This window comes from Patiria miniata, unplaced genomic scaffold (genome assembly GCF_015706575.1).
Source record: "Patiria miniata isolate m_02_andy unplaced genomic scaffold, ASM1570657v1 HiC_scaffold_1, whole genome shotgun sequence".
NCBI lineage: Eukaryota > Metazoa > Echinodermata > Asteroidea > Valvatida > Asterinidae > Patiria > Patiria miniata.
The window spans coordinates 5,169,887-5,241,975 of NW_024037047.1; the positions used below are offsets into that span (position 1 = coordinate 5,169,887).

The following is a 72,089-nucleotide window of genomic DNA, read 5'->3' on the forward strand; positions in this document are numbered from 1 at the left end:
GTTCGATGACTCATTGGAAAGCTCATAACTAATGATATGCTTGAAATTATCAATTCAATTTGGAAATCTATTTTTTAAGGTGCCATACCCCAAAATACCAACTTTAAAAGTTCCTAAATACTTGTAAATTCAGACTTAATAGATTACAGGTCGTTCTCGCCATTTCATTACTGGTAGAAAATTATTACATTACGGGCACTCTCATTCACTACGTTACATGCCACACTTCTCCGGGCTGATTATAACACACAATACACCGTATTACTGAAAAGGCAACTTGCCAAGCAGAACTGAAGTGCGATGCCGACGAAATGCAATCAACTGACAAAGAAGTTGGATAAATTTACGGGTTCTGAGAATATCCTTTCAAGGAATGCCTGTGACTTCTGTCAATTGTCGATTTTCCGATAAGTTGGTCCACCATCGTGCTCATTTATTCAAAGAAGGTACATGCTAGCCCAATAATATCACACATAATTAAATTAGGGTAATTTATTATATGTTATTATTATTTGATTTTTAGCCAATCTGCACACGAAGCAAAACTACTTTTAGCGTTGGTAACATTTTTACATGTGTTTATTTCGAGTTCATGCCGTTTTTCAACGAGGCATATTTAGGCATGTAATAATCTGATCTGGCTCTGCAGTTTGGGAATTAAAAACAAATAATTACCGACTAAGCTCATGTTTAATTATTTTTAATTGTTTCCTTAATGTTCGAAACTAGATCTTCGGATTTGTCTCTGTTTTTAAAGCTCTGACAGGAGCTTCTACATGTCGCTTGATGTTCAGTAGGTCTGTCTGTCTGTCTGCCTGATTGTCTCTGCCCGGCGTCGCATTTTTAAGCTCTGGCAGGGATTGTTTGGATCGATTTCACGCAAGACTTTCAGGCAAGACCTTTTGCAACACGCCAGAGCCTATTTTTCACTTGCACTTGTTTTGTCATAATTTATGCCGGCCGAAGATTCCACATTTGGATTTAAGATCTGGACATACTGGAAATTAAAGTTGGACTGAGAAAGGAGACACTATACACCCCATTTCAAGGATAACATTTCAATTAAGTGTTAACCGTCTTAGACTATCCCGGGCGACGTGAATTGTAAAATATTGTCATTGTGGACTGTGGATCTCTTTCTTACGTCAAAATGTATTGATTACTTTCATCAAATTTTGGAAAGGGTAAATACTTTTGACGAAAGCAACTGATAGACAAGTGTCTCCTTTATACTCTATTATTGTGCCATAATTGTGAAATGCGTCAGATCTCTACACAAATAAGCGAAAATCCATCCCATGATGCCTCAACCTCCCTAAGCAAAGAAAGTATACAAGCATAGTGTACATGTACATGACATGTATTTTCAAGTTTCACTTTTAGTATTTTAGGGGATGGGATTGTTCATGTGTTGTCTATAATACTTAGGCCCTATCTATAATTTGAAATAAATTCAATAATGACATAATGTATTAAAAGAGGTAACTCAACTCTTAATGAATACACATTTTGAAGAAAAAAAATATTTTGAATTGAAACAAAATACTGATTGGGCCTATGATTTCTTTTTACTGTCAGTTCTGTTTATCATTTCATGATATATTGAAACTATCCCCCCCCCAAAAAAAAAAAAATCTGAATACTAATTTAAATGACTTAGAAATCAGTGATGTAAGACTTCAAGATTGTCCGTGTCAGTGCATTAAAATGTGAAAAATCCAACTTGATTGACATGACATTTATATCCACACCGTACTTCTGAACCTCCTTGGAAAGCCTTTGCAACTGACGGCAGAATCGTGACTTCAGACCTTTATATTTATTAAAACTTACTGATATTAGACTTTATATTTATATTTATTAAAACTTACTGATATTAGACTTAAATTTCTCATAAAAAGGTGGCGTAATAAACGGGAATGAGGGCACCCCCCACTTGAGGTCTGTTCTTCCCCTAGCTTCTCCCCTTCCCTGCTCAGAATTTGAAAGCTTCCGGTGTGATCAAACCCATGGGCCCCTCACAACAAAGTCCCTAAGCCCCCCCCCCCCCCCCCCCCCCGTGAAAACATCATCCCAGTTGCGTTACTGTCCTGAAATTAAACCGGTCGTATAGTGTTTTACAATAATAGCCGCTAACCCTCAAGGTCGATGCCTATCATTGCTATGGACATTGCTATTGTATACACTTTTGATTAACGAAAATTCCTTGCACCTTTATGCAGTACATAGGAAACGTTTCAAGTTATTATTAATGCTGATTTATTCGGTTGAGTACAAGGGTTAATTGTTATGTAATGCAACACGGTTCGTTGGTTCCGGGCGGGTAATTTGAATGAGGAGTGTTTCATGTGTTCAAATTGAATGTAAGTCACTTCACGCTTGCAAGCAGCTGCAACGGCAACATAGTTTTTTTTTTAAATTGTTGTCAAGTTGTATTAAGGGAATAAATGTGTGCTCCGGAGGTTTTTATCACTCGTTTAATACCGCTTAGAGTCTGGGTGCTGATAATTACCCGAGCCGGAGGCGAGGGTAATTATCAGCACCCAGACTCTAAGCGGTATTAAACAGAGTGATAAATACCGACCGAGCACATATTTATTCCCATTCATAAATACCTTATCCGTAAAAAAATATCAAATAATTTGTTCAAAAAATCCCGATTTTGTTCAACAAGTTCACTTCATGCTTTTTTAAACATCCCTCTAGCAAAATAATGGAGTGTTCAACTGGCGAGTAAGATGTAAACAACCATTTTATGGAGATTGACGCGCGCGTAACATGTTCTGCGCGATGTCACGCAGAACGCACCTGGCGCGTTGCGTTTTGAATTTAGAACTATAAAATTCTGACTCGCTTGTATTGTTGCGCATGCCTACGTGAGGATTGTGAACGTTCAACCAATAAAACGGTAAGAGGCACTGGATTTTTAGGAGTCCACATTTTATTGTGACACTGGAAAAGTGTTTAAGACCAGCTAGCCATGTCTTTATCATCCGTTTAATACCGGCCACGTGACGGGCTCTCGACCAATAGGAATAGCTAAACTGTCTGAGGTATTTATGAATGTATTATTAATAGCTGCTCTAAAAGTGTTATGAGCAGTACTAGGAAGATTAACCATTGCTAGCGCCAGTCTGAGAGCACTGGCTTGTATAGTCCAGGCATACGTACGTTTCCTTATTTCCATCGTAGGGTCTTTGTGATCTTTCGTACCTGCGGTCAATTCACACAGTCGGTTGAACTTGCCAACGATTGTTAAAAACCTTAGTTTTTTCTCAATTATTTAAGGTTACGATTATTGAACAGTTGTGAGTAAAACAAGGCTAGCATTCCCGGTTGCTGCTGCATGCAGATATACCAACATCAGGCTGGCTTGAATGTGTATTGTGTAGAATCATGACGATCGTCATAATAACCGTTTTTCTCGTAATACGTTTATCACGAAGTTTCGCGATATTGTCGTATTTCTTTTGGCATTTCATCGATATAAAAAAAATGATAAGCTGTACTTGAAGAATTACGTTCTAGTGGAAAACAAATACATTTCTCTGCCATAGGATCAAAAATACACATTTGAAGTTATTCGTCATTATGCTATACAGATTGAATTGACATCTTCAGGTATTTTCTACGACTATCTGAAAATTCTAGTTTTAAGTCAGTACGTTTTAAGGGTTACAACGTTGTTGTTGTTGTTTTTGTCACCGAAGTCAAATTGTATTCTGAAGAATAATAAATCGTTGAATGATTGCGTTTTCATTCATAATACTGGGAGATGCGCCCAGTGACGTCATCGAAAAATGCTTCACTTATATATACATAAAAAGTCAGGAGGGCGAGTTTGCAAAGGGGTTGAGTTGACTAGGGGGCCATCTGGCTAGTCGCAAAGATTACTAGGCAAACATTGCGTTGATAAGGGTCGAGTCAAGGAGTGAATTTACCATAAACCGGCACTATTTAAAGCACGTTAACAGACAAGGTGTGATTGGAGCGTGACTGTGCTCTCGTAAATCTGCACCATGTATACAAATTGGCCCTGGGACCGATCGAGGCACTTCCTCTTGTTAGCTGTTCCCCTCAAACAGGTTGCTTTAAGGTAACTACACACAATTTTGTCGTGCTAGACGTGTCACTTTCAAGTTGAAAGTTGAAGATGTCAAGAAAATCAATGTTTTCACAGTGCAATTAATGAAACACTTAACCTAAAAATCACGAGGAATTTTTTTACACACACATGACTTCTTTTTACGGAATTGTTTGCCCGCCAACAGGTCATATTAAAAGCCGTCTTATAAGCATTTTAAAGTGTTTTTTAACACATCGTGATCAACGGCATGGACCATTAACCAAAGTGAATCAGTATCTTTACCATAGGAAATGGAGCTCAAAACTCAAGGAAGGGATATGATTTGGAGAACAAACTTAGTTTAGATTGTATATAAAAAAAAAACAGCCATTTTGCGTCATTTTCAATTGTTTAAAATGTATTAATCAATTCCTACGTAAAACTATTGATGTTTTTAGAATTATTGAAACGCAATCTAGAGTTACAAATAATCAAAGTATGGTCACTTGGTACTCTCATTCACGGTTATATACAATGGATGTTGGGAAAACCTCTGAAGTTGTACTGTTGGCAAAATTGTACACAAACAGGAGTGAGTAGTCGGGGTGCACAACGCAATGGGCTGGGAGTTTTAAAAGCAAAATTGGGACTGAGAGAAACAAAATTGGTACACATACCGGTATAGTATCAAAAAAGCGAAAATGGATTAATGAGACAAAATTATATTCTGCAATTGGCAAACAAAACCCTGCAGGCTTTGTGCCTCCAAATGAGACCTGAGAAAATTCAGCCTCTCTTATTTTTTTTGCTACGTTCTATGGAAGTATTTGCAAACATCTTTCTATATAAATATACAGTGATTATACCATATATCGATACAAAATTTAAATGTTCGAAATCTGGTATAATTTTGAAAAGTTTTGCCATTTTAAAGGGTAGGGCTATTTTTAGTTTTGTTCTTCTGTTTTTATACTGACGCAAATTTCCATATTCATAGACAAAAATGTGATGTTATTCCAGGCCAAAAACCTTACTGTTACAGCTATTTTAGCACAAACAGTTATTTTATAATTTTGGATATTTTATTGTCGTTAATTTTTTTCATGAATCGTTGTTGGGTCAGAACATGGCAGTAAGCCAATAGCAAACCTTTCTCACAAGCGTTTTCAATGATCACATTTTGGGTTCACCTTAAGAACAGAAAAACACCTGAAATATACAGTGTTTTCCCAGAAATGACATCACAGCGACTGCGCCCTCAGGTGTTCTAAAAAAAAATGAACACTTGTTTTTTTACAATTAAAAAGTTCAGTTTTCAATAAAAATTAATGTCAAATAATGTTCCTACATAAGAGGAGTAGAAAGTTGGACAAAATGTGTTCAATGGAAGAAATATATCTACATATTGTCTTTTATTCGTCATTTTCTTTGGTATTGACCATACCGTCAACCTAGATACGGGTGCGCAAGAAAACAAATAAACTGGTAACCTGTGAAACAATTATCTCACGCATGCACTGATTGTCACTCGTAAAATGAGACTCGTAACCTAAGGCCAAAAAAAAAAAAATAAGTCGGTTTCTAGTCAGCGCGCGGCAAATTATGGAGGACAACAATGTACATGAGGACACCAAAAAAGCAAAATAGTACCTCACCTTGTCTGTACAATCCAAGCTTGAAAAAAAAAAAAAAAAAAAAAAAAAAACGGCCCCGCGTCAATTCCGGAACTTTGGACTGACCAGAAACCGATTTTTTTTTTTTTGGCCTAGTAGTCAGTTGTGAATTATAATTCACTCGTGAATTAGACTTGCTTAAGTCTCTCATTGATTATCACTTAAACTATACTGACTGTCAGTTGGCTTTCACTTGTGAATCAAACATGCTTTAATAAGTCGCTCCTAACTATATAAGATATTCACCTGTGTCTTATACTGGTTAACTGTCTGTAAAGTACTGGTTACCTGTCTCATGAAATATCACTTGTGAATACATTCAGACATGTTTAGGTGTCTCATGCATTAACTGAGTGTCACTTAATTGTTATGTTCACTTGATTAAGTCTCTCACTCAGCTCACTGCATTGTCACTTGTTTGATAAAAGCAAATGTACGACTTGCATGGGTTTCATTTCTCTGACTGACTTTCGAGGGGTCAAAAGCTATTTTCTGGGATGAGCAGTTTCGAACCATCGTACACGTTTATTTTTCTGAAAACAATAATTTGGCGTAATATATTTTCTAATTAATTATTATTATACCACTGAGATTAATGTTCTTATATAAATCAATCGTACCAAGAAATAAGAGAGGACTTACACTAATCAAGAGACTAAGATATATGAAGGCAATAAACACTTTGCACAGACCGCCCTCAGACTGGACAATGTTTGTTTTTTAATTCACTGGCAACAACACTAAAACATGTCTACCCACGTGTATCAAAGAGGAAATGTCCTCAGCGAGGGTTCTTTGTGCCAGGGGCTAATTATTTCCAAGTGAAAGAAAGAGTGTCGAGTCTAGCTAATCCAACGCTTTTCCACAATACTCCAGTAAGTCCGCTTAAAAAAAAAATGAAAAACAGAGAAATCAAAGAATCCAAAAAGCTTTTTGTTAAAATTGTAAAACATTGGTTTATTTTCTCGTAACGTGTGACCATAGAAAACTCCAGTTAAATATATATTTTAATTATATATTTTACTAATAAGTAGCTTGATCAACACATTATTTTGCTTGGTTTTTGTGTTTGTTGTTTTGTTGATTAAGTCAAAAGGCATAGTATACCATGCAGTCAAAATATACTAGGGTTACAATTTTCGTCGATTGTCGCACTGTTTTCCCGGGGACCGGAAAATGGAGGGATATTGACATTGATTGCATTATAAAGAGATACAAAGAACACAATCGATTGCGTGCGACGGCCAACATCGAGTTTTGCACTATGCAAGAGAATATTTCTACAGCGGAACTTTACAATTTGTTTTCTTCTCAATATTATTGACTGCCCACGATGTGTGATTTGTATAGGTTCTTTATTAAGGGAATAAATGTGTGCTCCGGAGGTTTTTATCACTCGTTTAATACCGCTTAGAGTCTGGGTGCTGATAATTACCCGAGCCGGAGGCGAGGGTAATTATCAGCACCCAGACTCTAAGCGGTATTAAACGAGTGATAAATACCGACCGAGCACATATTTATTCCCATTCATAAATACCTTATCCGTAAAAAAATTTCAAATAATTCGTTCAAAAAATCCCGATTTTGTTCAACAAGTTCACTATATGCTTTTTGAAACATCCCTCTAGCAAAATAATGGAGTGTTCAGCTGGCGAGTAAGATGTAAACAACCCTTTTATGGAGATTGACGCGCGCGTAACATGTTCTGCGCGATGTCACGCAGAACGCACCTGAGGCGTTGCGTTTTGAATTTAGAACTATACAATTCTGACTCGCTTGTAGTGTTGCGCATGCCTACGTGAGGATTGTGAACGTTCAACCAATGAAACGGTAAGAGGCACTGGATTTTTAGGAGTCCACATTTTATTGTGACACTGGAAAAGTGTTTAAGACCAGCTAGTCATGTCTTTATCATCCGTTTAATACCGGCCACGTGACGGGCTCTCGACCAATAGGAATAGCTAAACTGTCTGAGGTATTTATGAATCATTGTTGAAGGACATGAATAAGACTTGCTTACTGAATGGTTTCGGGAACACTTATGAACCATGAATTTGTGGCGTGATCGCAAGGACCCAGAGCCTGACTGCTGGCACAAGGCATCTCATGCACAGGCCCCGCCCCCGACGCTCTCGGTGGAGTGATTTCATTCGTTGCCCGACAAAAGTTTTCACAATTTGATTATCAATAGCATTTTGCCCTTATATGGGCTTGAAATTGGGCAATAAGTTGCAAAGAAACGGCGTTTGGAAACGTGCCAAATGGGACACAGTATGCAGCGGGACAATGGAGCCTGAAAGTTCACCCATTGCGACGCGCTTCTAGAAGCCTTAAGAATATTTACGTGCAAAGAATAATGTAATGTTTAATTGCTAGCATCTCAATTTGTGGAAACTAAAAAAATCGCCTGACGTGGAAGAGTAACATCGTACAAAAAATTGACCTCTCACTTCCAAAAATCTAAAATACATATGGATTGGTGGAACTTGGTAGGCCTATAAATCGTACCAATGAACATTTTTGGGGGGAAAATTGTTTTGTTGAGTGAATTAGAAAGCAGGGGCCATATTCATGAAACCTTACTAAATTAGTAGCCAACTAGGCCTTAGTAGGATACAAAAATGATAGTAATCTACTATGGAGTTGACAACTAAATTATTATTCATGAAACCTTACTAAGAACCTTGCTAACGATATAGTTACATACTAGGGGAATTTAGTTGCATACGTGAGTAACTGGAATTGGGTGCTTTGGATGGAGTGCGCATGCATGGAATGTGATGACAACAGATACAATAGTGTGACAGGTGTATTAGGCTAGTCCACGTCCAGCACTAGCATGGATTAGCAAAAACAAGAAGGAAAACAAGTGACAACGGTCTATATGTGGTCATGGAGCTATAAAACACATGTGGTATGGTGTACTGTAAGTAAGTGAATCAACATCAAATTCTCTAGCAATTGCATATAAAGTAAAAAGGGCAAGGAAGGCAAATTGTTCTCAAGAAGAATTCTAACTCTTTATGGTAAACAAGTATGAGGAATTGAAATATGTTATTGATGCTAAGCATAAGGATGCAAACACTAACAAGAAAAAGAAAGATGCATGTCAGCTATTCTCAGCCAACACCGTGCAAGATTTCCACAGGTTGAACCATCATTGGATGATTTAAAATTAGATTATCCAAATTAAAATCAGAGTCAAGAGAATATATGTCAAGTATGAGAAAATCCTTCAAGAAACTTAAAAATAGAGAAAGTCCAAGAAAGCAATCGGAGGGGAAAACCACCTGAAAAGCCAAGTCTGGCACAACAGAACATTACATAGTTGCTAACTATAGTGACTTAGAGTTTCCCTGCATCTTCACTAACTTGAGTAAGAAACTTTGAATGTAACTATGCATTAGCAATGTTTCATGAGTACTAATTAGTTTCCAACTAGGCTTAGTAAGCAACTACATGCCTATTTAGTATCAACTAGGTTTAGTAAGGTTTCACGAGTTTGGCCCCTGAGCGTTAACCATGTAGTCAAAAAGTAGGGTACTTAATTTATATGATTCGTCGATTTTCGCACTTTTTCCCCCCGGGGACCAGAAAATGGGGAATATTGACATTGACGTCACAATTTTATTATCAAGAGATACAAAGAACACAATCGATTGCGTGCGACGGCCAACATCGAGGCTTGCACTTTTCTATTCAAGAGAATATTTCTACAGCGGAACTTTACAATTTGTTTTTTTTTCTTCTCAATATTATTGACTGCCCACGATGTGTGATTTGAATAGGTTCTTTATTCATTGTTGAAGGACATGAATAAGACTTGCTTACTGAAAGGTTTCGGGAAAACTTGTGAACCATGAACTCAGTTTTGGCGTGATCGCAAGGACCCAGAGCCTGACTGCTGGCACAAGGCATCTCATGCACAGGCCCCGCCCCCGACGCTCTCGGTGGAGTGATTTCATTCGTTGCCCGACAAAAGTTTTCACAATTTGATTATCAATAGCATTGTGCCCTTATATGGGCTTGAAATCGGGCAACAAGTTGCAAAGAAACGGCGTTTGGAAACATGACAAATGGGACACAGTATGCAGCGGGACAATGGAGCCTGAAAGTTCACCCATTGTGACGCGCTTCTAGAAGCCTTAAGAATATTTACGTGCAAAGAATAATATAATGTTTAATTGCTAGCATCTCAATTTTTGGAAACTGAAAAATCACCTGACGTGGAAGAGTAATATCGTACAAAAAATTGACCTCTCACTTCCAAAAATCTAAATTACATGTGGATTGGTGGAACTTGGTAGGCCTATAATCGTACCAATGAACATTTTGGAGGGGGAAATTGTTTTGTTGAGTGAATTAGAAAGCAGGGGCCATATTCATGAAACCTTACTAAATTAGTAGCCAACTTGGCCTTAGTAGGATACAAAAATGATAGTAGCATGGGCGTCGCGAGGGGGGGGGCAAGGGGGGGCACTTGCCCCCCCCCCCTGGAAAACCAAAAAAAAAAAAAAAAAAAAAAGAAGAAAAAAAAAAAAAGAAACGAAAAGAAAAAGAGGCGCGAAGACAAAGTGGTGTAAATTTAATGAGTTGGGGGGGGGGCAAAATGTCCCTGCCCCCCTCTTAAACTGATAAATCAAGAATGTGTTGAGAAATACAAGCATTTTTTTGCAAAAAAAAATTTTGCCCCCCTCTAGAAAAAATCCTTGCGACGCCCATGGATAGTAGTCTACTATGGAGTTGACAACTAAATTATTATTCATGAAACATTACTAAGAACCTTGCTAACTATATAGTTACATACTAGGGGAATTTAGTTGCATACGTGAGTAACTGGAATTGGGTGCTTTGGATGGAGTGGGCATGCATGGAATGTGATGACAACAGATACAATAGTGTGACAGGTGTATTAGGCTAGTTCACGTCCAGCACTTGCATGGATTAGCAAAAACAAGAAGGAAAACAACTGACAACGGTCTATATGTGGTCATGCAGCTATAAAACACATGTGGTATAGTGTACTGCAAGTAAGCGAATCAACATCAAATTATCTAGCAATTGCATATAAAGTAAAAAGGGCAAGGAAGGCAAATTGTTCTCAAGAAGAGTTCTAACTCTGTATGGCAGACAAGTATGAGGAATTAAAATATATTATTGATGCTAAGCATAAGGTTGCAACCACTAACAAGAAAAAGAAAGATGCATGTCAGCTTTTATCAGCCAACACCGTGCAAGATTTCCACAGGTTGAAAGTTCATTGGATGATTTAAAATTAGATTTTCCAAATTAAAATCCGAATCAAGAGAATATATGTCAAGTATGAGAAAACCCTTCAAGAAACTTAAAAATAGAGAAAGTCCAAGAAAGCAATCGGAGGGGGGAAAACCAACTAAAAAGCCAAATCTGGCACAAGAAAACATTACATAGTTGCTAACTATAGTGACTTAGGGTTTCCCTGCATCTTCACTAACTCATAGTAAGAAACTTTGAATGTAACTACCATTAGCAATGTTTCATGAATATCAATTAGTTTCCAACTAGGCTTAGTAAGCAACTACATGCCTATTTAGTATCAACTAGGTTTAGTAAGGTTTCACGAGTATGGCTCCTGAGCGTTAACCATGTAGTCAAAAAGTAGGGTACCTAATTTATGTGATTCGTCGATTTTCGCACTGTTTCCCCCGAAAACCAGAAAATGGGGAATATTGACATTGACGTCACAATTTTATTATCAAGAGATACAAAGAACACAATCGATTGCGTGCGACGGCCAACATCGAGGCTTGCACTTTTCTATTCAAGAGAATATTTCTACAGCGGAACTTTACAATTTGTTTTTTTTTCTTCTCAATATTATTGACTGCCCACGATGTGTGATTTGAATAGGTTCTTTATTCATTGTTGAAGGACATGAATAAGACTTGCTTACTGAAAGGTTTCGGGAAAACTTGTGAACCATGAACTCAGTTTTGGCGTGATCGCAAGGACCCAGAGCCTGACTGCTGGCACAAGGCATCTCATGCACAGGCCCCGCCCCCGACGCTCTCGGTGGAGTGATTTCATTCGTTGCCCGACAAAAGTTTTCACAATTTGATTATCAATAGCATTGTGCCCTTATATGGGCTTGAAATCGGGCAACAAGTTGCAAAGAAACGGCGTTTGGAAACATGACAAATGGGACACAGTATGCAGCGGGACAATGGAGCCTGAAAGTTCACCCATTGTGACGCGCTTCTAGAAGCCTTAAGAATATTTACGTGCAAAGAATAATATAATGTTTAATTGCTAGCATCTCAATTTTTGGAAACTGAAAAATCACCTGACGTGGAAGAGTAATATCGTACAAAAAATTGACCTCTCACTTCCAAAAATCTAAAGTACATGTGGATTGGTGGAACTTGGTAGGCCTATAATCGTACCAATGAACATTTTGGAGGGGGAAATTGTTTTGTTGAGTGAATTAGAAAGCAGGGGCCATATTCATGAAACCTTACTAAATTAGTAGCCAACTTGGCCTTAGTAGGATACAAAAATGATAGTAGCATGGGCGTCGCGAGGGGGGGGGCAAGGGGGGGGCACTTGCCCCCCCCCCCCCGGAAAACCAAAAAAAAAAAAAAAAAAAGGAAGAAAAAAAAAGAAAAAGAAACGAAAAGAAAAAGAGGCGCGAAGACAAAGTGGTGTAAATTTAATGAGTTGGGGGGGGGCAAAATGTCCCTGCCCCCCTCTTAAACTGATAAATCAAGAATGTGTTGAGAAATACAAGCATTTTTTTGCAAAAAAAAATTTTGCCCCCCTCTAGAAAAAATCCTGGCGACGCCCATGGATAGTAGTCTACTATGGAGTTGACAACTAAATTATTATTCATGAAACATTACTAAGAACCTTGCTAACTATATAGTTACATACTAGGGGAATTTAGTTGCATACGTGAGTAACTGGAATTGGGTGCTTTGGATGGAGTGGGCATGCATGGAATGTGATGACAACAGATACAATAGTGTGACAGGTGTATTAGGCTAGTTCACGTCCAGCACTTGCATGGATTAGCAAAAACAAGAAGGAAAACAATTGACAACGGTCTATATGTGGTCATGCAGCTATAAAACACATGTGGTATAGTGTACTGCAAGTAAGCGAATCAACATCAAATTATCTAGCAATTGCATATAAAGTAAAAAGGGCAAGGAAGGCAAATTGTTCTCAAGAAGAGTTCTAACTCTGTATGGCAGACAAGTATGAGGAATTAAAATATATTATTGATGCTAAGCATAAGGTTGCAACCACTAACAAGAAAAAGAAAGATGCATGTCAGCTTTTATCAGCCAACACCGTGCAAGATTTCCACAGGTTGAAAGTTCATTGGATGATTTAAAATTAGATTTTCCAAATTAAAATCCAAATCAAGAGAATATATGTCAAGTATGAGAAAACCCTTCAAGAAACTTAAAAATAGAGAAAGTCCAAGAAAGCAATCGGAGGGGGGAAAACCAACTAAAAAGCCAAATCTGGCACAAGAAAACATTACATAGTTGCTAACTATAGTGACTTAGGGTTTCCCTGCATCTTCACTAACTCATAGTAAGAAACTTTGAATGTAACTACCATTAGCAATGTTTCATGAATATCAATTAGTTTCCAACTAGGCTTAGTAAGCAACTACATGCCTATTTAGTATCAACTAGGTTTAGTAAGGTTTCACGAGTATGGCTCCTGAGCGTTAACCATGTAGTCAAAAAGTAGGGTACCTAATTTATGTGATTCGTCGATTTTCGCACTTTTTCCCCCGAAAACCAGAAAATGGGGAATATTGACATTGACGTCACAATTTTATTATCAAGAGATACAAAGAACACAATCGATTGCGTGCGACGGCCAACATCGAGGCTTGCACTTTTCTATTCAAGAGAATATTTCTACAGCGGAACTTTACAATTTGTTTTTTTTTTCTTCTCAATATTATTGACTGCCCACGATGTGTGATTTGAATAGGTTCTTTATTCATTGTTGAAGGACATGAATAAGACTTGCTTACTGAAAGGTTTCGGGAAAACTTGTGAACCATGAACTCAGTTTTGGCGTGATCGCAAAGACCCAGAGCCTGACTGCTGGCACAAGGCATCTCATGCACAGGCCCCGCCCCCGACGCTCTCGGTGGAGTGATTTCATTTGTTGCCCGACAAAAGTTTTCACAATTTGATTTTCAATAGCATTGTGCCCTTATATGGGCTTGAATTCGGGCAACAAGTTGCAAAGAAACGGCGTTTGGAAACATGACAAATGGGACACAGTATGCAGCGGGACAATGGAGCCTGAAAGTTCACCCATTGTGACGCGCTTCTAGAAGCCTTAAGAATATTTACGTGCAAAGAATAATATAATGTTTAATTGCTAGCATCTCAATTTTTGGAAACTGAAAAATCACCTGACGTGGAAGAGTAATATCGTACAAAAAATTGACCTCTCACTTCCAAAAATCTAAAGTACATGTGGATTGGTGGAACTTGGTAGGCCTATAATCGTACCAATGAACATTTTGGAGGGGGAAATTGTTTTGTTGAGTGAATTAGAATGCAGGGGCCATATTCATGAAACCTTACTAAATTAGTAGCCAACTTGGCCTTAGTAGGATACAAAAATGATAGTAGCATGGGCGTCGCGAGGGGGGGGGGCAAGGGGGGGCACTTGCCCCCCCCCCCTGGAAAACCAAAAAAAAAAAAAAAAAAAGGAAGAAAAAAAAAGAAAAAGAAACGAAAAGAAAAAGAGGCGCGAAGACAAAGTGGTGTAAATTTAATGAGTTGGGGGGGGGCAAAATGTCCCTGCCCCCCTCTAAAACTGATAAATCAAGAATGTGTTGAGAAATACAAGCATTTTTTTGCCCAAAAAATTTTTGCCCCCGTCTAGAAAAAATCCTGGCGACGCCCATGGATAGTAGTCTACTATGGAGTTGACAACTAAATTATTATTCATGAAACATTACTAAGAACCTTGCTAACTATATAGTTACATACTAGGGGAATTTAGTTGCATACGTGAGTAACTGGAATTGGGTGCTTTGGATGGAGTGGGCATGCATGGAATGTGATGACAACAGATACAATAGTGTGACAGGTGTATTAGGCTAGTTCACGTCCAGCACTTGCATGGATTAGCAAAAACAAGAAGGAAAACAACTGACAACGGTCTATATGTGGTCATGCAGCTATAAAACACATGTGGTATAGTGTACTGCAAGTAAGCGAATCAACATCAAATTATCTAGCAATTGCATATAAAGTAAAAAGGGCAAGGAAGGCAAATTGTTCTCAAGAAGAGTTCTAACTCTGTATGGCAGACAAGTATGAGGAATTAAAATATATTATTGATGCTAAGCATAAGGTTGCAACCACTAACAAGAAAAAGAAAGATGCATGTCAGCTATTATCAGCCAACACCGTGCAAGATTTCCACAGGTTGAAAGTTCATTGGATGATTTAAAATTAGATTTTCCAAATTAAAATCCGAATCAAGAGAATATGTGTCAAGTATGAGAAAATCCTTCAAGAAACTTAAAAATAGACAAAGTCCAAGAAAGCAATCGGAGGGGGGAAAACCAACTAAAAAGCCAAATCTGGCACAACAAAACATTACATAGTTGCTAACTATAGTGACTTAGAATTTCCCTGCATCTTCACTAACTTGAGTAAGAAACTTTGAATGTAACTGTGCATTAGCAATGTTTCATGAATATCAATTAGTTTCCAACTAGGCTTAGTAAGCAACTACATGCCTATTTAGTATCAACTAGGTTTAGTAAGGTTTCACGAGTTTGGCCCCTGAGCGTTAACCATGTAGTCAAAAAGTAGGGTACTTAATTTATATGATTCGTCGATTTTCGCACTTTTTCCCCCGGGGACCAGAAAATGGGGAATATTGACATTGACGTCACAATTTTATTATCAAGAGATACAAAGAACACAATCGATTGCGTGCGACAACCGTCATCGAGGCTTGCACTTTTCTATCTAAGAGAATATTTTTACAGCGGAACTTTACAATTTTGTTGTGTAGTTATAATTATTGATTACCCCTGATGCGTGATTTGTGAGGCTCTTTATTCGTCGTTAAATGATTACAATGCACATTACTTCCCACGGACAATAATATTCCCATCGGGAGAGGGAAAATATATCATGACAATGAAGGAGAATAAAAAGTAAATAAAATGGCAAGTCAACAGGTGTTACTGCACGATAGGTACGAACCTAGTATATCTGTTGAAAATAGGTATGAAACATTGAATCAGATGCGTCTCAGATGTTGTTATTTTCAATGTTGCCAGTGCTGTTCATTGTTTTTCATACCATGGAGGAATGATCGAGGTAGTAATTATTGTTGAAGTGGAGAAACAAATTATCTGACATCGACATATAGTTCATACTGCAGTGTCAGGGAACAACACATATAATAATCTGAAGCGAATTAATTATTAAAGGGTCCATGAAATAAGGTTTTCTTAGTAACGTATGTTGTGCAGCTTTCTATTCCTCTTAAACGCGCGCGCATACCAGAAACCGGAGACTTTTTGGGGGGCTGAAGTTCATGAATGTGTAAATTTGGATGAGCAAACAAACCCAAAAAGGCACCAAAATACCTTGAAATTGGCTTTAAAAATGAAAATAAGATGGAAAGGGGACACAAAGGTGCATTTTCATGAGCTGCATTAGACAAATTAAATTACATGGACCCCCCCCCACAAAAAAAATACGGAAATTATATTAGCCCAAAAGACATGTATTTTTTCTCTTTTTTTCACTGTAACAATCCATTATTTTACACAAATGTTCGACAATTACTTGTTTACCCTCAGACCCCAGGTTTGTCACAAGGGAAACAATGATTTCTATTCACAGATTATGTAACCGATTGCAAACTAATTTAAACTAGATCGTTCGGGGCATACATGCATTTTGCTTCTGGCGATATGATCCGAGGATAGGCCTATGGCAATTCTTTTTTCTTTAATGGGAGCACCATACTTTAGGCTAGCCCAGGTTGGACGACGTCTTCATTGTTGCGTGTAGCCTACACAACGAAGTCCAGCTGGGCTATACCCTGGACTCCACCCTGGACTCCGTTGCGTGTACATGTACACAATGGAGTCCAACCTGGGCTAACTATAGGCGAGATGCCTGATCATTTACGACTAGGTATAGGTAGGATATTTCATAATAATCATTATTAAATCTATGTACATGTATATGTTTTTTACCTTTAGATAATAAAGTGAGTTTAGAGGAAACGATTCTATTAATTACGTTGTTCCCATCTGGCAGCATGTTAACCTGTGTTTTCGATGGTCTCAGTTATAGATGTTCACGTGAATATAAATTATGACGCGTGTGCCAAGACTTCCTCAGTTTACAGTTTAAACTTTAAACCATGTAGGCCTAGGCCTACACCGTGTAGCTTGGCTTCTTTTTGACATAATATCGATACTGCATAGCCTACATGAGAAACTGACCGAGTGACTACGTTGCGTACCTTGTTTGGCGGGTTGTAGCACTCCCAGAGTCCCAAATCCTTCAGAGCGTCTCAACCGTCGTGAAACAAATCTTAACGTGGGCCCATGTGTACAGCGTCTCTCCCGGTTTTTGCAGATCCCATAATTATGTCAAGCTTTGGTCGGGTGAGAATTCTCCAATGTGACACGCTAACGGCACCAGGAGTCCTTATAAGTTGCACCATGAACTTGTGGCGTGATCGCAAACACCCAGAGCCTAAACACATGCACAATGCATCACCTGTAGGCTCCTCCCCCGACGTGCTCGGTGCAGCGATTTCATTCGTTGCCCGACAAAAGTTTTCATAATTTGATTATCAATAGCATTGTGTCCTTATATGGGCTGGAAATCGGGCAGCAAGTTGTAAAGAAACGACTTTTGGAAACATGCCAACACTGCATGCAGCGGGACAATGGAACCTGAAAGTTCACTTACCTGGCGCTCTTCCGGAAGGCCCTTGAATTGGAAAATTAACGTGCAAGTTCAAAAATTTGCAGCTATTATCGTTACATTTAATTATTCAGAAAATTACCATCGAAAAGAAAAGGCCTTTATAAATTGTTACTAGCATCTCCATCAGGGCTTTAGAAACTGAAAAATTACCTGACGTGAAAGAGAAATAGGCCTATCGTTCCAAAATTGACCTCTCACTTCCGAAAATCCAATAAGTGTACTAGAGGAGTTGGTTTACTCGTACAAAGATGAAAATCTATGAAATAAGTTTGTGGCGGTCATTAAATTGGGTGAAAATAGGAGACCAAGCCCACCATGATAAGATGTCTTTAACGATATACATACTGCGCAATAGTCGTAGCCTTGTTGCCATTTTGTGATTGGACGATGAACGAATAACGAAATTAGACGAATAAAGATGAATAAAATAAGTTGTTTTTAAAGAGAGAAGTAATTCTTCCATTCTCAAAGTTTACGCACAGAATTAATGTCCAACGAATCATTGCAGATATCTTGCAATGTTCATTTAAATATCGAGATATATACACAGTAGGGTTTTGTGAAATGATTAAAAGTTTTTCCTTTCCCCCTTTCTGTATCATTATGTGAACGAAATGCGTCACAGAAAAACCTGGTCTTGAACGATGAACATGTACATGCGGCGCCCGTACGTGTACCGTACGTCGTACTTGCGTACATGTGCATCAACGTCGTTATTATTAAGGGAATAACAGTGCGAGGAGCCGGTCTTCACTGCGTGATAATGACCGGGTGTGGGGGTGACCGCTGTTAATGGACCGAGACGAAGTCGAGGTCCATTAACAGCGGTCACCCCCACACCCGGTCATTATCACGCAGTGAAGACCGGATCCTCACACTGTTATTCCCATTAATAAATACCTTTTTAACGAAATAAACAGTTCAAATGCTCCAATTTTGTGACTTTTTCCGGCAATATTTCCAGACTTTTTTTGTGTTCATGTTCATGGGCCATATTTTAGCTTAACAGCTATAACGACGTAAACTCAACAAAAACTGCAGCCGTAGCGAAACAACAATGTTTTCATATCTTTACCTGATGGAGGAAGCTGAAATCTCGTTTACACATTCCTTGTGTCCGGAATTACAAAGATGCTTGTTTAGGAAAGGTAAATATGTCGGTGGGTGAAGTGTTTCAAGGAAAATAAATCGTAGATCTACGCTTTTGTCGAAAACATCCTCAGTACAATGTATGTACTGCACTGCTGTACGATGTCGTTTCAAAACTTCCTTACGCGCGCGCACGCACGCATCCCTAGCAACTGTATTGCGTACGCGCGCGTCAGTCTCACGCGATGGGGGTTGAGCGCATGTGCAGTGCTCAATTGTTAAAAGCTACCGCAGGACTGTTACTATATTTTGGCCAATCATTGGCTTGCATGGGGCTGAACGGGGCTGGATCAATGCTGGTTCAGGGGCCATTTATTCGCTTGATCTTTGAAGCCGGTCCATTATCACCGTTAATGACCGGCCACGTGATCGAGTCTCGACCAATCAGAAACCATCAACTCTCCAAGGTATTTATTAATGTCCAATCACAAAATGGCAACAAGGCTACGACTATTGCGCAGTACATGTATATACATGTACATATGTACAATTCTTCAATTAATAGCATAGCAAAAAATCGGAAGTGACCGCTGATAAGGAGTGCATTCAAACACTAAATCAACAACTCATCGGCTAAATCTACAACCCAATGGCAGTTAAGTCTTCGAGTCGTTTGTTCTCATGCGATGTGAAAACAAACAAGGAGACCCGGGTACGAAAATCTTGCATGTGAAAGGTCGTAATTAAAATTTCGTTTTTACCCAACTCCAAGTGGTTCTCACCCCCCCCCCCCCCCGGCATACAGGACCGTAGCCAGCCTGATGGAAGGGGAAAGGTCGTTTTTACCACCGATTGTGGACCTTTTCACCGGTCCATGGAGAGGCCACTCCAACGACGTGTTTTATTGGAATCCTTCAGGATGGGTGCAGTACCCCTGAACTGACAGTCTTTAGCATCGGGTTGGCACACCTCCAGAATCAAAGTCAGAAACATGTGTGCAGTTTCCCATTATGGTGTTGGAATTTGCCAGGATGGGTATCGTTCCTACAGAAATCATGCTAGGGACTTACGGTTAATGTGTAATAAACAGTTGATTAAGTATGGAAATACAAAATCACGAGGAAAATGCGGACCTGCGTCAGAGTAAGGGGGTGGGGTGAGGGGGGGGGGGAGTTAGGCAGAGTGTGACTATAATGTAATGTAGACTTGAAATCAAGTTGGTAACTGGCCGTGTTTTATTCGCCTGCAAATTTTAAATATCAACCGCCAACAAATGCAAATAAATGACAAAAGATGCACAGGATTTGTGTTTAATTTAAATCTTTTATTATCCAACCAAAACAAACATCCAACGACTTGGGTACCCAGAAAACATTAAACCACCAAAATGCTGTCACTTCTAACCTGAGGGAAAAATAGTCCTTTCCGTTTAGGTCTTGTTCAAAACTCACAAATTCTGCGATTCAACAATGGAAGAAGATACACTGCAGCATTTTGGTGGTTTGAGGTTGAAAAGACAGATACTTGTATGTAAATTATATTTCTTTGAGTATATATGTGTTGTCTACTTGTCTCGATGGAAGGAACATGCTGCTTAGTTAAGCAACATTTGCGAACTTCTTTTGGCAGTTATTTCTCAGTTGTTCCCTCCAACCTCATGATTTCTTGGTGTCTGTGACCTCCGACCTCTATTCAAGCAACAAGCACGCAGCAGCCCCCAGCCTTCTTAATCTTGACCTCGGCAACTCTGCTGAAGAACTTGGCTTTGACGATGACGGGTTGATTCGGAATAAGACCCTTGCCCAAGACTTTGTAGTAGCCCTAAACAAAGTAAATACATATTTACATCAGTACAGACATTTTCTTTTCCAGAATGTTCGGGCATCAAATTGGAGCATATCAAGATTTTAACTCTTAACCCTGGCAGATGCAACACAGTGCTTCAGGTGTAACAAGCCGGTGGGACCTTGCAGAACTGAGCCATCAACACCAGTGCATTAAGAGTCAATTCTTGGACAATGAGAGCAAGTCCCATGAACCACACCCACAGTTATATCCAGCAAAATGAGGATCAAGGATTCTGAGGCATGTTGGTTTTTGAGACATGGCATCGAAATTGACCAATCGACAGCTAAGTCCACATTTATAAATGAAACAATGTCATGATTTTGCTAAGCGGACTCTGATTGGCTGGCATGCGGGGTCGCATAAAGTTGGATTCTAAGATACACCTGTATCAGACCGGAGACAGAGGGCTCCTGTGGACAACTGGTGATACTCGGATTAATGGTTGAGCACCCTTTTTACCCTAACCCTCCAAGGTATTTTGGCTAGAAACCCTGCTAAACACAGCAACATGCAACACTTGTCAAAATGTCAAGCCTGCCCAGTGTAGCAAGATCCATCAGGCCAAAAGTCTCAAGGCCAAACTGCCTCAGAGTCTGTGGTCACCGAATGCAGCAGGATACAACTGTGGCATTGTTCAATGGGATTAGCTCTCATTGTCTCAGAAGTGGCGTTTATGTACTGGTGTTGCCAGCTGAATGCATCAAAGTGCACCAGACTTTTTTCTGATGCACTGTGTTGCATCTGGCAGGGTTAGGGTTTATGAATTACCGGTATGATTACATCAAGTGATCTGAGGAAAAGTTGCATCCCTGGTTGACACATTCTGTAAAGCGTTATCAAGATATTCAAGACACCACATGGGCAAATCTAAGAATTTGTGCACGCTACATCCCATACACAAGATTGTTCAACCCTCTGGATTTCAGTGTTTTTAATTCTTCTGTTGGGCATCTGCGAGGAGAATACCAACAAGAGTGTTAATTTATTACTGGTAGTCTTTGCGATGATTATATAAATAAAGAGGATGCTTTACGTATTGGACACAAGGGACCTTTTCTTGGACTTGCCCACAATCGGGAAGAATTCCATACATGGACATCACAAATGTTTCCCTGCAGTGACCTATCAGCCATCAGAGAGACAACATGTCCTAAAAAGTCAAATTTAGCAGGGACAATATTGAAGCATTTACTAAGAAAACACTTGGAATATTTCAGACCGGTGTCGGAGAGTTTGTGTACAGGGTGTCAAGTGATGTCCAGGTATGGAACTCTTTCCCAACATTCTTTCTTGAAGTAGCTGAACTGGGACTTACAGCTTGGACAACATCAATGACCGGTGCCTTTTCGGTGTTCTTGGCGTAGTGTGTTCTGGTCTGCTCGCTGACCAGTGACCAGATCTTGTCCACGTTGATGGCCGGCTTGAAGTACTTGTTCTTTGTCATGTGAAAGTGCCTCATGCCCACTTTACCAAAGTAACCCGGATGGCTATAGGTTGGGGAGACGTCAAATATACATTAACCCTTACTCTCTGAGGGTAGTTTACTGCATGTCAGTTGGTTATGCCAATGCCCTCCAGCTGCAGTTATTTGGCAGATAACAAGTCTTAACAGTGAAGGCTCCAATTGGCAGGAGTTGGAGGCCCTGGAGGGTGCCTGATACTGACCAGCTGGGGGCACTCACTTTGTTATCAGAGGACTCTCATTGTTCTCTGTGGCATGTATTGGAGTGCCTGTCCAGTTACCCTTGAAATGACATGGCAGATATTGGAGGGCCATGCAAAAAACATAGGAGATTTTCTTGAGGCACAATTGGCATGCATTGGAGGGTCAAGTAGGGTAAGGGTTAAAGAAAACCGTCAGAAACTTTAAAAAATGTTTAATGCACATTGATTCTTTAAAAATATTCTTGTCAGTTATTCCGTAACCACAAAGAAATGTTAACATACACTAAAGTCATTAACCATACTTGTGACGACTTGACTAGTATTGTCCATATTGAACATCAAGTGGAAAAGCAGTCTACATTTCAAATTTGGGTACTACAACTTTTCAGGAAATTGAGGGTGCATCACTGTGTGGATAACAATACAAAGAAGTCCAGTATTTGAAACACATTTATGGGACTAATAAAGTCGCATTCATGATCAAATAAAAGTCATCTCGCCTTACTATTTATCAAAGTTGATCCTATGGTGATGCTGTCCACCAGCGTTACCACGGCCACCGGGATGCTTACGGTGCTTGCCGATGCGCCCATGGCCATGACTGACGTGACCACGAAGCTTTCTAGTCTTCTTACGATGCTTCAACACCGACTGAAATCACACAAGAAAACAAAACACAAGTTAGGCTACTATCAAACCTTGTGGTCCTAAACAATGTACCTGTATACATGTAGGCCAAATAAACCTTTTTGACCTTCGCATTGCATCCTGGGTATGGATGACCGACGAGCAATACAATTTACGGTGCATAAGAGTCCCGAAACTTCTTGTAGTAACAACATGCAACACATGAGTCATGACATGCACGTGCAGTTTGCAGACATGCCAGGACTTTAGAATTCAATTTTAGAATGATAGTTGATTTGATAGTTGTAAAATTTACTTTATCTTTAACCCTAACAACCCTGAGCCCATCAAGCTCCAACAGCGGGTTTTGCTTGATTTTGGCAGGGTTGGTCCCGAACACTGGCCAGCTGGTGTTGGACTTTGATTGACTGGGTACCAAAGGCCCAGGGAGACCCTGTTGAATTTTGTGAGGTTCGGGGCAGAAGGGCATGAGATTTGTGAACACGTTGGAGTTTGAGGGAGTTCACTGGCATTTCTTCGTGGGTATGCTCACCCACAGTCCTCAGCACAGTTTGTGGTCAAATGTGCATGTACATATTGCTTTATTTTGTTAGGTTTGGTACCATCCCTATCCAATCACTCGACAATGCATAGGCCCATCCGTACCAAGTCAATCAAACTCCAACAGTTGGAGTTTGGCAGGTTTAGTACTGTTCCCCGTACAAGGCCTGTTGGAGTTTGGCAGTTTTGGTACCAGTGCTTACAGACCTGTATGCAGCTGTTGAAATTTGTTAGGTTTGGTATACTTTCTAGTGCAAGAGCCTAGGGGGTTAGGGTTAAGAGCTTTCAAAATGCAATTAAACAAATGGTCTCCTAACTTCATGGGGCAAGCAGTTCTGACATTATTGCAATTTTAACATTGCTTTTTTTTGCCTAAAAATGATGCTCGATTTGGCTGAAATGTGACCTCGTTGATTATGTGTACAAATGTATGGGAAAATTACACACAAATAACGGCATCGCTGTTTTGGGGGAATCCACAAATTAGGTCATTTTGGGCATGAAAGTAGCGCCACCAATCATGTACGTCCGTGGCGATGGTTCAACCTCTAGCCCAGTTGGACTCCCTTTCCTCCCTACGTAACGGAGGGAGTCCTGGGTAAAAAGTGCTCAAAACCGAACGAAAACATTTCTGACCAATAATTTCAATATTTTTACCTTGTTGGAGAAGCTAATTTTTACGTCGTAGTATTCTATGTGTCCTTATCTGTTGGGCTGATGGGTTCAGGAATTCCATATGCGATGCTGACTGACGTCAATCAGGAAAATAAACTCTAAAGCAACGTTAAACTTGTACGTGTTTGTAGACTCTTTTCATCAGTTTCTCACCGCCGAGTCTATTCTAGTCGGTGTACATGACGTACGTCTGTGCAGCGTGTAGTCTGGTTCCCTAGACCGGACAATTATTCTCGACGCTCATCACGTCTGGTCCGGGGGCCAGACTATGCAGCATGAATATGCAGTGCGCACGCGCGATTTGCTTAGTAACCACTCTCATACGCACGCGCACTTACTTGAAGGCGCGGTCGCTAATCCAATGACCGAGCGTGTTTTCGCGCCAGTTACCAGAAACACGTTTCGGCTTTGGTCATTGGTTGAGCGTTTTCATGACATCGGTTGGCTGGAGTGAAGTCACGGTTCCAACCAAAACTAAACAAATGAGGGCGCCTAGCGTGCGTGCTCGCTTTCGTACGCACGTTCATTGTAGCTTGTACATGACGTACGACTCTGGGAATAAACTGATGAAAAGAGACTACAAACACGTACAAGTTTAACGCTGCTTTAGAGTTTATTTTCCTGATTAATGTCAGTCAGCATCACATTATGGAATTCCTGAACCCAGCAGCCCAATAGGTAAGGATACATAGAACATGTAGGCGTGAAATAAGCTTCTGTAACGAGTTAAAACATAACAAAACTCTGGTAAAACTGTTGGGTGGTTTCATGTAGAGAATTCTTGCCCTGGACGTTAGTTGTATTGGGAGCAACTATAGAATGCAGGGCCACGCCGAAGCAAGGTTTTTTATTTTGCCTGGAGGCGTGGATGGAATAGGAGTAATAGATATGCAAACCTGCAAAAAAGTGCTAAGTACAGCGAAGGAATGCACTGCACTTGTCTTCTAAGCTTCTCATGAAGGATCGGAAGGGAGGGCGTGCTTGTAAATGTGTTGGGGGCACTGTCTGGAGTGGCGGAGGCGCGGAGTCTTGGAGTCGCAGAATCGCGGAGACGCGGGGCACTGGAGTGGGCGGCAGTGGCGGAGGCGCGGAGTCGCGGAGTCGCAGAGACTCGCGCCGATAGAGGGCGCAATTCTCGGCGGAATTTTTTTGAGAACGAAGCATCCATATCCATTTTAAATGGGCGTGCAAATTAGGAAGGGAGGAGGGCGACGGGGCACTGTCTGGAGTGGCGGAGGCGCGGAGTCTTGGAGTCGCAGAATCGCTTTAAATGGGCGCGCAAATTAGGAAGGGAGGAGGGCGACGGGGCACTGTCTGGAGTGGCGGAGGCGCGGAGTCTTGGAGTCGCAGAATCGCGGAGACGCGGGGCACTGGAGTGGCGGAGGCGCGGAGTCGCAGAGACTCGCGCCGATAGAGGGCGCAATTCTCGGCGGAAGTTTTTTGAGAACAAAGCATCCATATCCATTTTAAATGGGCGCGCAAATTAGGAAGGGAGGAGGGCGACGGGGCACTGTCTTGAGTGGCGGAGGCGCGGAGTCTTGGAGTCGCAGAATCGCTTTAAATGGGCGCGCAAATTAGGAAGGGAGGAGGGCGACGGGGCACTGTCTGGAGTGGCGGAGGCGCGGAGTCTTGGAGTCGCAGAATCGCGGAGACGCGGGGCACTGGAGTGGCGGAGGCGCGGAGTCGCGGAGTCGCAGAGACGCGCACCGATAGAGGGCGCAATTCTCTGCGGCTCCACGACTCCACGATCGATTTTCGGAGGTAGGTCGACTGCGGTTCCACGCCTCCACGCAGCCGTACGGAGGCGCGGATGTAGAGTGAAGTGGCCCTGCATTCTATAGTTGTACCTTGTATTGCAATGAAGACTTCGTCCAACCTGGGCTAGTTCAACCTCTAGCTAGCTACCCTACGCCTACGGGCGGGGGGGGGGGGGGGAGTTTTGTCTTTGCGCCCCCCCCCCCCCAGCTTTCCCAGAACACTTTACTCTACAAGTAGATTAATAACGTTTATTTCTTCGCTGTTAAGATACATACAATTTGGGGCCAACTTAAAACACGCCACACATGCATTGAACCCGTACCCGTAGTCCGTGCCCGGCCGTACACGTAGGCCTACTGTAAGATGTAACCTCTTACAAGTGCCAGCAAAATAATGAAATTTAAAAGCCCTAACAAAGAAAATTATAACAAAAATTCAGACAGTCACATACATAGGAATAGTATCTTATACTCTGGGGAGTTTTGTGAGAATTAATTCAGTATTTTTACGGATGACGGGGGATTTATAAAGTTATTTTCCTCAAGACCCACCATGTTGGATTGATGGCGAACGAAAGACCGAATTCAGCGAGAATTTGCGAGAAGTAATGAGATCGCATTATACCGCGATGGAAAGAACGAGGTTGAAAAGAGTCTAACTAAGCATATTTGTTATTAAACACAATTATAAACTGCATTTGCTTTACAGAGTGCTTTAAAATATTATTTAAAATATGTGAGGAAAATAATATCAGCAATTTTTTTTTGAAAAACTGAAAGAATGATGTCCAAATAAATTATTGATCGCAACCTTGCACGCAACATATTTTTTATTTCTTTTTCTACGATACGTTTGGGTCAAAACCATTGGCCTAATCATTTTAGAAAATAATAAAAATGAAAGAAAATTTGACGTTTGATAACAGAAAAGTCAGAAGTGGAAAATACTGGCTAATTTTACAAATGGTATTTGTCTATAGTTTATTTTTTTCCCCAGACCTTTTCCTTTGTAAACAAAAACGTAAATAGAGACTATTCGTGGGAATCGAAAAGAAAAGTAACATCGAACAAAGATGGCGCTCTTCCCGCTCGTAGAATGAAGGAGATGAAATTCTCAGGCTCTGGCTGAAGTTGATTGTTTTCTTCGTTTTGCTGCTCGTTCTCCTCATATAATTTGAGGCTGTTTCATTATGGAACAATCGAATACTCCGACCCCGGAGTCCAAGACTTCGGAACCGGAGAAAGAGAAGGACGAGGAAACGCAAAAGCCCGCCGAAGAAGATTGGTCTTTTGAGACGGTCTGCAGGGTGTGCAACAGTGAGTTGGTGAACCGCGAACCAAAACTGATGCCTTGTCTGCACACTGTGTGCAAACAGTGCGTTTTGAATGTAACCAATGCTGACAAACAAGGTAAAAAAATATATAAACAGGATTACCCTCTTTTATGGTTCAGATAAGGTTATTGCTTCATGTTATTGGTTCACCTCTGACTGTTGATTGTGACTGATTCATTGTTTGTTGACAAGATTTTGGGAAGTCAGCACTTTTGCACTTGCACTTTGCAGTGGCCTGTATTTTGTCATGTTTTTAATCATAATTTTGGACATTATTTTGACAATGTTTGAGAAGGATATGTACTTTTTTTAATGTAGCAAATTATGAAATCGGATGTAACCTGCCCTATTTGCCAGTATATAAGTATGTTTTTTTTATGAAGCTTTCTGTAATAATGTTACGTGAGCATGATGGGATTGCATTGGGATTGCCAAGATATTTGAGAGGGAAAAAAATGACTCCAAATCCAACACAACAAACGTATGAGCACAATCTTTGATTTTCTGAGGTCACGCACGGTACTCTGGTGGTACTCTGAGCTGCTGACTCATGCACGGGCGAAATGGTAGGAGCCATCCGGTTACCAGTACAGTCATGTGTGTCGAGTGTTTCTACGCAACTCTAATGACTCTGGATTGTGGCGTTGTTAACTATCGATGCCACGTTTACAGGTCGTACTAGTTGTTAGCCCCATAAATGAGGCCTATTTACTGGACTGCCTCCGTAAACATAGGCCACACATCCACATGTACAAAAACGTGTCGCACTTTGCCAAATTTTGATTTTCACATTTAGGCTTAGTAGTATGTAGAATTTTTTTGCTTAAGAAGCATACTCACCCTCTTTATAGGCTAGTCAGAAAGTGCTGCTGTTTTCAGATGTCTAATTTTTGTGAAATTTCATGTTGCAAAAATGAATCTGGAAATTTCACGAAAAATATACATGTATCTGAAAAAGGCAGCACTTTGTCTTTCTGATTAGCCTATAAAGAGGGTTAGTATGCTTCTAAAGCAAAAAACCCTACAAACTAAGCCTAAATGTGAAAATCAAAATTTGGCAGAGTGCGACACGTTTTTGTACATGTGGATGTGTGGCCTATGTTTACAGAGGAAATAGGCCACATTTATGGGGCTAACTAGTTGTTAGCATCCTAGACTTGGCCAAGTCTCAACCTCGTCCCCAGGGTGTCGAACAGTACACGCCCATCACTACCTGCTCTCTCACCCTGGTATTGGATCATTTGCATAGTGTGCAAGATTTTTGAACACGTATGCAAATGAGGAAGAGTCTGGTGCCTGGATATGCGTTACATTAGCGTTTGTTTTTGTATGCGATGTCTAGGGTAAAAACAGAGTCAATTCGTCGCACTGCGAGCATGGCATGAGCTACGAAAACACAATTTTTAAAACTAAACTGTTACGATCTTATCGAGATGACATGCAGTATCATATTTCATATTAATATGAGCAAATTGGAAAGGAAATTAGTATTTTCGAGAAGGCGTGGACGAATGATCGCGAAAACACGTACTGCATGTTGTGAATAATTAACACCAAGTACACAATAAAAATCCATTACTAGCCAATTCCGGTATCGAATCAGGATACAGGTAGAAAGTTTCCTATCCAGGGCTTACTATTGGAAACGAGGTTGGAAATAAAGTAAGCACTGGGACAAGGTTGGCCAAGTCTGGGTTGCGCTCGGTCTGTATCTATTATGTGCACATAGCACATACGTATGTAAACACCGCACCATAACATACCCTCATGCGTTAAATCCAAACCAACCTGTTAAAAACGTACATGTACAAATGTACTAACATAAAAAAAAGTCTTGACCAAGTCTGGAAATGGAGGTCCAAAGGATGCTAACCAACTTTCTGTTTTTGTATACAGCCATGTACTGGGTATAGTTAAAGGAAAAATACAACATTTGCAAACATCAAAAAATAAAACTACCAAATCATTTTGAAATACCTTGCTGGACTGTTAGTGAATGACAGTGTAAAGCATCCTGTAAAATCATGGCACCTGGTATACTGTCATTTTCAAGAAAAGTGGTACTTTTGTATCAATTTCCAATGCTGGTCGGCTGACCAGCGTTGGAAAAAAATTGGTTTTTTTTTTAAATACTGGCCCCAATTGACCATCGCACTTGTTTGCAATCGATTACACACCTACATTGTATGAACGGGTACGAGCCAGGTTCCCTGACCTTACAATTCCCCAATGTATGTTCACTGCTCGGCTTCTTCTGATATGGAGTCAGGGAACCAGACTACAGGAAAATGATTGTTTTTCTTGGTTTTTATAGCATTTTCGAACCCAAAACCTCAAAAAAGTCAGTGTAACTATATTTGCTATGAATTTCCAACCCCCAATTCCATCCATTTCTGAAAATTACAGCAAAAGCAAATGATGTATATTCCCTTTAAACAAATAAAGAAGGATCTACAATTGTGTTATTTGATTTTCCATGTCCACTCTAACCTAACAAGTTCTAATTTTCTCTCCTCCCTCAGGCTGTCGTTGCCCCATCTGCCGTCAAGACTGCAGGAATATCAACGAGATCATTGACAACTACTTCATCACCGGGGGAGTTACCATGGCCTCCTCTGAGTCCGGCATCAAAGACCCCAGCGTCTGTCTGTGCGACGACAAGTCAGAGGTCTCGGCCTTGTGCGAGGACTGCATGGAGTGGCTTTGTGAGCCCTGCGTACAGGTAATTTAATGTTATTGACAGTGTGCATGAACTGTAGAGGGCGCTGTTTAGACTGATTCAGAACAGTGCATTAGTGGCACACAAACACAGGCTTCTTCTTCTTCTTCCTTACAAGTGCAGACTTCATGGCTGAAGATAATCGCACTGCCAGAAACACCGGGGCGAACCCCTTCTCTTAGCGATAAGTGTACTGGGTTCGTGCATTAGACATTATACAACACACGGGACCTACGGCTTAACGTCCCATCTGAAGGACGAAGCAATAATGGTTAAGTGCCTTGCTTAAGGGCACAAGTGTCCGTGCCCGGGCTCGAACCCACGTCGCTGTTGCCTCTGAAACACCAGAACATGAGTCCGGTGTTCTTAACCGCTAGGCCATGTCATGGCTTAACGGCCTATCCAACGAATGACATTTGGTGTGGACTCCACCGACCCACGAAGGCTCCACCCACTCGACCAGTCCCTCCTCTAACCCCTCCTCAACTGCCCCATTGCAATTGTGCAACCATCTCCTGATTCCAAGAATCCCTTAATTAACCCTAACCCCCTAGGCCCTTGTTGCTTACAACCATCCTCAATCCTCCAAAATTTTTCAACTCCGCCTAAATTTTTCAAAATTGTCAGACAGTCCTGCCTCAAAATGCATTCATCCTCAATCCTCCAAAATCCTCCTCATCCCAAAACTTTGCACTCGTGTTTAAATGAAGGATAACCAATGCCAAATCCTTCAAAATCATCAGACAGTCCTGCCTCAAAATGCATTCATCCTCAATCCTCCAAAATCCTCTTGTGCTTCATTCACCATTCATCCTCAATCCTCCAAAATCCTCATGTGCTTCAACAATCACCATTCATCCTCAATCCTCCAGAATCCTCATTTGATTCAATCACCATTCATCCTCAATCCTCTAGAATCCTCCAAAACCACCAGGAGGATTTTGGAGGAGTGAGGTGGGTTAGGGTTAAACTCTACCAAACTCCCAATCCACCCACCTACATGTACAACATACATACTCCCTTACTGTTAGCCCAAAAACAATCTACCTGTCATCTTGTTCCCAACCTTCCCTTTTCTTCAAACTCCCATTCTTCAAATCCCTGTTGCTTAATAGCAAACTCCACCCCTTCCAAGCTCCTTTCACCCCTTCGAATCTTCACCCACTCCAGCTTTACTTAACTCAGGTCCAACTCCACCTTCCCCGTTCCAAACCCCATGCTCAACTTTCCTAACTTTCCCACCACTTGTTAACTCCTCCCAAACCCTTCCAAAATCCGTCCGTCCCTTCCCAAATCCCACCCACCCTCTCGTATTAAACTTTCTTCACCCCTTCCAAACACCACTCAAGCCTTCCTGAGACTAGACTTCCAACCCCTTCCCATTTAATAGGTCATTAACTTCCACTCTTTCCTGTTAACTCAACCCACCCCTCCCTAACTCCACCTACCCCTTCTCCAACCCCACTCACCCCTTCCTAAATTGTACCCACCCCGTCCTTACTCCATCCACCCCTTCCCAACTACACTCACCCTTCTGACAGGCCCCTACCCATTTATGCAATCTACCCACCCCTTCCTTGCTCTACCCGGTACCCACCCCTTCCTTGCTCTACCCGGTACCCACCCCTTAACTCCACTCGCCCCTTCCTAACTCCACTCACTCTTCCTAACTCTAATAACAACCCTTCCTATGTTCCCCTACAATGTACCTCTATATCTACCTACCCCTTCTTTTTTTCTACCCAGTACCCACCCCTTCTTAACTCCACACACCCATTCCTTCTCTGTCCACCTCTTCATAATGCCACCCACCACTCCTTATTTTCCACCTACTCTTCCGAAACACACCTTCTGCGCCTACACTTTCTTAACCCCACCAACCTTTGCCTCCTGAGCTCCACCTACCCTCACTCCCACTCCCCACCCGACGCTTGCCCAAACTTCCTTCCCTGTTATTTATTTTCAGCCATTATCTCTCGTATGACATCTGTTTTATTCCGCTTTCATTTCCTGTTTAAAAATCACTTCCTGGTAAGAAGGTTTTCGGGTCGGGGTGGGGGAGGGGGTATTTCCTGTTTTGTTTTTTTATGGGGTTTCCTTCAAATGTGCTGAGCTACTTTGCCTGCACCTTACGACTGAAAACACAAAATACATTGGGTACAAAGAAACAGCAAAAGATTCTTATATTGTCCTCTTTTAAAGGAGATTTATTGATGCTCAGATAAGCTTTGGCTGTATGAATGGTATTGTTTAATAGAGGAAAAACAAGCAAAACAAAAAAGACTTCAAAAATGGTATGGTTTAATAGAGGAAAAACAAGCAAAACGAAAAAGAATTCAAAGACAGGCTCGTCTTAAGCAGAACATCTTCAAGGCAACTTCTTTTCCTCTGTCGCCTATATCGGAACATTCTAAATCAAAGTCTGCTTTCAAATGGGAAAAAAATATCTATCTTTACATCGCCTCTAGGCCCATCAGCGGGTGCGAGTCACCAAGGATCATGTCATCAAGCAAAGGTCAGAGGTCGCAGGTACATCAGGGGAGGGGAGTAACGGCAGCGGGCGCAGTGAGCAGAAGCCGCTGTTCTGCTCTGTTCATCGCCAGGAGCAGCTCAAGCTCTACTGCGAGACGTGCGAAAAACTGACGTGTAGGGATTGTCAACTACAGGAACACAAGGAACACAAGTAAGCCTTTGCTTTTACAATGGACTGTTCGGGGTGTGGCCGTTAGCCCCGCCCTCATTTTGTTTTGTGCACAGTTGTCACCGAAAGTCTTGATTTAATTGGTGAATGCTCACCTGTTTGTTTGACTGACAGGAAGAGGCCAGTACCTCAGTTTATTTTCACTTGAGTACATGTATAAAGTCTGAGAATGGCCAACGCTTTGCTGTCCTTGCGTGACCTTTGAACCCGCGACAACTCATGCATTAGACATTGGCAAATGTATGCATTGCATGGTGTACATATAGTGCACCTCTGAGCTACTGTACATATGTAGTTTCAAGCAAGAGCAACCTTATACAGAGTCTCAGAAAGCTTTGAAGTTGTTGCTTGACCTTGGGTATGACATAATTTAACTAACCCTAAATCCCAATGCATCTTTGCTAGGTTGTAACCTCAACCCTGCAAAATCCTGCAAAAAGTTCTACCTCCATGTAAAAATAGCATACAGCCTCAATCCTCCAAAATCCTCCTTTACTTCTTGAATGTGGTCCTTGGTGGGGTGACCACTGCCTCAATCCTGCAAAATCCTCCAGCAATCACTGTCAATACGTTGAGGCAGAGCCAGTGACATCCTGCAGCAGTGTGGAGGATTTCAAGTATCATCTAGGTCTAAATTTATGCACGGCTGAGCATAAACAACACAAGGTCTGGCCTGAGACGTTGACACAGTGCATCTTCCAAAATAAGCCACACACTTTTGCCATAGGCCTATACATGTACATGTACATACTATTGTACATGGAGCCTCAATCCTGTAAAATCCTCCATTTTGCAAAGAGGATATTGGAGGATTTGGGAAGGTTGGGTTAAAGCTATAGTCCATCATTTGAAATTTGTGCATTTTGTTCGTTTGAAGCAACAAAAGAGTTCAAAATCTAATAAAGGATACTAAGCAACTAACCTGATAAAGTTTCAGCTAAGCTTCAGCTGTACATTCCGAGAAAAACCAGCATTCTAAGATCTCAATTTCAAATCAAAAGTTACTGAATCATGTTTTGAATTGCAGCTATACGCGACGTCGCGCACTGATCCGACGAATTATAACAACCGCGCGCGCGTGTGCGTCGTTCCAATACTTGTGCGCGCTGCGCTGAATAACAAAACGAACTACTAATTTAAATTTTCCTACGGTGCTTCTTAAGAATCACCGTTGGAAATGCCTTCTTTCATTGATTACTTCAAAATGACAGCTTCCCAGAAGGAATAATTTCACAGGGAGTTTAGTTCCCTTACTATCTTTCAACCAAGTTTGTTTTTCAACAATAATTACGCCAGTTACTTTTCGGATGGCTGCAAATGATGGACTATAGCTTTAAGTTGTAATCATGTGCTGGTTTGTGGCGCTTAATCACTTTACTCCATGATAAGTGTGTTTGGGAGGTACTGGTTGGGGCAGTGTAAGGAATAACAGGCAGGGTGCTTTGGGCCAGTACCGGTGTAGCATGAATTTATGTTTTATGAAATACGGACTCATTGATGGTATTGCGCACGCTCATGCATAGATAATTAGGAGAGGGGTCGGTCACGTGAGAGGGTTTAACCAATAAAAGGGAAAAAAAATCTGATTTTCATACGAGTCCGATTTTCATATGACACCGGGACTAATTTGGACTACAGCAATTTAAAAATCAAAAGACTGCACTAAAGGGAATGTACAACATTTGCTTTTGCTGCAATTTTCAGAAATAAATATATTTGGAGGATTAGCATGTCATAGCAAATATTGTTAAAATGACTTGTTTCACGTTTTGGGCTTGTAGATGTTAGAAAAACCAAGAAAACCATTCATGTTCTTGTAATCTGGTTCCCTGACCCCACTTAAGATAAAACAGAGAATTTTAAGACTTAGGGGAAATTGTAAGATCAGAGAGTCAGTCTAGCAGGCTTGTACCCCTTCACAGTTGTGTAATCAATTGCAAAGAAAACATGGAATAACTAATTTTGAAAAATTTGGAGCAGAACTGAAAAAAAGCCAGTTTTCCTGAAAATGTCAGCACAGCAGGAGCCACGATTTTACAGGATGCTTTAGACTGTCATTCCCTAACAATCCAGCAAGGTATTTTGTGATAAGTTGATCATTTCATTTTGTTATGTTTGCAAATGTTGTATCTTCCCTTTAAAATCAATCAATCAACCGTATCTAAAATTCAGCCATATAGGCCCCCCTATTGTATCAGTAAAAACATACGGGTTGTGAATTCAGTATTTTTCCTTGTTTCAGTTATAAATACTGAAACCGAGATCTTGGAAGCGAAACCATTCCCCATTCATGGTTTGCTTTCGAAACGGTTTGTTTTGCTGAGTACATGCATGTGGTTGTTCTTCAACGAACATGTGTGTACAATTACAATGTACCACATTACAATGTATTTTAGCCATGCATTTGCAAGCTTTCCAGTACATACATGTACATGTGGGTGACTGCTCTATGTTCCGACACCCCTATGTTCCGACAACCTAGATTGTGTTACTCCCGGTTAGGGTTAGGGTTAGGGTTAGGAATAGGAATATGTGCAGTCGGAACATAGGGGTGTCGGAACATAGAGGTGTAACCGTACATGTGTACATGTTCCATAAAGTTCTCCAAGTACCAATGTGCACAACATGTATTTTTAATATGAAACTGTCAGTTGATAGTATGTACAGGGGTATGTATTATGATACAAATCTGTCCTTTTGTAATATCGTTTCTGAGAACCTTTGAGTTTCAGAAAGTGAAACCAGGGGTCGCTTGCAGGCAGTTTCACTTTTGATAGCTGTCACAAAGTTTTACAACTGCAACATTGTTTCAATATTTTTTTTAGTGTTATTTATGGTATGTTTATTTCCTTTTAAAAACAAGAGACCTGTGAATAATTTCTTGTAATTTGATCTGCATTGGTTGGGGAAAAGAAACTTGGAAATTATTGTTAATCGAGCATGAAAGTTCATTTCCTGTCCCATTATTATATCAATTAAATAAAAGATACCTTTTTGAGACTTTAATCACGACTTTAATCGCTGTTAGCTCTCAATCGCAAGTTCCTGATACGAGTTTCGTGAGTAAAGTCTCAAAAAGGTATCTTTTATTTAATTATTATTAATCACTTGAAGTAAATAGCACAAATGCATTTCAGACTGTATTGCTTTTAGTGACCTCAAGTTTTGGCTTTTTATGTACAGTAAAAACAATGACAGTATACAAGTCATTCTTGCATTTGAATGCTGTTAGTTTTCGAAATACAAAATATACATGTATGTGTATGCCCACTTACGATGTACCTGTTCAATTAATTTGGCAAAAAAAACCAATAAATCTGCTTCCGAATACATGGCATTTGAAAATAGTGTAGGAAGGTAGCATTTTTTTTTTGGGGGGGGGGGGAGAGAGGGGTATTTTTTTGTGTGTGATCATATGGAGGTGTCTGCGTGTCGTCAAGGGTAAAATGTAGTAATTCATGTATTCTTTTTGGTTTTTATTTTGGTCTTCACTAGGCTTAGAGGCCATGGGCGTTGCCGGGATTTTTCACCAATGGTATTAACGGCAATGTACATGCAATATGGCTTCGCACTTCTTTTTGCTTTTCCCCCTCTTCACTTGGTCTTCACTAGGCTTAGAGGCCATGGGCGTTGCCGGGATTTTTCACCAATGGTATTAACGGCAATGTACATGCAATATGGCTTCGCACTTCTTTTTGCTTTTCCCCCCCCCCCCCCCCCCCCCCCCCCCCCCCCCCCCCCCCCCCCCCCCCCCCCCCCCCCCCCCCGCGAGGCCCATGGTACCGGTAGAGGATGTCAAAATAGGGTAGATAGGGTAACCAGAAGCTTGTAATATTTATTTTGAATTAAGTGCACTGCACACACCTGTTACTGCAGTGGCAAGTGACATGGTACTGGCAAAAAAAACAAGAGAATAAATTGGGCACAGCCAGAAATGGTGATGTACATGTGTGAATTTTCTAAAAATGTTCATCTTTATTATGTCCGAAATATAAGTGTTTTAAATTCTTAATCCGTATTTTTTTCTACCAACTAATGTTTAAGCTTATTTAAAACTTACATACATGTATACATATAGTCACATTTGTTCTGAAAAATATGGTTAACAGTAGGAAAGTTTCCTTAGTTTCTTACAGTTATATCACCCTTCATATTTCAAGCCGACTGTCAAAACAAAATTGGAGGCAGTGCAACTGCAATGTGTTTTTTCAATTTCTAGTCAATAGACTCAATCATTGTACATGTACATTGTATTTTCAAATAAAGGTCAGTATTTATATGTATGTAAACGTAGCCTGGACAATTTATACAAGCCTGTAAATTTAAGGAATTAAAAGGACATAAATTATGCATACAGTTTATGTACATATATGTATGTACATACGTATTTTATACCAGCCAAATGACCAACGTAAAATTTAATTAGCCCACTGGATATTGACTTGCATCTGACGTACATGACACGTACCGGTACATGACATGTACATGTACATGTATTTCAAACCTATACCTGGCTGTTATGTACAGGTTTATACATGTAGGCTTTAGTTGATGTGTGTATTTACATGTACATGTATAAAGTGCACTGTAACTTATCCACCCTTATACGTGTTCAAGGCGTTACATGTAGGGGGGGGGGGTTAACATCATTATTACCCAGCTCATTGGGCCAATGAAACATTTTAAAAGACAATTTCAGTTCCCTGGGAAGTATACAGTTTGATGCTGCCATTTCGGCGCAAAACAACTAAAATCAACAACACTAACCATCTCTGTCCTCACAGGTACCCATTCACTCCTGGGTGGAGAGAAGCAATCAGTGACAAAGTGCTTTGCCCAAGGGCACATTCACCATAAACCTAGGCCGAATTTAAACCCACAGCCAGCAGAATTACCCGCCACAAATTCAATGCTCCAGACCACGGGGCCACGACAGTTGAGCGGGACCCAAAAGTCACAGTCTAGGGCATTATTGACGCCCACTTACTGAGTTAGACGGACACTCAGTCAGTCAGTCAGTCAGTCAAAGGACAACGCTGGTCCTTTGGGTCTTGCAAAAACGAAAGTCATATTCATAACAAGATTGATTGTGATTGGTGACTGCTCTTCCCTCCTCAGGTATCAGTTTGTGGGTGAGATTGCCAGCCGACAGAAGTCAGCCTTGCGCATCCTGCTGGAGAAGCTAGGCGAAAAACAGAACTACGTCCAGCAAACCAAGAAACACATCCTAGCCAAAGGGGAGCAACTGCAGACCAACGAGGAGAGAGCTACTCAAGAGATCCGCAATCTCGTCTTCAGGTCAGGGGTCAAAAGCCCGATCCATTAACCCCAGCTTAATAATGCTTTTGACCAATCAGTGCTGTGACTAGTATCCCGGATAAACCTGACAGGCTTAGATTCGCTTATGACGCACATGCATCTGAAACATGCCGTGTGGCCTCTGAGAGGTGCATGTTTTTTTCACGTGCACGGTAAAACTGTTTGGTACACAAATCTGCTAAGCACATTAAAAAAATGTGCTTTAGGCCTATAGCTAAAAAAAAATGTTTACCAGCCAAAGTGTCATGTGAGTTGTATTGCTTGGTTCCCAGGTTCTCCGTTTCCCAGGTACTGTAGTTTTGTGCTTTTTTATCTTCAGCAGCTGCAGCACAGAGTTTGGGTTGGGTTCAATTGCCAGTCGCAAAAAATTATTGAGCAAGCAGGTTTAATAGCTTAGCAGTAAAAGTCTGCCATGTATGACCAATGTTTTCATTTTATGACAGTGGAGGCATTGACATCTGTGCACACAGTTTCTTGTGCTTTTAAAAAATACAACTTTGAATATTCATGATGCTTTTGTAGGAGATTTCAACTTGCAACAAGGTCACAGATAATGCTTCATCCTAGTTAAAGGGAATATACATGTACATCATTTGCTTTTGCTGTAATTTTCAGAAATGGATGGAATTGGGGGGTTGGCAAAATATAGCAAATATAGTTACACTGACTTTTTTGAGGTTTTGGGTTCGAAAATGCTATAAAACCCAAGAAAAACAATCATTTTCTTGTAGTCTGGTTCCCTGACTCCATATAAGAAGAAACAGAGCAGTTTACATACATTGGGGAATTGTAAGGTCAGGGAACCAGTCTACATGGTCTAGCTGGCTCGTACCCGTTCATAGGTTTGAAATCGATTGCAAACAAGTGCGATGGTCAATTGGGGCAAGTATTTGAAAAAAAATCGGCCGATCAGCGTTGGAAATTGATACAAAATACCACTTTTCTTGAAAATGACAGTATACCAGGTGCCATGATTTTACAGGATGCTTTACACTGTCATTCACTAACAGTCCAGCAAGGTATTTCAAAATGATTTGGTACATTGTAGTTTTATTTTGTGATGTTTGCAAATGTTGTATTTTCCCTTGAACATTTAAGTGGTAACTCTACATGTTGGGGGAAAAAGTAGTGTACCCCAAGAAACACTGGTGACTGGTCATTGAAGGTTTAAAAATATGATTTTTCACTTTTTTTTTTTTTTTTTTGGTCTGTGATTTGTAGATTAGTGAATGACATTACTCAGCGAGGAAAGAAACTCCTTAGTGACCTGAAGGGGGTCTGCGACACGCGACGGAAGATGTTTGACCAGCAAATCTTGGAAGTACATCGGGTGGAACAGGCCATCGAGCACGCCGTGGACTTTACCAATCGTGCCCTGCGCTCCGACAACATCACGGCCCTGCTCTATAGTCAGAAAGTCATCGTCCACCAACTGGTCTTCCTGCTGCGCATCATGTGCACGCGACAGCCAATCGCGGGACTCGACATCAAATTCCTAGCCAATATGCAAAACATGCCCAACTTTTCGCAGCTCTGGACACTGGTGGTCCACGACCCGCTTCAAGCGGCAAATTCTGGGGCGGGGCCCGCTGGGGCTGCCCCACCCGCTCCACACCCACCCGGCCCTCACGTCCCGGGACCCCACCCACAAAGCGGGCCAGTACCCCATGAGCTGTTGGTTGGTGGGCGGATGCGCTCCCCTGGTGCCCGTCCGCTCTCGGCGCAAGAGTTACAGCACAAGATTAACCTCCAACAGTTGATGAACAGAAGACAGAACAGCATGGAAGGCAACCACGTCGGTCCTCAGGGTCGCCCAGGGGAGCCTCCCCACCACGCATTCCAGCAAGCCCACGGTGGCCCCCCACCACTCTCCGTCGGTCCCCAACCCCAGAGGCTTCCAAACCAACCAACATATCGCCCGATCTACCCTAAGAACCTAAACAGCGTGCCATTCCGGCCAGGGTCCCTGCAGAAGTACAACTACCCTCCCCCCAACATTACCATCAATCAGATGTCAAAACAGTTGCTGTCTCAAGTTGGGATCAACACCTCGGAGACCATCCCAAATATACCTCCTATAATGCCTCCGCGCTCCAGCTCGGAGCAGTCCTTGTCGCTGAGTCGAAGCAACACTCCAAGCTCACCTCTACTTGTCAGCCCTGCAAGCAGTGGGGACGAACAGGCACAGGGTAAGAGAGTAGCACTGAAGTTCAAAACAAGGACTTCCCCCCTCCACAAAAATTAACCCTTCGCATTTTGACGATAGGCATCTTTCAGATGTCTGGAAAAATCTGCTAAAACATCCTTGTAGAATTTGATGGATCTTGAGGGTTTTGAGGTAGTTTCATTTTTTTCAAGAAACTGTACGCTATTCCGGCAACCACAATTAAAAGCCATTACTGTGGTGGCACATGTACCTTTTACGCAGGTTTTACGTGTATGTACCCACATGTACCCACATTTACATATGTATGTACAGGTTGTACATGTAGAATACCATGCTACTGACAAGCTGTAGAATGCCAGGGTGCAGTGGTTACGGTATTTGACTCATGTACGATGGTGTGTGGGTTCGAACCCTGCCAGGAACATGTTTTTGTGCCCTTAACCACAATTGCCTCTCTCCACCCAGGAGAATGAATGGATACCTGTATTTTAGGTTAGAGGACAGAATGTGCGGTGATTTCGGCTGCCGCGTGGTCTCGTGGCGTGATGAACGGGGGAATAATTGTAAAAGCACTTTGAGATTGTTGATACGATGGAAAGCGCTATACAGGGTGGTAGAAAAAAAGTGGAGTGGCACTCTTCCACTACCTTGAGACTCGAACCACCTGTACCAATGTATGGAGAATCCTTTAAGAAGAATTATGATCCCCAAAACTCCCGATTCGGTCCAGTAGATTTTGCTGCAGAACCTATTTTGTGAAGGGTACTTCTTTCATGTGGGTATTATTACATAATAATCAAGGCCAAGGCTTTTGCCCTCAAGCCTCGAGGCCAAGGCCAAGGCCCTAAAGTCCAGCCTTGAGGCAGCCTCAAGGCCAAGGCCCAGCATCAAGGCACTACATCACTGTAACTATGACTGCTGGAATGCATGAGCACCTCTTAATTTAATAGCAACATGAGCAAGGCACCTTCCTTGAAAGTGCTGGATGGTCTCTTTAAGGGGTTTTATTTTTCTGGTCTGCAGGTAATGGGGCTCGCATCAAAGGAGAGAGCAGTAATTCTAGAGAAGGAAGAGCAAGCTGTAGTATGGCGGATGGACAGCAGCGGAACAATAACTTCTCGCCTCAGAGCATGTCATCGGGATCATCCCAGCCTGATGTCAATCATGCTGTACCAGCTAGCAATAGGTACGGGTTGGGTGGCTGGGCGCTGGACTGGGTTAGACTGGGTTGATTGGACAGGTTTACATGGGTAGCATTGGGTTCAGGTGGGTGTGGGTGTATCGGGGTGGGTTTGGTTAAAATGTTGAGTGAGATGGTTTGGGTGAAGCTTGGCTAGTGTATGTTATAAAGGTTAGAATGGGTTCAGTTTGGTTTGGAGGAGTTGGCTTGGGCTGGGCTGGGGTGTTGACAGGTTTGGCTAATTTAGGCTATTTTAAATGGGTTGGACTGGGTTGAGTAGGGTTTTTACCAGTGGGTTTGAGTTGAGCTGGCCTAGTTTAAGGATTGGATTGGGATCAGTTAGGTAATGGTTTGGTTTGGGTGTTGTCTTTGTGAGTTTGGATTAAGCCCACATTGTGACTGGTTTATGTTGGTTACATTGGGTTATGTTTGGTTTGAGTGCATTGGCTTTGATGGGGGTGCTGACTGGGTTGGTATGGGTTGAACTGTGCTGCTGTGGGTTGAACTGGGCTGCTGTGGGTTGAACTGGGCTGGTCTGCCCAGGTGAGATTGGGTTCAGTTACAATGTAGGTTTGGGTGTATTGGTACCCGGGTTTGATTTTGGGTGTTGACTGGGTGGGTTTTGGTCTAGCAAGGGTAGTTGATATGGAATAGATTGGCTTCCGTTGGGATTGGGCGAGTGTTTGGTTTTGGTATTGACTGGTTTGGTGTAGGTTGAGCTGGACTAGTTTATATTTTAGATTGGGTTCAGTTTGGTTTGGAAACATTGGCTAACGTGTACCGGTAGCTTTCGTTGGGTTTTGTTGAACTGGACTAGTTTGCATGGGTAAGATAGGGTTCAGTCGGGCTTGGGCAAGTTGATAGGGAGTTTATTTGGAGTGTTGACTGGGTGGGTCAGTGTTACACTAGGGTTCTGTTGGATTTGGGCAAGTTGGCTTGGATTTGGTTTTGGTGTCGACTGGGTGGGTTTAGGTGGAGCTGAACTATAATACAGATGTTTATGTGTTAAATTTGGGTTGGATGGGCTAAGCTGGGCTCAAGGAGGAAGTAGAGGTGAGCATGCTAAGTTTATGGGGTGGGTCAGGCTCAAATGGTGTGTCCAATATTAGCTTGGACTGATCCAGTTATATAGTCTGCAATCTTGATGAAATGATATAATTGTTTGGGTTGAGTATACAGCCTGTCTCAAAAAAATGGTACAATCAGAACAAAAAAAATGGTTAAATATGAAATTTCAAAATAAGTCATTCTTACTTGGCATAATATTAAAGAACAAAGACTGGGCTTTCCAATAGTGTTTGTTTGATCTTATTTGCTTTTGTCAATTCAGAGATATATATCAATTTAGTGCGATACACCAAAATCGATTTTATGCCACTTTTATGCATGGGCAGAGTTGTTTCGAGTACTGTGCCATGCTGTCTTGAAGCTCACAAAAGATTGCAACTTGGCAAAAGAAACAAACTCGATTTTTGTGTTCCGCAGTAAACTGGAGTTATCTCTGGATTGACAAAAGCAAATGAGATGAAACAAAAAGTATTGGAAAGCCTGGTCTTTTTTCTTTAATGTGATGCTCAAAACGACTTACTTATGTTGAGATTTAATATTGAAAAAAAAATTGTTTTCGATTGTACCTTTTTTTTTGAGACAGGCTGTAGATTGATAAACAGATAATTGGTATACAATTGGAGGTTTTAACGGGCAGCATAACGTTGCCAACATTTCTTTCTTCACTTCATTTACAGCAGCCCTGACATTCCCAACTCGCACCCAAACACCGTTCCTAAGGACGAGTCCAATCGCAGCAGTTGCATGATGGGAAATAGCGAACCGTTAAAAATCAAACAGGAGCCTGGCCTGGAGCATCCGGAGGTACGGTACATGTAGATCAAGAACTATCTGTATTATGCCCTAAAAACAAAAAAAAATATTATGTATTATGATCCAGTTTAAAGGGAATATACATCATTTGCTTTTGCTGTAATTTTCAGAAATGGATGGAATTGGGGGGTTGGAAATATATAGAAAATATAGTTACACTGACTTTTTTGAGGTTTTGGGTTCGAAAATGCTATAAAAACCAAAAAAAAAAAAATCATTTTCCTGTAGTCTGATTCCCTGGCTCCACTTAGGAAGACAGAGCAGTTTACATATATTGGGGAATTGTAAGGTCAGGGCCGATGACCAATGGGGGCCAGTATTTGAAAAAAAAGCCAGTTTTTTTCCAACGCTGATTGGCCGGTCAGCGTTGGAAATTGATACAAAATACCACTTTTCTTGAAAATGACAGCATACCAGGTGCCATGATTTTACAGGATGCTTTACACTGTCATTCACTAACAGTCCAGCAAGGTATTTCAAAATGATTTGGTAGTTTTATTTTTTGATGTTTGCACATGTTGTATTTTCCCTTTAATACTTTGGGTTTGAGCTTTGTTTGAAAAGTGGTTCTCAGTTAAATTCCATCTTGAAGTTTCTTTATTTCTTATTTTCACTGAGATCCAGTGAAAATCAGGAAAGAATATTAGGAAAGAATGCAAAGTAAAGAAAATATGCAAGAAGGAGAAAGTTCAAAATGTAACAAACTTGAGGCTGAACACCTACATATATGTCCCCGTGAAATCTCAAACCTCCAGGTAAACTCAAGTACGCACCTGTTTAATTTTGCATTCTCGCCTTTAACAGCATGACTTTTTAATTGGTAGCATTAACTTGCTAAAGCTAATACATGCACACACTACAGTCGAACCCTGATGAGAAGAGCACTGTTAATTCAACATCCTGCTTATGACCAGATAACAAGCAACATTTTAGGCCCGAAGTCTTTGTTTTTTCTATGTTTTCCATTAGATAGATAGATAAATGGTTTATTTTCATTAGACTTGATGTGGCAATCAAAGATTGAATTGGATCCAGTCAACAGATAAACATGCTAATACAAATACATTAAATAAAATAAATTAAATTAAATTTAAAATAAACAAGTACTTTTACATTGAAAGGTCCAAAAACTGTCTTAACCCAAAAGTATCTCTGACATGCCAATAATCATTAATTAAAAATTCCATTTTACAGATAAAAACAAATGTCATATGGTATCAGTTGTGATAAAAAATATACAGATATGTATGCAATAATTAAGAAATTTGACAAAGATAACGATAAAGATAACGATAACTATTTAATACAAGGTACCTGTTTATAACAAGGTAATTTGTAAAGTCCCAAGGACCTTGTTATAAAGGTGTTAGACTGTACTTTCCTTTGCAAATGTCTTTGCTTAAAGCTATAGTCCATCATTTGCAGCCATCCCAAAAGTAACTGGCGTAATTATTGTTGAAAAACAAACTTGGTTGAAAGATAGTAAGGAAACTAAACTCCCTGTGAAATTATTCTTTCTGAGAAGCTGTCATTTTGAAGTAATTAACGAAAGAAGGCAGTTCCAACGGTGATTCTTAAGAAGCACCGTAGGAAAATTTAAATTAGTAGTTCGTTTTGTTATTCAGTGCAGCACGCACAAGTATTGGAACGACGCACACGCGCGCGCGGTTGTTGTAATTCGTCGGATCAGTGCGCTACGTCGCGTATAGCTGCAATTCAAAACAATTCAAAACATGATTCAGTAACTTTTGATTTGAAATTGAGATCTTAGAATGCTGTTTTTCTCGGAATGTACAGCTGAAGCTGAGCTGAAACTTCATCAGGTTAGTTGTTCAGTATCCTTCATTAGATTTTGAACTCTTTTGTTGCTTCAAACGAACAACATGCACAAATTACAAATGATGGACTGTAGCTTTAACAGCTCCGTGAAATTGGCTCATTCCTGAAAACTGACGCATCTCTCCTCGGGTGTAACTTTTTATATCTTCAGGAATTTGTTCCCCCGCTCCATCTCAACGACAGCCAGGAGAACGGGGGCAAACACATGTCCCCCCGGGGCCACAACTCCGACCCCAACGAGGACTGGTGTGCGGTGTGTCACAACGGTGGGGACCTCCTGTGCTGTGACAGTTGTCCTCGGGTCTATCACCTGTATTGTCACATCCCCTCCCTCTCGGCAACACCGAGGTAAAACTGGAGGGGGAAAAAACCTCAACCCCTTTTTTTTTTTAATCTCGCTTTTCACGTAAAACTGATTCTGCAGCTCAAGTGTACTGCTGGACAAAAAAATATTTATCAAGAATTTATTGGACAACCTGTTAATAAAATGAATAATAATAATTAAATAATAATAATAATAATAATTACTCTTTTCGCCCCAATAGGGTGACTTTCCCATAGACTTGTGCAGAAACCTAAACTGTCACCTAACCCAAGTTTACCTTATGTTTTTTCCATGAAATTTAGTATTTATACTAATTGGACCATGAGGAATCGATCTAGATGGTTAGCGACAGCAAAATTCCTTGTCCTAGGGGTCGTTTTCATAAAAGAGCGACAGTCATTTTGTCGCCTCAATAAGGTGTATCGCCCTATTGTGGACGGTGTTTGCAAAACCTGTCGCCCTATTACAGTAATAGTAGTAATAATATCGGTGCTTATATATGGCAGTTCCAAATTAATGATCAATGCACTTTACAAACAAAAACAAATAAACATAAACAGATACATTGAAAGAGGAAATAGCAAAAAATACCAGAAACATAAGGCCAAAAAAAAAAGTCTCCAGTTTCTGGTATGGAGCTTGCCCAAAAAGGGGTGCGGCGACGCGGCTTTTTTTTTTTTTTAACCCAACTTTTTTGCTTCAAATGTCGGCTGATGACTGCAAATGGTGCCCAACTAAACTTAGTGCAAATATATGGGAGTCCAGAGAGGCCACATAAAGCTTATTCTCGATCATAACCCCATCTAAAAACACGTTAAAATTGTGCAGCAGCAGGATTCCAGTCAAACCAGTGAGTTTGGCGGTTTTGAGACATCATCTTTCATTGAAAAAAACTTTTTCAGTTTGCCGACGCGCATGGCTACGGCGACGCGCGGGCCCGCATACCAGAAACCGGAGACTTTTTTTTGTTGGCCTAAGAGATCAGGCAAACAGGTGTGTTTTGAGGAGGCTTCTGAAGGTTTGTGGGCTACATGTAGGAGCCAGTCTGATGGTTGATGGGAGATCATTCCACAATCTAGGGGCACAGATAGAGAATGACCTCTCCGCGTCCATCCTTTGGCCCCTAGGCACCACGAGCCGGGTTGTGTCTGTGGCAGAGCGTAATCCGGGTCGTGAAGGTTTGTAGAATGAAATGCTGTTTGAGAGGTATATGGGAGTGAGACCATGGATTCACTTGTATACATATAACAGGATTCAATGAGAACCTTATCAGACTTCTGATAGAGGGCTGAATTTTCATTTCGTCAACATGCAATTTTCTGCTGAGTACTGGGGCCTCACTAGTCTATGTAATAGACCACGGCGAATGCCATGGTCTATTATGCGCGAACAGATTTGCTGATTAATTAGGCAAGACCCCGCCTCTTGACTTCCTAGATTTTGACCAATCAGCTGGTGCTTTCTAAAGGTCTGTCGGGTCTGCGGTCATTCACCTGTTGCGCGTCATATACAAGGATTTAAAAAAACAAAAATGTCACGGCGCGCGGCCCTCGGTACAAATGCGCTCCCTGCTGTTGTTGTATTACAAAACGCTGCATTCGAATTGACCAATCACGGCGCGCGGTGCTCGGTATCATGTTACGCGAATGCGCTCCCGGCTGTTGTATTGCAAAACGCTGCATTTGAATTGACCAATCACAGCGTTAGTCCTGATTTTGGGATGAAGTGACGTCACGATTTAGTAAAGTCGACTCCGATTGGCTGGCGCGCGGCTTGCATAAATCTGCATGCTTTGACATATCAGACGTTAGACAGGAGATGGCTCCGTGGATAACGGGTGATACTCAGACTAGGGCCTCACAGGTACATTTGTACGACAGGATGAAATTCGGCTCCAGACAATGACGGTTTATTTGGTGTTATCTCTGTCCAGTGATTCCTGGGTTTGCACATTGTGCCAGTCACCGGACAGCATTGCCAATGCAAGGAGCCAGTCACCTCCAACCAGCGGGCGGAAACGTCGAATCAGCTCAGCGCTACCGGAGAGGGAAAAAATGGTATGGCAGGTCAAGGGTCATCGCATTTTAGGTCGAAAGTCAATCTTTAGGTCCAGGGTCATCACTTTTTAGGTCCAGGGTCATCACTTTTTAGGTCGAAAGTCACACATTTTGGTCAAAGGTCACATTTTTAAGTCGGAGGTTATACTCAAGGCAAGAGTCTGATTGGGTTGAAACTTGGTACATACATAGACAGGGACTAATAAGGGTAAACATTCAAGTGATGACACAATGACGTCAAATTTAAGGATGAATGAATTTAAAACCCGATGTTTATACCTACAGAACGACAATTCTGATTGGGTTGAAACTTTGTATGTACATAGACAGGAGCATTTTACATGTATTGTCGTGTGTCATGTCGTGTGACGTCAAATTAAATATGACTTTCTCCATTTTTTTGATTGGTTCTTTTTCAGCTTTGTGAGAAAGTGCTTTTAGAACTTTACTGCAGTGAAGATAGTATACCATTCCATGATCCAGTAAGCAGATCGGTAAGTCAGTTGATTAAAGGTTAATTAAAGGATGCTGTAACTGGCCATTTTCTGAGTACAAAAACAGAATGTTTCTATTCTTTTTAAGCAGTTTGATCATTTTACATACATCTAAAAAATGAAGGTTCTAAAACCTGAACTGTAAACTAACTAAAAATGTAACTGAAACAGTAATAATCTTGAACTCATGTCCAGAAGGTTCTAAAACTGTAACTGAAACTAACTAAAACTGTAAATGGTACATGTACATCAGTAATAATCTTGAAATCATGTCCGGAAGTCAAAAATTGTAACTGTAACTAAATAAAATTGTTACTGTAACATCTTACTATAATTCAAGGAATCTCTGTCTGTCTGTCCGTCGATTATCTCCAGAACCGGGCACTGCATGAAATTGAAAATCGGCGGGTGCAGGGTTTTTCCTTAGCGGTCGCCCGCTCGCCAAATGGGCGAGTAAAAACCCTCCTCTCATTAGTCCGACGGGCGATTCAAAAAACTGTTTAAAAAAAATAAAACTAACGAAGTTTTCCCTACAGTATTTTTCAATCAATCAAAATAAAAAGTTAAGGGTGATACAACACATGAATACTTTTGCCACGCCGACCAAAATAAAAACATCGGTAGTTCGAATTCGTATCACTCCATGTATATTCGCAGTGTGCTGTGCATTGAAATCCCAACGATGAACATGAGGCGAATCAACGTGTATTTGCCATTACACATTGTGCACACATGCAGCGCACGTGATTTACTTCGTCTGCAGTCCACACGGTACGGACGTACGTACGTTAACATCGTATTCGTATCATACAACGTGGTGAGGAGAAAACTTTCATGACAGTTTCACTGCCAAAACTTGTGCCCGAACGGATTCTTGGGATGATTTCTTGAACACTATCAAACGAATGTACCGAAAAGATGAGGACAATATGAGATTCGAGGGGCCTATTTTGAATGTAGACTAGTGAATGTAAAGTGGACCGTGCTCCGGAAAACGTTATGGATTGACGTGACCAGCGTAAGTTCGTGGGTCGCCAGCCCGCAGCGCTTCTTGGCTAGGCACGCTGATTGCACCATTCTTCGCTAGAAATGCATGGCGCGCGCGAGAGATGTTTTTTTTTAAAATACTGGCCTTCTCACTCATTTTCAAACAAGTTAAAACAGTTCAGTTACTAACTTGGTAAACTCCCATTAATACCACGACTGTGTGCAATGTTTTCTTGTTCCTCAAGATAACGCTTTTTTAGTTCGTGTTTTATCAAAACATGTCGGAAATAGAACACCTAAAGCCTTAAGTTCGGAACGAAGGACACTGCATAAATTTTGATTATAACTTCTCCCCCATTTGATTCCTGTTAATTAAAGCCTTGCTCTATGTTAAAGCACGATTAAAGAAACATTGACATCACTTAAAAAGGAACTACATGCAATATTATGTACATGATTAAGATAATTGCCGAAGGCATATTGCATAATTTATTATCAAAAATGTTATCAAAAATGCTTATGGTGATTTGATTGAAAGTTACTATTAAAACATGTGGGCTAGTGAAAAAGGTTGCGGGCCAGTGAAAACTCTGGTTTACTGGCCCGGCCGGCCAGTAAAGAAAAAAGTTAAGGAAAACCCCTGCGGGTGTATTGCTCGGGGCCACAGAATGTGCAGTGCCAAGTTTGAAGTGGTTTGGATGAGGGGTTCTCGAAAAAGCTGCAAAAAAACCAGTATTTTCGGAGGCAAACGTGGCAGCTTAGAACATAACACCACGCACTGCCGTTCTTTTCAATTGTTTACGTCATGTTTAAGCTAAAGCGCGCGTGCTCAATATGACGTAAACAATGCAAAAAGGACGGGCACGCGCACGTGCATTGTAGGGTGATACATTGTCCAGTAGGGGCCGTATCATAAGTCCAACGCCTCATAGGTCCGACGCCTCATAAGTCCGAAATTTCGGACTTATGAGGCGTCGGACTTATGAGGCATAACATTTATTTATTCCGCCTCATTGGTCCGACGCCTCATAAGTCCGACAACGGAAAAACGAGGTATTTAATTTGTCGGACTTACGAAGCGTCAGAGCTATGAGGCGTCGGACCTATGAGGCATCAGACCTATGAGGCATTGGACTTATGAGGCGTCGGACCTATGAGGCGTCGGACTTATGGGCCTTTATTTGGTTAGGGGATGCGATTGTGTCGGACCTATGAGGCGTCGGACTTGTGAGGGGACCCCGTCCAGTATGGGTGAATAGCACCGCATACCATGTTTTCGTATGTACACGGGCGCATGCATTTTGCAGTCGACTGAGCGACCATTGTAGGCGGTCGAACTTCAAACTTGGCACAAACTTTGACGCGAGTGTGCGTTCAACCTGTGAAAACAACACCATTGAATCGCGTGCGTTGTTTGCACGAGCAGTTCTCCAAAACTCTGCAAGTATGCAACCGATACCAGCGGCAAAGCAATTTGCGCTTCCCAAACATGCACATTTTAGACGGGCACTGCACTAGTCAGTAATAATCTTGAAATCATGTCCAGAAGGTTCTAAAGCTGTAACTTACTAAAATTGTAACTGTTACATCAGTCATAATCTTGAATTCATGTCTATACCCAAATGGCGTCGTTATAACATCCTTATTTGTGCAAGAATAAGGCCCATTAGATATGTACATGTAAGGCAACTGCTTTGTACAATTGCAAGCCCAATGCATTTGCCATTTGGTACTAGGACTTTAATACATCAGTGTAGATTGAGCACCTGACTACGTATTGGTTAACATTATCAGCGTTTTCGAAACGACTGGCTTTGGCTTCGTCTTCGGCTTAATGACATTTTAGGCCCCGACTTCGGGGACTCCAGCTATATTTTGGTGCCTGTTATGCTTCAGGAACTTTCAATCGGTTGATATGAAGACAAAAGTTGAAATAAGTTCGTTTAGTTTGCCTCTCAGTGATTCAGAGGTAGAAGGCGAAGCCGAAGTTGAAGCAAAGGTTTCGAAAAAACCCTAAGACTGAAAAACATGTCCGTCCTTTGACCAGGTGCCCAACTACCACAAGATCATACAACACCCGATGGAGCTGGGCACCATACGGAGCCGGCTGCAGACGTCCCATTTTAACCATTACCAGACTATTCTAGAATTTGTTGACGACTTCAAACTGATGATCCGAAACTGCCACGTGTACAACGGGGTGAGTATCGTCAGTGGCTATCAGGCCACAAAAGTAGGAATTTATGTGTTATATACAGTCGACTCTTGTTAGTACAAACTCTGTTAATACAAAATTCTGGTTATAACAAACATAAGGCCTTGGTCCCGACTGTGCATTGATGTGCACAATGAATGGGACTGATGTTCCTCTTAATACAAACTTCTGATATGACAAACAATTTGGCTAGGTTCGAACGAGTTTGTATTAACAAGACTCGACTGTACCAGAAAAACTGCAGATGTCGTGTCTTCCAACGATTGATATGCAGTTGCAATACAGTCGACTCGTGAAATACAAACTCAGCTGGACCTAGCCCATAATGTTTGGTATATCAGAATTTTGTATTAAGTGGAGTGCTGGTCCTTTTCGCCGTACTCATAAATTCAGTCAGGACCCAGGCTTTATATTAACAGTGTTTCTGTATGGACCCTAACACTCCAGGGTATTTTGGCTAGAAACCCTGCCAAGCGTAGAAACATGCAACAGTTGTCTAAGTGACAATTAAGCCTGCCCAGTGCAGCAAGATCCATCAGGCCAAAAGTCTCAAGGCCAAACTGCCTCAGAGTCTGTGGTCCCCGAACGCAGCAGGATACAACTGTGGCATTGTTCAATGGGACTAGCTCTCATTGTCTCATAAGCGGCCGTTTATGCTCTGGTGTTGGTAGCTGAATGCATCAAAGTGCACCAGACTTTTCCACCTGATGCACTGTATTGCGTCTGGCAGGGTTAGGGTTAATGAGAGTTGACTGTATACTAATTCTTAAGGCCAAAAAAAAAAAGTCTCCGGTTTTTGGTATGCGCGCGCGTCACCGTAGCCATGCGCGTCGGCAAAATGAAAAAGTTTTTTTTCAATGAAAGATGATGTCTCAAAACCGCCAAACTCACTGGTTTGACTGGAATCCTGCTGCTGCACAATTTTAATGTGTTTTTAGATTGGGTTATGGTCGAGAATAAGCTGTATGTGGCCTCTCTGGACTCCCATATATTTGCACTAAGTTTAGTCGGGCACCATTTGCAGTCATCAGCCGACATTTGAAGCAAAACAAATCGGCTAAATAAAAAAAAAAAGCAGCGTCGCCGCACCACTTTTTGGGCAAGCTCCATACCAGAAACCGGAGACTTTTTTTTTTGGGCCTAAGACATCATTTTTTGGCAGTGCACTTACCGGTATAACATATCCTCATTTGTGGCCCAACTCAACAAAATTAGTATTAATGTTGCCAAAGCTACTTTTGAATCATGGTACTTGTAATGCAATGGAAATCAACAAGAACTGTCCTCGTTTTCGCCTACTGTATGTACAGCGTGCGTCAATGTAGCAACAGCAGTCATAATCCATGCATTTTGAAAATACTACCACTCTCTTTTTGCAAAACTTATCTATAGTCTGAAGGTAAATACTCTTTACACAAGTGGTCTTTATCCCATCTCATTTGGACACCCCATTCCAGAGATACAGCTAATTATATAAAAGGACGTGAATAAGCCATTTGCAAGTTAAATTTGAATATAATCTGACTTAATAAAACGCTGACTTAATCCAATGCTTTTGCACATTTTAACTTTGCATTCTCCCGACAAAAGAGACTATTACTACAGTAAACTCCAGCTAAACCGACATCGTACAACTTGTCAAATCACTCAAGTCGGCCTTCTGACTAAAGTCCTGCATTTCCATTGAAATTTTTATTTCTAAGTCGGCTTTTATAAGTCGCCATTTCGCTCAAGTCGTCGGGTTACTCTCGGTCCCCTTTCCATAAAAAGCATTACAAAATCCTTTGTGTAAGTCGGCATTCAACAAATCACGCATTGGCATCGACTTCCTGTACTGTGGTTGGCAAAGTGTCGAGTGGATAATGGTTTCGCACGGCCTGTGATCGCATACATCGGTGTCGAAAAAGGGTGTCCTACTGCATCCCACTACGCGGCGCTATAGGATCTTTGCCGCATACATCGCATATGCATCGTGAGCATATCAATACCAGTACCCCCTCTAGTCTGTACACATGCGCTCTGTCCATTTTGGGGGTCATCCTATTGAATGACTACTGCTGCAGTCAGTGCGTGCGTGGTATATACCGGACCATGCACGCATTTAATTTGTTACTGTGCACGTACATATGTATCGTGGTCTCCACTATCAATACCCCAAACGTGATGATACAATCCAACTCAAGCATTAGGGAGATAATCCAGGGTAAATCGAAGCCAATTAATGCAATGAATCATGTGTGCAAAAGACCATTAATGTAAGTCAGCAAAATGACGACTTATAGCATATATCGGCATTCGCGTAAGTCGTCACAAATTCTTGGGTCCTGGGAGTGCTGGTTTAGCCGGAGTTTACTGTATTAATGTTGCCAAAGCTACTTTTGAGTCATGGGTCTTTTAATGCAATGGAAATCAACAGGAACGGTCCACGTTTTCGCCAACCGTATGTACAGCGTGTGTCAATAAACAGCAGTAGCAGTCAATCCATACATTTTGAAAACACTAGCACTCTCTTTTTGCAAAACTTTAGCTATACATGTAGTCTAAAGGTAAATACTTTATACACACTGGTCTTTATCCCATCTCATTTAGACACCCCAGTCCAGAGATACAGCTAATTATATAAAAGGACGTGAATGAGCCATTTGCGAGTTAAATATGAATCAAATCTGACGTAATAAAACGCTGACTTAATCCAATGCTTTGCTCGTTTTAACTTTGCATTCCCCAACCAAAGAGACTGTTACTATATCACGTGAACCGGGGCAAGCCTCATGCTAGCAACCCCCAGCTTCAGCATGGTCTGGTGTCTTTGTGCCATTTTCAACCATTCTGAACAATGTATTGGTGCTGAGCGTCTCTTACGCAACACTATGCAAGAGCTTACCCTGAATCATGTGATTAGCATGGAGAATTCAAAGTTAAAATGTGCCAAGCATTCTGAGCAAGTCAGTGTACTAGATGTTTTTCAGACTTAAATCCCAAAGAATGTAGGTCACTCGCAAATGGCTTATTCCAAAAACCCAAATATAAACTCTGTACTCAGGTTTTGTCTTAAAAGAGGGATGCACGGCATGCAAAGAGGACAATGGGCTAACCATCTGAGACAAACACATATTGTCCTCAAGACTCATTTTGTGGGATCTGGTCACATTTTGCCCAACAGGAGGAATCGGAAATTGGGCGGACGGCCACGTCTCTAAATTGCAGCTTCAGCGAGCTAATGGTGAAACACCTACCTGAGTACACGCACCTGCTGGACAGGGTGGAGAACAACTCCCCCTTACCCATGCCGGCCCGCCCCTCGAGTAGCGGGGAAGACGGGGAGAGACGACGCAAGCGGAAACCGGACAAAGTCTACCATCACATTGCAACGCCGCCGCCAATGCACATCAAATGATAAGCAGCATCAGTGCCGCGTTTCAAGAGGGTGAAAATAGACACAGACTGCTCCGACAAATATGACCTGGCACAATAGACCCATCCCTTAGGCCCCGCCCACTGCACACAATTGTTGACTGCTGTGATATGGGATATGCCGTTTATAACCCCCTCAAGGCATATAGCACCCTCGGTTTTGCCTCGGACATGACCAATATCTGCAACGCATGGCAGATAGATATCTGTGGTATTATTAATACTATTTTTATGAAACCAAGGATTCCTCAAAAGCGCCCTATCTAGGCACTGTATTTCACAAGCCTGAAGAAACCTGTAGAGAGAAGGCAATAAGAAGCAATTTCAGTTTTAGAGGTGGAAGGAAAACTCCGGGAGAATATACTGGGAGAAAACCCACGGAATCAGGTAGGGACTGAAAACCCAATCCACATATTGGCTCAGGCGGGATTCGAACCCGAGTCACAGCGGTGGAAGGCGAGGAAAGTACCACAACGCCAACCTGACTCCGCATTTTGGTGACCTTAAAATATTTTTAGCTCTAGGACAAATTTAGTCTAACCTTTGACCAGGGGTCACACTTCCACATGCACATGACACGTGCAACCCTCCTGCTGTCTGACCAGTCAAAGAGTCAAGTCAAGAATATGATCCTCTTTCCCTGCCATGCCTTTACACAGGCTAGTCACCAACATTTGGATCACATTTCATGTAAACACTGTGACCAGTCAAATTCCATCAACGGACAGAAGTCGGAAAACAGCTGGCTTATCAATCACCTGTAGTCAAGGCAAAGCTGTATCAAGTTACATAAACAGTCAATCCTTCTTTATGAAGGCAGGGAGCACTCAACTGTTTAAACAGTGACTTGGTGGGTTTTGACTGATGGGATGGCTGTCAAAGTTCCTGGCCAGAGAGGGTGGGTTAAGCATGGTGGTGAGTTTACCACGCAATCCTTTGTGACATCTGCATTTCCTCCAAAACAATTATGGAAGAGTTTCATGGTCCCTGTTGCCCTTGTATAGTGCAGTGAATACAAGGGAACAGTGTTGTAGTCGAGACCATCACAAGACCAGACACAAGACCATCCACAAGACCAGCCACAAGACCAGCCACAAGTAACAGGGCACGAACAATGACAAAGGAATGCCGTTGTTGCAGTTCATTTGAATAGCTTATGACTTGACTCGAGACTGGAGGTCTTGGGTTGGTCTTGTGATGGTCTTGTGATGGTCTTGCAGGGTCTCGACTACAACACTGCGAGGGAAGTCGTGAATGTGCAACGTTTCTTTTGTAACACTGTATGGTCAGCTCAACTTCAGGGTAATGAAAGTTCTCTGCTCAAAAGCTCTTTGAATTCTTTGAGAAGATGAGTTGATTCGTCGTTCTCTTTTGTAACACTGTATGGTCAGCTCAGCTTCTCTTCCACAAAAAAATAGTGGAAGAGTTTCATGGTCGCCTTTGCCCTTGTATAGTGCAATGGTCTTTAACACTGTATGGTCAGCTCAACTTCAGGGTAATGAAAGTTCTCTGCTCAAAAGCTTTTGAATTCTTTGAGAAGATGAATTGATACACGTCTGCCAATGTTTTCTTGCAAACAAAACATGCAAGGTTTGTAAATACATGTACACACTGTATGCTGGCTTTCTTTTTTTAATATATTTGTGTACAGAATGCAAATGTGTAGCTAGTGCGCTGGCAGTGTGGACTTTGTGCATGAACATTAGTTGGCAATCGTGACCGCTCGTGGCTGCTCCGTGAGAGGAGACACTGGGTCACGCATGCATTCTAGCGTGCATGGTGCGAAGGATGCAAGACTTGGCTTTCATTTCAATATGCGCAAACCTGTAGCGCGTTCGCGTGTGCACCATGCGCACAGTGGCAATGTGTTCAAGAGTCTTGCTTAAATCTCTCTTTTTAACCATGGTGGGAAAGATGCCAGACTTGGCTTTCATTTCAATATGCGCAAACCTGTAGCGCGTTCGCGTGTGCACCATGCGCACAAGTGGCAATGTGTTCAAGAGTCTTGCTTAAATCTCTCTTTTTAACCATGGTGGGAAAGATGCCAGACTTGGCTTTCATTTCAATATGCGCAAACCTGTAGCGCGTTCGCGTGTGCACCATGTGCACAGTGGCAATGTGTTCAAGAGTCTTACTTAAATCTCTCTTTTTAACCGTTAACGAGTTAATCTCTCTTTTAACCGTTATGAAGTTAGTTTCTACAGAGTTAAGACTGACAAGACTTGGCTAATGTACTGCTTTTAATAGCTCAAGATCTTCCATTTGGAAGCAAACACATTCCCAAGTGGTGTTCCCAGCAAAGTATCAAGGTTTTGAGTCGGGGAGGGGGGTAATTTGTTTTGTTTTTAAAGGGTTAGCCTTATGTTTTTTGTTTATTCGAAGTAATTGTTGAAAGCAGGGAGGGGGTGTTACAAATACTAGTAGTGGGATTAACATCCTGATTTTAATGTTTGGTTTGAATTCCAATATTCTGTTTGGATTTTGGAAACCGGATATTCAAAACCAACCTTTAAGGCGAAAAAAAAAGTCTCCGGTTTCTGGTATGCGAGCGCGTCGCCGTAGCCATGCGCGTCGGCAAAATTAAAAAGTTTTTTTTCAATGAAAGATGATGTCTCAAAACCGCCAAACTCACTGGTTTGACTGGAATCCTGCTGCTGCACAATTTTAACGGGTTTTTAGATCGGGTTATGGTCGAGAATAAGCTTTATGTGGCCTCTCTTATTTGCACTAAGTTTAGTCGGGCACCATTTGCAGTCATCAGCCGACATTTGAAGCAAAAAAAATCAGGTTAAAAAAAAAAAAAAGCCGCGTCGCCACACCACTTTTTGGGCAAGCTCCATACCAGAAACCGGAGACTTTTTTGGGGTGGCCTAATTCTTCAATTTTTTTTGTGACACAAGCTTACAAAAATATCTGGAACATCCTGCAAATTGCTCCATGGTCTCTGATTGTGACCGCACTCGCTTTTAAATGATCATCTTGATTCATGAGTAGCCTGCTCATTCGACTGATCAGAGAGTTGCCATCAATTTTTTTCACTATTTCAACTCTGGAGTGTTTTTGTAAAGGCCAAGTGGTCAATGATTGTTGCAAAACAATTATCTTGGAGGCCATTGCATGCTGCACCTCACTCTTCACTTTCTGTTGACATGGGTGGCTTGTGCGTAAGGCACTCGCCTCTCACCACTGTGGCCCTGGTTCGAATCCCGCCCGCTGACCATACATGCCACATGTGAGTAGAGTTGTGCGTTGGTTCTCTCCTGTGCCACGAGGGTTTTTCTCCAGGCCCTCCGGTTTTACTCCCTCCGGAAAAATCAAACTTTTTCGATCTCAGGCTGTGCTCCATGGTCATATTGGTCGATGTGGCTTGCTGCCAAAGACGCAAGTACATGCCAGCGGCGCGACCACGTTGTAGCCGGGTCCTTCGCACTTTAGCTTCTCAGCTGCCAGTATTAAAGGATGATTAGCTTCCCAAATTATTATAACTATTACTGTGACATGAATGGGAACTTCCGGTGAAATCAGATAATCGTTATTCGGTTTGAAAAAAAAAGAGGATAACAGGATTTTGAAATATCTGATTTTAATACCAGTTGTTTATCTCTCAGATAAAACAATTTGACTAAATGTGGGGAGGGGGGGTGGAGCAAGTTGCCATTGCTGCAAGCTACGTCTTAGCTTGTACAGGGTGTACCTAATTTTGGCACGATGCATGGGGGGGGGGGTCTACCTAATGTTCCCCAATACCGATGTTCCCCAATACCGATGTTCCCCGAAATCCTTAGTATTAGAGTTAGGGGTTGGGGAATTTCGGTATTGGGTAACATAGATATTGGGGAACATAGGTATGCATCCTGCATGGGTACAAAGGGCCAAATGTAGATTTTTATGAGTAAAAAATACTAATTCAATATTTGATTTTACCAAAAAAAAAAAATAATCATGAATCTGTTATTACAGTTATTCAAGTTAATGATGTCATGACAATGAATATTCATGAGGTACATGTACATGAGTTTCAGTTGTAGATACAGTGCTTCAATCCATAAATGATAGTATTTATGATTTTGTTATTAGAATTTTGTTTGAATTGTCGGGGCTATCGGCTCCGTGCAGAAACAGTAGATGGTGCTTGGTGACCACTTTTGGACACGTCAGTACGTACATGTACTGGCACAAACTGCACGTCTTTTGTGTTTTAAAGTTAGGGTAGATCATTTGTGCATTTGTTTTGATGGGGGGGGGGGAAGTAACAAAAGTGCTCAGACTCTAAAGACGGGGGCTTAACAACTAATTTGATTAAGTTTTAGCTCAGTGAAGGTTGTATATCCCGAGAAAATATTCCATAGGATCTCGATTTTCAATTCAAGTTGCCCCTGATTTCAATTCAAGTTGCCCCTGAAATCAGCATCCGGGACACATTGTCATTCAGCCGATTGCAGCTATGCGATGTCACGCACTGAACCAAAGAAAAATAGCAACCACATGATGTGTGTGGTGTCAACGCTTGTGCACACCCATTTACTGATTCACCGAATTACAAACCAGCTACTAATGAACATTTCCAAAAATGTGTCACTTGATGTATCTTTGGAAATGACCTTCTTTTATTGTTTTCTTTTAAATAATTTCGCAGAAAGTTTAGTGCCATTACTATCTTTAAACCGAGTAAGGTTTTCAACAATAATTTGGTCAGTCAATTTTTGGATAGTTGCAAATGATCTACTCTACCTTTGACCAGTTTGCGCCGGATGACGTGTATACACGAACAGATTTTTTTGCGGCATTTGGAAAGGATGTCGGATAAACACACATGGAGCGAGGCCGCTCGCAGCGAGCAAGGCGGAAAATATGAGTGTCAACCCGAAGTTGATGGCTTCAACCCGCCTGGCTTGAGGTCGAGTGAAAAGTAATCCTGCGCCTCGTTCTGTTCTTGTCAAAGTAGTCCCGGCGCAAACTGGTTAAATGTGCACATACATGCCGAGTCCTGACCTGATGAGCAATGTGTTTGAATGTCCCTCCCACTGGTGTCCCTCTGCTATCCCTTTGCAGGCATTGAGGGGAGTACTTTTGCCGGAGCCCATACCAGCATGTTAAGATACAGTTAAATATGTACTTAAAAGTGTCAGGTCTCGCATTATTCCAACACCCTTGAAATGGGCTAAAATAAAAAAATAAAAAATAAGTCATAATTTCGACTTATTACATGTAAGTCATAGTTATGACTTGTATCTTATAATAATGAATTAGTATTAAGTAATTATTATGATTCATATATCATAATTATGACTTAAATAGTAATTGTTAAATCATAATTATGACTTTGTTTTAGGTCATAATTATGACTTAGTATTAGGTCATATTTATGACTTATATCTTAATAATTACGACTTAGTATTAAGTCGTAATTATGACTTAGTATTAAGTCAATATTATGAGATATCCTAAGTCATAAATATGACTTAATAATAAGTCATAATTATGAGATATGTCATAACTATGATTTAACAATTAGTAAGTCGTAATTATGATATATTTATCATAATTAAAAGATATGTCATAATTATGACTTCTTCTTTTTTTGAGTCTATTATGTCCCTTTAACGCTTCCGTAGTCTTACCTTAGCCAGTGCCAAATGATCTGTTTGATGGAGGAGCCATTTTCAACTCGGACATACATTATAAGGCTGATGACATGGGCCATTGCAGTCACATGATCCATTGTTTTTATTTTGCACAATTTACATATTCTACATGGTCTGGCTTGTCCACGTGATTAAAAAAATAGTTTAGATTCGTTATGAGTAAAGTGTGTAGCTATATTATTTCAAACTAACATATATTTCTAAATTGGATCAACTTTTGCTCTATCTGCCCATTCGACTGGTGTATTCTGTTATTCCTGCGTACAACTGTTATTCTCTGTTTTAGTTCAAGATTTTGAGTTGTGGAGGTAAGGAGAACAAACAGGTAGCAGAAATGTTTTCAATAGATATGGCGTCGATCTTAATTAAATCGATTCTCATCAAATCTTTTAACTGCGCTTTTAGTCATTTCTACAATAACGAATCTCCTGATTTTACACTTCTTCTTGATAACTATTCTCACATGTTGATGACCTGATTAAAAAAAGTGCCCATGAAAAAAAAAAAGTCTAGAAAAACATGGGTAAATACTCCATTTAAAAAGATGGTTTGTTTTAAAACAACATTTGCAAACATCGAAAAATAAAACTACCAAGTTTTTACGAAATACCTTACTAAGATGTTGGTAAATGACAGTCAAAAGCATCCTGTAAAATTATGGCACCTGGTGTGAAGTCATTATCAAGAAAATGGTATTTTTGTATTCATTTCCAATGGTGGTCGGCCGACCACCGTTCATGCCGTTGGAAAAACCTAACTATTTTTCAACTACTGCTCCAAATTTGCAATTTTGTTTTAGTCCAAATTTTGTTTGCTATTGGTTACATGTTCATGAACGGGTGCAGGCCAGCTAGACTGGTTCCCTTACCTTACAATTTTCCGACATCTATAAATTGATCCATTTTATCTTTAGTGGAGTCAGGGAACCAGACTACTTAAACATTATTGTTTTTCTTGGTTTTTCAAGCATTTTCGAACACAAAACTTCAAACATGTCAGTTCAACAATATTTGATCTATTATACTAACCCCTCAAATAGTTCATTTCTGAAAATTACAGCAAAAGCCAATGATGTACATTCCCTTTAAGGCGCCAAAATGCTAAGGAAAATTCTTTACTGTGTAATACATTAAGGGCCTATCTCAAAACATCCAGGATGATTTCCGGTCAAGTTGCTTACAATGTATCGAGTAAGCGCAGTTTCTTTAACATATTTGGGTCATTCTATAAATTTGGGGTACACAATTTTTGTTTCCTGTCCCTGTTACATCTGACATCAATAATGTTATAATTCTGAAGCACTCCTTAATACCGTTGTGCTTCAAGAGTGATTATGAAAAGCAAATTAACCAACTAATAAAACATTGTTGGAAGTCATTCTTACTTGAATGGTAAATGTAAATTACGAAGTGCCAAGGTAAGAGGGACAGGAAAAGTGTCACAATCTAGGACCTTAAATTCATAGAACGACCCTTTTACCAATCAGTAAACCCCATCAGTAAACTAAACTGTAAACAAAAAAATTGCTGGCAGTAACCATATTTTTTTACTTCTTACATAATTTTTCATCAAAAAAATAATAGTTATTGGATTTGGAGAACAGCACGTTATTTTTCTAATCTGAAAAGTACTCTTTGCCTGGGTATCTGTCGCATCATATATTGAAAGGTCAACCCTGAAAGAAACCCAAAACTGTTTTTCCTCCCACTATTCCCTGTCAATAAATGAACAAATACATGTGTAATTAAAAATTAACAACAGATAGCTATTAATCTTTTGCTACATAATGTACAGTTGTTGTTTTTTAATTAGGGTGCCCACAAAACTCATCTTGTTGATAGGGAACTACTGATATGTATCCAATGAAGATTGGTTTTTATTACAACCTAAATGTAGTAACGAGCAGAATTTGAAAATGAGTTCAATGAGTGTTGTAAATATAGCCATAATGTAGATTTATTCACTATGATGTACATGTTAAATTCAATGGTAAATGTTGGTCCATCTTTTTTGGATTTGATAAAATTCTGCTTTAATTTAGTTTTTATTTTTGTTATTTTTTATTTCTAGATTAGAGAGAATCCCTCAACTGTTTTTAATAGATTTGTTTACAAAACAATAAAACCCGAAAAAAGGGACAATTCAACAAGTAAGTGTAAATAAACAATGAAGGACTGTGCTGTAACATTTCCAACTGATGTGCTGTGTGAATGGTTCTTTGATGACGACGCTTCTCATTAATCTGGCCCATGTGATGTACGTGCACCGGTACGGTTGCCCAAATTTGTGCAGTTTCAAAACTGAAGTCGTTTAGGGGTACACACCTGTAAATCGATCCGCCAAGCTCATGAATAAAAGTTATACCCTCAAAATATTCTATATTAGAGAGTTCTGAGCGCCGTAAAATTGGGGAATTGAAGAGATATGGTAGTGAACCTCTAGCCCGGACTTGGGGCTTCCAATTCTGAGCATTTTGGATGCTATTGGGCTCGAAAGTGGCGCTATTTTGCCATGTTGTGGAGGGATCGTTTTTCAAGATGGCTACTTTTCCGCTTTGGGGAAAACAGGGGTCGTCTTCTTTGCGTGAAAATATCTCGAAAAGTCAATGGTCAACCCACCATAAATTGAAAAGAAAATGAAAGATGACACATTGATCATCATTTTTCTGTGCAGCTTGAATACCTGTGAGAGTTTTGAGTATTTTTAAAAGAATTTTGAAGTACGGGCATTTAGCACTAGTGTCTATGGGAGTTTATTTGCAGGTATGCACCCTTAGGCCAAAAAAAAAGTCTCCGGTTTCTGGTATGGAGCTTGCCCCAAAAGTGGTGCGGCGACGCGGCTTTTTTTTTTTTTTTACCTGTTTTTTTTTTTTTTTTTTGGCTTCAAATGTCGGCTGATGACTGCAAATGGTGCCCGACTAAACTTAGTGCAAATATATGGGAGTCCAGAGAGGCCACATAAAGCTTATTCTCGATCATAACCCCATCTAAAAACACGTTAAAATTGTGCAGCAGCAGGATTCCAGTCAAACCAGTGAGTTTGGCGGTTTTGAGACATCATCTTGTATTGAAAAAAAAACTTTTTCATTTTGCCGACGCGCATGGCTGCGGCGACGCGCGCGCATACCAGAAACCGGAGACTTTTTTTTTTGCCTTAGGGATCGTCTCAGGGATCAGAACACTTGAAAGATTCCACTAGGACTTCTCTATGTTTTCAAAAATTGGGAACATCTGGTATATATCAATAGGGCACACATGGTATACCCAATTGGAAATATGTGCACCTAATTGAGAATGACAGATATTCTAATATAGCCAAAACGGGCAAGTGGCCCAAGTTATGAAGTTGGGCCAATTCGTTTTGAATATCAAGCTGCGATGTAGACCTGCATCTAAATGCTCATACACCTTTACAAACATCTTTGCTCATACATGTATATGAGACCGGCTCATTGAGTTATATACATGGTTGGAAAGCCCACGATGTAAGCTTTCATTTGGTATATAATAGAGCTCCATAGCCCCTCCTGTTCTGGAGATATGACATAATTGCATATTAATTACTTCCTTGGAGTTCTAATTACACAACTGAGAAAACAGGCTTTGAAACGGCTGGCTTTGTTGTAGAACAACAGAACAATGCACACAAAATTCATCAAAATCAATGCATTGCATTGCAATGTGAATGTAACCTGAAGCTGTAGGTATTATAGATGTAATTCATGACAAAAAATGAAAATCAAATTTTGATGAAATTGTCGCCCTCTCAACGTTAAGCGGGCCATTGCACAATAATACACAGCGCGACTTAATATTACGAATCCACACTTTGAACGCGTCGGACAATTGTTCTCCATAATGAGCATTAATAGGACCGTCTGCGTGAAAATATGATTTCCGAAAATTACCAATGCATCTTCACTGTCAGATTCTCCGCCGTCACTGCAAAATCTACTTTTAGTCAGAAAGAAATCGTCGTCTGTACTATCCATTTTTCACATAAGGAGCATATATACACTCAAAATGACTTGGTTGTACGGGTGTGGCGATACACATGCTAAACACGCCAGGAAAAAAAATGTTGCAACCTGCCGCCACTTTCGCGCCTGTGTACAAAGTCTATGGAGAGACATTTCAAGCATTTCCTAACAAAATTGGAAACATTTAGCAGTCCCAGATTCATGTATTATCATCATTTTTGCAACAAATGGCCTTCATTGAGATGATATATGAAGAAAAAAGTGGCGTCAGGTTGCAACATTCTTTCCAACACTTCTGTTGACGCAATGGTTTAAGTCAAAGAATACACTCGCAAGTGTGGATTCTTAATTTACGAATTCACTCGGCACTTCGCGACTCGTGAATTCTTAAATTACGAATCCACACTTTCTTGTGTATTCTCCTTAACAAAACTGTCAAATGCAGACCCTCTACCGGCCCCAGTTGTAAAAGTAAATGCTTTGCCAAATCGGCAGGTACTCCATCAGTGGGTCTGGAAGTCAGAAATAAAAGAAATCCAATAATGAGAACTTGTTTCTGCTAGAAATGGAATTTCCATATTACATATTCAGAGCTTTAAATAAGGCATACAATCAACTAGTAAGCTGTACGTATGTGGGCGTATGAAGTTGAGGCATGTTCGATTAAAAACAGTTGTATGGTATTTTACAATGAGTTTTTTTTTAGACGAGTCCAACATTACAAATTTCTGTGATTGGTTTTTCATCATTGGCTGAATAAATAAATCTTAAAGGGACACTAGGTCCTGGAACAGCCCTATTGGGCTACAAAACGCGCTTTGAACAAGATGATGATAATCGGAAATAACATTTAAAAGTAGGATATAAACATCCACACAACTATCCTTTCAAAACTGGGCGTTTTTGTGTTATTCCTGTATTATGCATGCGAGAACGAATTTCGGGGTCCACTTTTGCGACCCCATAAATTCGCTCTGTTTGGATGCTAGTTGTGATTTCATTCGTACGCGTAAAGTGTTTGCCTTTTGCGGACGTTGAAGAAACCATAATTTTTTTTGTATTGGTGATTTGTCACCGCGCGCTGTAATTCCCGAGGTATAGCGTACACTGAGAACAACACGAAAAACGTATTCGTACTCCGTCATGTCTGATATGTAAACAAGCAGGTTTTTTTTCGTCTTTTCTCAGGAACGGTAAGACATTAGGTTGGTTTCCTTTCAACCAGATGTTTGAAATAGGCTAAGTAAACAATCCAAAACATAACATTTTCGGGGATTTCAGGACCTAGTGCCCCTTTAATCTGAAACTGAATCTGGATCTGAATCTCATGCAAACCCCAATCCCTTCCCTTGAAACAAAAAACCAAAGAAATCACAAACAAAAAAAAACCCTGAATTTTTACCCAATTTAAGACAATATCTTCATGTTAAAAATGGCACTGGCAGCAAACACTTTTGCAGTTATTAGAAGTTCTGAATTTTTCAGCCCCTTTAAATGCTGAGCTAGAGAGGCCACTCCCACCCACATTAAACAAAATAAGCCTTTTCGGAGTTCCAACTGCACGCATTCGTAACCTGTGACAACGCACATTGTTTATCTCAAATGCCCTTTGACAGTACCCACAATGCACAAACAGCATTTTTGTAAAGTCAGTGGTGCGATGTTGTCAAAGGCCATTCGAGACAAACAATGCGCGTAGTCACAGGTTACGAATGCGCAGTTGGAACTCCGAAAAGGCTTATTATCGGCTGAAAATAGCTGAATCAACTGAAAGTTATTTTATTAAATTAAAAAGCTTTACAACTTACTCATGATCAGTCGTACCCCGGGTACAGTGTTTGAGATGCTTGACAAAACAGCAAGAAGTCTTGATCTTCAGAAATAAAGACAACGTCAACGTAGAAACAGAAACAAGAACGAGATTAGGGTTTGTATACCAACACAGATCTGTTTTGGCTTAAAAATGTAATGAGTTGCATGATTTTGGAGCGTAGGGAAAAAATGTCAAGGTGCTTTTCAGTATTAACTGGGTTTTTACTCTATTAAGGCCTTTGAAAATGCAGCTTTAAACACATGTCACGAGATGCATGATGACGTCATCGTAACATCACCACCTGCAGTTGATGTTCCATGTAGGTGACAAGTTTAAAGTCGATTAGATTTATTTTAGTGCTAAAAGCAGTTGTGGAATAAAAACGTGTACAAACTCTATGGAAGAGCGGGCAACAAGCAGGGGAAAAAAAGTGAAACCTTATCAAACGAAAAAAAGGCTGTTCCAACCAGTGTGCTAAAATGGCCAAAAAGGGATTTGAGATTACATGCCCTGTATTGCAGCCGCCAGGAATGAAGGATTTTCTTGATACGACTTTGGCTGAACGCAGTAGCACATCTAGACACAAAGCCATTGCCAAAAAAGCCGGATAAACTTCTACCCAAATTATCTCTGATATGTAATGAGAAGACTGCTATAAAAAGAAAAGCCACTCACCGAGTGTACCGGTCATAACATGGAGACCGGAGTAGATATATGAGAAGCATTGTGGATCGATTGCTTAATTCAGTCCTCTCGGAATGGTTGTAGCGTTTACCAGTGTTCAGCAGCCGCAAACTGTAAAAGAAATAAAAGCCTTGATTTATATAACACGGGTGAATCACAATACAGTTTGCCACCCAGAGGTTTGCCACCTCTACAGTTTTTAGATGTAGTGAAACTACAATTAATATGTAGAAAGTGCTGTGTTAAAACTATAGTCCTACTTCAGTTTTTAAAAAAAGTAATACCACAACTTTTGGATGTAGTGATATACAGTTAATGTGTAGAACGTACATGTAGTGTGTTAAAACTGTAGTCCTACTTTAGTATTTCTATAGTTTTTGTATGATGTGAAACTACAGTAAACTTTAATAAGGTACATGTACTATATATTTACTGCAGGTTAACTTTACTGTAGTAAAATTAAAGTAACTTTACCTTACATAAAACTTTACATATATTATACTTATCACAGTAAACTTCGACGAACTATAGTAAAAATACAAATTTATCATGGTGAAACTATAGCGGATTTTTATAAGGGACGGGTGAATCACAATACAGTTTGCCACCAAGAGGTTGACACACAGACTCCATTTTTTTTTTGCAGTGCATTGTGGGAGACGGACAACACATTTGCCATGGCACGGAACACTAATAATTGTTAGTTTGTCCGGACAGTAGTTTCGTAAGCGTGTATGATTTGAAAATCTTCTTTTTTTTTTTTTTTTTTTTTTTTTTATCAAGATGGTGTTTTTGAGGCGGCAGAATGCTATGTCCTGATCTACATTGTATCAAATATTTCCTCAAGTTGTCTACTGAGATTCGTTCAAATTGCGGCAAGTCGGCCATGTTTTTGTCGACCGGAATCTTGACTCTCCTGGGCAGCCTAATTTGTGGTGCACTTTATTGTGAATTGCCCATATTGGAGATGTTTTAATTCTTCCTTTTAATTGCAGTATAAAGTGAAAGAAAATATTGTGCCAAATCCAACGTATGAATATTTGTGCATACAGAAAACTGTAGCATCTTTTGTAATAGATTGATGACGTTATTTTCACATATCTAACACAAACATGATATGACTTGACCGTTTTCCCTGCCCCCAAAACTGGTGTAGGAAAAATGTTGATTGTCAATCATAAGCGCAATGGGTGGCAAGTTTACTTTTGCAGAAAAAAAAAATGTTCAGGTCTGATTTAAAATTGCCAAAATAATTAAAAGATCTGATTCAAACTTACCTTCCAATGTCTGCTGCAAGAGAAAGCAACCAAGGTTTCCAAGACTGCTGGCCCCAAACCAAAAGAGCCGTTACTATAGTGATGAGGTTAAGAAAAAAATTAGCATTTATGAGGTAACATGCAAAAACTCCCAAGTAGCCTGATGAAATACCCTCAGTTGACTATAAAGGCAACAGTTAACAATCTTTGGTTTAAAAAGTCAGCACAGTCTTTTACATCCCCATACATGTACACGTCTGACTAATTGGCTGTTTCAGCACACTGCCGAAACAGCCTTTGTTTTAGTTAAGATTTTTATTTTTATTTTATTCTTTTATTTTTCTTTATCAGTCTTTTTGCCCATAGCATTTGTACACGTTTTTTTTTTCCCCGGCACTTGGGGCACTGAAATTAATCCGATTGCCTTTATACCTGGCACACACTTAGAACTCCACCCACAGATGTGCGCCGAACATTGACGTCATCACGACGTCATCACGAGTCACATGACGTCACATTAAATGTGCATATTTTGATGTCTATACAGAACTACCCATCCGATTGGGTTGAAAGTTGGTATGTACCTAGACCGGGATGTGTTATAGATGAAAATTAAAAAGAAAATCAATATAAAATCAACCATGAGAGACCTGAACTTGACGTTTGCGGGAATTGTTATCTTCATTTTATCTCACGTGTGCTAAAGCACGTGACCCTTGCTCCGGTCCAAACCGGAAGTGCCTTATAATTTGAAAGTGGAAAAAGATTTGAACTTGCTTTTACTGATGTCAGTCTATGGCTAGGTTGTGCTTACAAACAATATTACCTGTGACGTCATAAAATGTTAGAGTGCCCTCTAGCAGCAGGTTGAAAAATGTTACATGTCAAAAGTTGCCAAAACAGCCCTGTGTTTGTCCACAAACATAAGTCTAGCTTACTATCTAATCTTGTTCTCAACATTACAGCCCACAAAATAAAATGTTTGGAAAAGACACTGTTTTTTTTATTAATCCAAATGAAACTGTACCAACCACACAATGAATCACACATCTCGCAATGATCTTTAACACGTTGACATGCTAAAACCAATCATAAATGGTTCAAACTGGTTCAGATTTCCTCAAACTGGTTCTGACTGATTCAAACTCGTTCAAACTGGTTAAGTTTCGAAACTGTTCCAAAGGATACAATGCAGCAAAGGTCTTGCAATCTGCAGAGATTCTCCCGCCAGAGGGAAGCCCATGAGTTCTGTTGGCTCCTCTTTTTCCGGGGGAGTACTTTCCTTTTCGTCCTGTTCCTCACTCCGTGGCAGTCGCCATGTTCTTTGATGAATATTGGGAGCTGTAAAAAAGAAAGACATTCTGAGCATCATCCTGAGATTTGGACAGCAACAAGAGCCAAAGGTAGACACGGCAAGCAGTCTCTTTCCCAGGGATTTAACCTCAGTACTAATAGTCAATCCTGGAAGGGTAGCTTACTGTTTTCTCGTTATTTACCGGGAGGCAATAGCAAGCAAGGATTTGTATCGTGTATTTGACCAATTCACGCCGGGATTATTTTGACATTGACTGGACCCAGGCGCGGGATTGTTTTTCACAAACCTCAATGCCAGACGGGTTCAGGCTGTCATCTGCGGGTAGCACACCCTGATATTTCTGGCCTCGCTCACTGCTAGCAGATCGCTAACAGATATTTCCGGCCTCGCTCGTTGCGTGCTTATCCGTCATCTGTTCCGAATACCCCAAAACCTTTCCATGATGTATATACATGTCATCCGACGTGAACTGGTTCATGGTAGAGCAGCTTGTGGTAGCGTACTGCTAAAATGTCATGGGCACGAGGTTGATACAACTGCAACCTATGTCTCACCTGCATCCAATGACCTCACGACCCGACCTGACCTCTCACCCCTGAATGTGGCACCGGAGTCCCTCACTGCTGCGTCTGACACCAGTCTCTCTGCAGTCTCTGGTGGATCTTCCTCGCCTCCCTGTGCTTGAGTCGTGCATGGTTTGACGTCAGTGTCTCGATTCAGCGGCTGGAGAGGAGGCTGTGATCTCACACCTGCTTTGCACTTCAAAAGCAGGATCAGTCTAAAAATAGATCTATCGGGGTGGAAAGAAAGTTGAATCAAGAATGTTGAAAAAGATAATTTCAAGCCTGTTTCGTCATGTTACGGAAGAGTGCAAAATAAGATAAGCGATTAAAATGAAGTTGAACTCCGGGCTCTGTCAACCCAGTAAAACCTGAAGGTAACTTCCAGTTACTGCCTGTTCAATTTCACATTCTCTCCTTAATGATTAAAGCCAAGCAAAACTAAACCATTTCTTCATTCCATAAGCCCACTTCTTTTTTTCCCCCACCCGCCTCTTTTGTTTCTTTGGGGGGTTTTTCAATCATACATTTGCAATATATGTCGTCTTTTTATTTGTTTCCAGCAAAATTGTAGCATGTACACATGTACGCAAGTTAAATATCATATGGCTCCTTTGGGCACACCCGTATTATCAGCAAAGGAGACGAGAAAGTAAAAGAATCCATCCTTCATTGTGGAAAATATACCATCCTATTAAGGGAAAAAAGGCACATGCTCAAAAGCCAGGATGGGAATTGTTATCATCATTGAAACATAGCTAATCAGCTAGAGGATAATTGTCTTCCGAGAATTCCAGTTTGGAAGGGGGGGGATGTTGCACATCTGAAGAATTACAGTCCGTTGAAGAAGATGCGCCCAAACTTCATGCTGATGTTGGTAGAAATGTTTGACAAAACATCAAGCATTTTGGATAACTGTCTGGCAGTATTCGCGTACATCTTTAGGTCATCCGTGTATAATAGGTGACTGACAGTACACTCTGGAGTAGCTGTTCCTATGCCAGCACTGTACCCAATGCCCAACAATTGTAGTTCTTTGCTAAAGTGGGTTATTAAAAATAATAATAATAATAACAGGTTCTTATATAGCGCTTTTAACTAAGATCAAAGCGCTTTACATTATTATTATTATTACCCCTAATCATTGGGCCAATTAAACATTCCATTTTCCATCTCAGCTCCCTGGGGAGTATACAGCTCGATGCAGCCTGTTAGGCGCAAGGAAGCTAATTCAATCACAATAACCATCACTGCCCTCATAGGTACCCATTTACTCCTGGGTGGAGAGAAGCAATGAGTGACAAAGTGCCTTGCCCAAGGGCACACGCACCATGACCCCGCCAGGACTCGAACCCACAACCTGCAGCTTTACCCGCAGACCACGAATCAGTGCCCTTAACCACGAGGCCACAGCACTCCCAAAGATACAGGTAACAAGTCCCCTTGGGAGGATCCCTCGCCTGATCTGAATTTCTCTCGTGTAGTTTTATGCATCTTGCCCTTTGATGTGCATCTAGGTACAGCATTTTGACAGAGCAGTGGCGAGAAAGGTCAAAACCTGGTTAGTGATTGCTCAGGGAAACTGTGAGGAACAGAGTCTGCCTTCTGATAGTCGATCCATGCTACTGAGAGCTTGGCATGTTGGGCAAGGGCGTCCTGCAGAACCATTCTATCATTCAGCTGCTGCTCTTTTGCTCCCATGGCTCCTTTTCTACAACTGTTACGTTCATCAGCCATGATGTCGTTTTCACGGAGTTCGTTGTCAATGTTCCCGGCGAGGATACCCGTTAGAAGTTTGAGCATTGTGGGAAGACAGGTGATAGATCTGTACATGTAGTTCTTTGGATCAGATGCATCACTTTTTTTTTGTAGAGCAAGGTGTTACACCCCGCGTAAGCAATATGACGGGATCTCATGCGGATGATCCAACACAAGTACATGTACATGTGATTAGATCATGGATAGATGTTTAGTTTCTTCAACCAAAAGTTGTGGATTTGGTCAGGACCAGAATCTTCCAATTTGCTGCCAATTTGAGGACTTTTTTAAGGTCACCTACTGTGATTCTTTGTTTATCCCGAGCTTGAATGTATCTCTTGTTCCGTGTATGCTGCCTCGTTAATCAGTCAGCTCCAAAACTCTTCAATTTCCTCCTTACAGAGATGGTTGGTAATCAACTCACCGCTCTTGCTGTTTAATGACCAGTAGAAAGCCTTTGCATCTCTCTGAAACTGCCTGTTTTGAACGT

General features: G+C 40.9%; 3 protein-coding genes across 4 annotated transcripts in view; 1 reads left to right on the forward strand and 2 right to left on the reverse strand.

Moving 5' to 3' along the window:
- Positions 1-20,130: 20,130 nt before the first annotated feature.
- LOC119743738 (60S ribosomal protein L27a-like) lies at positions 20,131-26,615 on the reverse strand. The gene is made up of 4 exons (XM_038220057.1): positions 26,510-26,615; positions 22,843-22,988; positions 21,988-22,159; positions 20,131-20,645 (listed from the first exon to the last, which is right to left on the reverse strand). The coding sequence occupies exons 1-4, from the start codon at positions 26,510-26,512 to the stop codon at positions 20,517-20,519; spliced, it is 450 nt and encodes a 149-aa protein (XP_038075985.1). The 5' UTR covers positions 26,513-26,615; the 3' UTR covers positions 20,131-20,516.
- A 250-nt stretch (positions 26,616-26,865) lies between these two features.
- Positions 26,866-55,328, forward strand: LOC119743530 (E3 ubiquitin-protein ligase TRIM33-like). Of its 2 annotated transcripts, none has more exons than XM_038220047.1 (12): positions 26,866-27,367; positions 29,814-30,013; positions 32,479-32,693; positions 37,830-38,009; positions 39,252-40,219; positions 41,221-41,383; positions 43,126-43,249; positions 45,249-45,445; positions 47,356-47,479; positions 47,899-47,973; positions 51,008-51,160; positions 54,339-55,328. In XM_038220047.1, exons 1-12 carry the CDS (start codon positions 27,148-27,150, stop codon positions 54,570-54,572), a joined length of 2,853 nt encoding a protein of 950 aa, XP_038075975.1. In that variant the 5' UTR covers positions 26,866-27,147; the 3' UTR covers positions 54,573-55,328. The 2 variants fall into 2 exon arrangements, with proteins under 2 accessions (XP_038075975.1, XP_038075914.1); XM_038219986.1 differs by having other exon boundaries at positions 26,867-27,367; positions 43,123-43,249; positions 54,339-55,327.
- Positions 55,329-64,540: 9,212 nt separating this feature from the next.
- Positions 64,541-72,089, reverse strand: part of LOC119743899 (peroxisomal membrane protein PEX16-like) — a 14,759-nt gene continuing 7,210 nt past the window's right edge. The window contains exons 5-10 of the mRNA XM_038220068.1: positions 69,836-70,071; positions 69,155-69,307; positions 67,988-68,060; positions 66,702-66,821; positions 66,022-66,086; positions 64,541-64,725 (exon numbers count right to left, since the gene is read on the reverse strand). Of these exons, the coding sequence (XP_038075996.1) occupies positions 64,664-64,725; positions 66,022-66,086; positions 66,702-66,821; positions 67,988-68,060; positions 69,155-69,307; positions 69,836-70,071 (709 nt within the window). The 3' untranslated portion in view covers positions 64,541-64,663. The remainder of the gene's footprint in view (positions 64,726-66,021; positions 66,087-66,701; positions 66,822-67,987; positions 68,061-69,154; positions 69,308-69,835; positions 70,072-72,089) is intronic.

What these genes read in the sequence shown, in the direction of transcription:
- LOC119743738 (XM_038220057.1), bottom strand. An exon ending in AGGATCAACTTTGATAAATA is followed by an intron (nt 22,160 to 22,842) that starts GTAAGGCGAGAT and finishes CCCAACCTATAG; the next exon opens with CCATCCGGGTTACTTTGGTA. An exon ending in TCATTGATGTTGTCCAAGCT is followed by an intron (nt 20,646 to 21,987) that starts GTAAGTCCCAGT and finishes TACTTTGTTTAG; the next exon opens with GGCTACTACAAAGTCTTGGG.
- LOC119743530 (XM_038219986.1), top strand. Translation starts at nt 27,148, where the DNA reads ATGGAACAATCGAATACTCCGACCCCGGAGTCCAAGACTTCGGAACCG. An exon ending in CAGGAACACAAGGAACACAA is followed by an intron (nt 32,694 to 37,829) that starts GTAAGCCTTTGC and finishes TTCCCTCCTCAG; the next exon opens with GTATCAGTTTGTGGGTGAGA. An exon ending in ATCCGCAATCTCGTCTTCAG is followed by an intron (nt 38,010 to 39,251) that starts GTCAGGGGTCAA and finishes TGTGATTTGTAG; the next exon opens with ATTAGTGAATGACATTACTC.